General features: G+C 36.5%; 2 protein-coding genes across 3 annotated transcripts; both read right to left on the reverse strand.

Annotated features, from left to right (window-relative positions):
- Positions 1 to 4248: 4248 nt before the first annotated feature.
- EMB2411 (DNA replication helicase) lies at positions 4249 to 26985 on the reverse strand. 2 transcript variants are annotated; one of them, XR_014329849.1, is made up of 34 exons: positions 26348 to 26985; positions 25656 to 25823; positions 25341 to 25574; positions 25190 to 25252; positions 24782 to 24991; positions 24643 to 24696; positions 24498 to 24559; positions 23475 to 23607; positions 23188 to 23298; positions 22936 to 23032; positions 22628 to 22710; positions 21157 to 21222; positions 20585 to 20740; positions 20404 to 20459; positions 20273 to 20330; positions 20082 to 20192; positions 19938 to 19994; positions 19663 to 19797; positions 19310 to 19564; positions 18149 to 18223; positions 17852 to 17973; positions 17659 to 17731; positions 17472 to 17576; positions 17176 to 17343; positions 12942 to 13011; positions 12681 to 12832; positions 7000 to 7077; positions 6811 to 6896; positions 6572 to 6709; positions 5951 to 5990; positions 5780 to 5853; positions 5521 to 5655; positions 4717 to 4836; positions 4249 to 4518 (listed from the first exon to the last, which is right to left on the reverse strand). XR_014329849.1 is itself a non-coding variant. In XM_028239290.2 (34 exons), exons 1-34 carry the CDS (start codon positions 26951 to 26953, stop codon positions 4357 to 4359), a joined length of 4320 nt encoding a protein of 1439 aa, XP_028095091.2. In that variant the 5' UTR covers positions 26954 to 26982; the 3' UTR covers positions 4249 to 4356. The 2 variants fall into 2 exon arrangements, 1 of the variants encoding a protein (XP_028095091.2); XM_028239290.2 differs by having other exon boundaries at positions 6811 to 6903; positions 26348 to 26982.
- Positions 26986 to 58629: 31644 nt separating this feature from the next.
- LOC145790157 (uncharacterized) lies at positions 58630 to 60061 on the reverse strand. Its single transcript, XM_082867983.1, has 4 exons — positions 59876 to 60061; positions 59552 to 59770; positions 59333 to 59454; positions 58630 to 59244 (listed from the first exon to the last, which is right to left on the reverse strand). The coding sequence occupies exons 1-4, from the start codon at positions 60011 to 60013 to the stop codon at positions 59190 to 59192; spliced, it is 534 nt and encodes a 177-aa protein (XP_082724109.1). The 5' UTR covers positions 60014 to 60061; the 3' UTR covers positions 58630 to 59189.
- Between the last annotated feature and the right edge of the window lie 12028 nt (positions 60062 to 72089).

The raw sequence follows: 72089 nt of genomic DNA on the forward strand, positions 1-72089 counted from the left end.
TTGCCCTTCTGCACTTCTGAACAACCTCCTGGCGTTTCCACATACGCTTGTTGTCTGTGCTGCAATCCCTGATGTTCGGTTCTGTCTCACTTGTCCGTACTGATGTTTGACAGTTAGCCCTTCTGTCAAGACAACTTCCACCGGTCTGTCCAAGTTACCACTATGCAACTCCGTGCATAGTGCTCGCACCCATGGCTTCTGGTCTCCCTGCGTCAAGCTTGCTTGAGAGATCTACATCAACTCTATCATCTGCTGCCATGGAACTAAAGAAACCACCATAGAGAAATAAGACTTGCCACTCCTTGGCACGCACTCTTGCGTTTTACCTGTCTCAATTTCTCTGTCTGGAAGTTCCTGTGAACTGTCAACAACCCGCTGCTGCACACTCTTCTCGCGCCTCTGTACGACACTCTAGCGTACCCTTGCACTATTGCACGTCTGCAATTGTACTTCTGCGCTTAGTATGCTCCTCTGCAACTATTATTCTACATGTCCACATACCATTAGTACCTTCTCGTATACAGTAGCTCCAACAGCCACAGTATTTCCCTGAGCCTGTACTGGTTGCCAAATCATCTATCCGTCGATGAATGGTCTTCTCTTTTGATTGAACCAGATCCTCCGATCACCTCAACAACCAGGAAAGTTCCCAGGAAAGACTGGTGGGGTCACAACCGGTCCCACTTAAGAACCAGTCTCCTTAGACAGTGTCTTTTTGACAGAACTTTCCTAGACCTTTGATCTTGAGATAATCATGTCTGCAATCCTCTGATCGCCCCTGACCAATCCTGATCTCCCTCGATCTGCCATTTGATCAAGCCTGATCTCCTCTGGTCTTCAATGATCTATCTCAATCTGTATCTGGTTGTCCAATCGGGTCAGAATCTGCCCATTCTAACCTCTTCAGTGAATCCGCAACGTTCCACAATATCCGGCAACCTTCCTTCGAGTATTGAAGATGGCAAACATCCATGTTTTGACAATCTTTCCAAACCGTTCAGAATTTCACTATTCTGACCTCGCGGTTGCGTCCGGAGCGGTCCGTTTAGCTAGGACCAACCTTCGCTGCATTTCCGGGGACCTCACTGAAAACTATCCCCGAAAGCTGGGCCACACCACAATTTTCTGAAAATTCTGGGCCAAATTGCAATTTTCAGAAGTTCAAAGAATATTCCGTGTACCAACGAAATATTCCGTACACTGCCCTTGACGCCGTCCGCCACTTTAATCTGCCTTCTTTTTACAGAAACTCCGCCTCCAAAATCTGACCGTACAGATGTGTCCGGAATACTCCAAATAGTCGGAAACCACTATTCGATCACCAAAAACGGACTCCAAATGGCTCTGATCTAGCCAAAACATTTTGTACGCCTCAGATCTACGGCTGTACCTTCGCCGCAAAGCACTGGATTCTTCCTCCTGCGGATGACGTGGCAGCTGACGTGGCTGCTGACGTGGCACGATCTTGCTGACGTGGCGATGACGTGGGCTGCCACGTGTCGCTGACCTGTCTGCCACGTGGCAGTACGACCGGCATCTTATGCTGACGTGTCTGATGACGCGGCTGCTGACGTGGCGCCCCGTGGCCTGCGCGTGCCTTACACGCGCCTTCCCCACTTGCCTTCTTCCTTCAGCCGCGCGTGGAGCGCGTGCTTGAGACTGTGACCACGCGCCGGTTGCCTGAACGGCGCGTGGTGGCGCGTGCAGCGACTGGGCCTCACTCTCCTTCTTCAGGTAGCGCGTGAGGGCGCGTGAGACCTCCTCTGGGTGTCTTCTTTATATGGTTGGACTCCTCTTCTCGAGCCCTTGCTCCTGGTATGCTCAAAACCTGATTTCGAGCAATTTGATTTCTGGGCAGTTTCAAACAACACGCTGTTTTTGTTCCGAAACGCCACCGACGAGGCTCTGATACCACTTGTTGGGATCTGGGATCCCGCCCAAGACCTTATAGAAATCATTGCAAGCAGAAAAACACACCCACACACAAGGAGACACAATATTTTACGTGGTTCGGCCCAATGCCTACGTCCACGGGAGAGTAACCGGTTATCACTATACCAATGAGGAGATTACAGAAAGATTACAATAGAGGAGGAGCTCACACTCTCCTCACTCAGCCACTCACCCGTCTCCCTTGCTCACACCGAGGGAGACGGTCTCTCCACCTCACATCTCTCACTCTCTTTGTTGTCTCACGGTTTGCTCACCTTTTGCTCTCTCCTCTCAACCTCCATTTATAGGTGAGGGAGTAGGTGGGAGAGCCTTTGGGCAGCCTCCATCCTTGACTCTTCAAGATGGTTGGTGGCCGCCAAGGTGGACTTTGGTTGGTTGCCTTCCCATTGTTGCCAACCAAACTTGACTTGGATGATCACTCCTTTCACATGGGGTGAATTCAACATTATACCGAGCACACTCTTGGAATCTATAATCCATGCTAGCAATGGCACATTTCGAGCTTGCAACATTTATCATATAGTTGTCGACATTGTAAGTTCTCGCCCATGATCATCACTCAGTCTGGTAAGTAATCGTTGGCATCTTCAATGTTTACATGGACATCATCTATTTTTCACAAAACATGCATCGTAATATATTCAATTTAGAAGTCATGCTTTTGTCCTCCGTACCATCTATTACAATTGAATAATGCTACGCTTCATAAAAAAATATTAAAAAAAGTTTTATGAAAATTCTCCACAATTGGATTAATTTATTATGTTTTATTATTTGTTATGCAATCACATACATTAAATTACAACCTATCATCAATAAGACAAAATTAAGTTTATACCATTAGCAAACTAAGACTCCGTTTGGTAAGCCTCTCAAAATATAATTCTACCCATTGATTTGAGTGTGTTGTTTGTTTGGAGTTTTCAAATCATAATTTTACACCAATTTCTCAAAACTCAATTCAAAACATAATCATTACTTTTCAAAACTCATAACCAAATACATAATTCAAAACTCTTTTCAAAACTCAATTCAAATCAATATTTTAAATATTTAAATATTTTAAAAATATTTTAATATCTAAATATGTTACTATTTTTTTAATTTTTGAATATTTTTAAATATTTTAATTTCAAAATATTACGATTTTAATTTTTTAAATTTTAAAATATTTTATAAAAATAAATTCAAACTGTATTTCATAAAAATATTTTTAAATATTTTAATTTTTTTATTATGTATTTAGTTACGATTTGAATGTAAAGTTGTGAAAGTAGTATAGAGTTTCGAATTATGTGTTTGGTTATGAATTTTAAAAATAATTTCTTAATTGAGTTTTGTTTTGTGTTTGGTTACGATTTGAATGTAGAGTTGTTTTTAAATTTAAAATATTAACGTTTTAAATTATTTAAATTTTTTGAATATTTAAATTATTTAAATTTTTACGATTTAAATTTTTTGAATATTTATTTTAATTTTTTACTTATTAAATTTCTTAGATTATTTAAATTATTTAAATATTTATAATTTAAATTTTTTGAATATTTATTTTGAAAAAAAATTATTTCCTTTGTAATATTTTCAATTAAAAAATTGATTAATATTATTTTCTGTTAATAATAATTTTTTTAATTAAATTTTAAAAAGAGTTTAGTTATGAGTATTGATCAAAATTTTCAATAGTATGAAGTATTGTGTTTTGTTATGAGTTATAATAATTTGAATTAAGTTTTGAAAACTCTTTCCAAAACTCATAACCAAACAAATTTTCTTACTTTACATGTCAAATCAAACTTTCAAAACTCAATTCCACACTCAATTCAATACTCTATTCAAAAACCATAACCAAACAAATTTTCTATACTCAAATCCTAATTTCCCAACTCACAAACTCAAAATACAACTCATACTCTCAAATCATATTTACAAAACTCTACCAAACGCAACCTAAAACTTTAAAACTAAAATATACTTACATTAAGATAAGTCACTTTTCTTATTTTTTTACCTGTCACACTAGACTATTTATTCTTAAAAGTTCACGAAACTTTCTTTGATATTTCTTTTATGAAACCTAACATTAAATGTTACATTTTGAATTGATGTATGAACCCATTGTCAGTGGCGTACGAAAGTCAATGTTGTTAGGATCGATTGTATAACTTGATGAAGCGAAAATATTACAATTTTCGTTTGACATTTTTATTGAGCTTTGCATGGAGTGTTAAATTCGGTAAGAGACTACATGTAAATGAGACTGCCATCCAATTGGTTGAAAATAACATTTTATGAGACTTATCCAATGAAAAAATCAACACTACATTTACGTGTTAATAAACTTTTTTTTACAAAAATAGTCGCATAATTCTAAATACAAGAGGATTAAGGTTAAGTGTCAAAATTTTACGTACGTTTGACTTGAGAGCATCTCTTTAGCTCTCTCTGCGCAAGATCCTTCTTGGACACGCTCAAAATGCCCAATTGCTCCTCAACCTTCCCGATAAGAAGTTTTAGCAGCGGAACCTTTGAAAGCGTCTTACACGACCCCACCATGATCAACTTCTTCTGTAAAGGAAAAGAAAAACCAAAAAAATGTTACCCTGCCACTTTGGATTTGGAATGCTCTATTTATAGTATTTCCTATTACAAATGATTTATTTATTTTGAATCTTGGACTCGGTAACTAACTTATAATAGGTTAGCGCAACAGAAATTTGGGTGAAGATTTAGATGATTTGTTATGCAAATACAGATGATGCTAACCTTGGCACGTGTCAGAGCCACATTAATCCTATGCCAGTCTCCAAGCAGCGAAGAAATGCAGTTCCTTGGACTGTCATTAGATCTTACGAAAGAGACCAAGATGCAGTCCTTATCCCTTCCCTGGACAACCAAAAAAGGATCATGATAAAGCACTGCTGCAGTTTAAATGAAAATTTTGAACCAAATTTGAATGTCCCATTTAAATCGATAGCATTTCATTTTCTAATCAAATAAAAATAAACCTTCATAAGAATCAACTCAAGTTGAATTGCAGAGCAAAGAAAACTCATTAACCCAGCCAAAAAAAATAATGTCATTGGATGTTGCATGTTTTCTACAAGCTAGGCCATTTAATATTGCCCTGTTTTCTGTTTACAAAAAACAGAAGAGTGTGACATGCTACAATGACATACAGGTCGAGCAATTTGACAAAAATTTCAAAAGTGGATGGCCTATTACTCAATCTTATTAAAAAAAAATATGGGGCATAACAATAGTGAAGGGAAGCAGTATATCATGTCTCAAAGTTTTCAAATTTTAAAAGATAAGGACAATATTTATTGATGATTTAGTAGAAACACCATGCATATACTTACTGTAAGTTATGCAAACTAGACAGGTAGGGAGGAATTGCATTCCATACTGATTTATTATTACTTTATTATTAATGGATTCCAAAAATCACTGAGGAAACATATGCAATATCTGGGATTTCTGGAGATTAATTGATAGATTAAAAAAAAGGGAAAGAATAAACCTGGAAATACTTTTTGAAATTATCACAAACAGAGATGAAGTTATAACCTGGTATTTGTCAATGGTATGTATCTCCACAGATGAGGAAACATCATGGCGGATGAGATTTGCCTGAGAGTTATAGGGGGTGATGATGCCGATATCTTCCATTTTGATTCCTTTGTTAACCAATTCCTCGGTGATCTATTTATAAGGAACAAAAGTTGCATGAAAAAATTATCCAGGATAAGCGCTAAAGGTCACATGATTGACTCACAAAAGGTAAAGGGTATGCAACTGTCGAAACAAAATTGTAGAAAGAACATACCTCAGCAATAATGTTAGCTTCAACAGGGTTATTCACTGTCTTTCCATCTTTTGCCTCGAGAGCAGGCAACATATCTAAGTTGTAAATAGATGGTTTAGTAAGCAGCTCAAGTAATATAGCAAAGCTTCATTTAAGAATTAGAAAAAAGGGAGACAGGGAAAGTAAATAAACCTGTATTAATAAATATTACAGGCCGGTTTGGATCCAAAACCTGCAAAAATTACCATCCGTTATCTTGATTTCAACTTGGCATTGGACTCGAGGTTATTAAAATGGTTGCATCACAAAGCACAAATGAATGCAGAAGTTCAAATTCATAAATTCTAGTTACATTAATATAAACATCAATTCCCACTCACTGTTGCCTCTTGATTAGATACAAAGATTGTGACAGATTTATACTCTGCACAATTTTTCTTTTCTTACAATTTTGAATGACAACCAATTTCAATTAATTTATAATGGTATTAACAGTGTTTCCAATTAATCTAAAACCAACACCCTCTCACGTGCAAGCCTGTTGATACCATTATAACCATTTAACTCAAGTTTTATGAATTCATTGTCCCAAGTACATTGGGCTGATACACTATGGTATAATTTTTTCCTAAGGATGAGCTAATCTGAGTACATAACAAACTTAATATCATTCTCTAATATTTGAACACTCAGGTCATAGAATTTTAACAGGAATAAAACTAAATAGAATAAATATTCTCCTTACACAGAAATGCATCTTCTTGAAACTGGTACAGTAAACACACTAAGTTTTTACTATAAATAAATCATTACCTCCTTTAGCCAAGAAGATATATATTTTGAACTGGTGTACTTAAGTTTGGCATTCTCTACTTCAGAGGAACCACAGCGCAATCTGTTACCATATATCAAGGCGTTTGATAGGTCCATAATGCTTGCACACATACGGTACTACATTTTGCAACATATAGATATTTAGCTTGTTAGCCCAACTAGAAAAGGAATAACAGGAGGAGAAAAACCAAAAGGTTGAACTAAGAAGTCAGAATCACCTGGTTTTGTAATGCCGAAATTGCCTGGGGATGAGCTTCTGAAAGCCTGCAAAACAAGCTTACACCCATTCCATTCTCTAACGACTCTGTGCTCTAAAATAAACAGGGACAATATAATATTTTTTTTATTAGACATAACTAGACAGAAAAATTATCTAAACTATGAATCACATGAAGAAAATTTGCAACCTGGACAAGGGGTGGTAATTGATAATGATCTCCAACAAGGACAAACTTTGAAGCATACATCAAGGGACCCAGGGATACCTGATAGGACAATTATACAATATTCACTCGTCACTCAGTGAAATGAACCAAGTCTCATCTTAATTAGAAGCATATAGATAAAGACCAAAAAAACATTAGATCTATTAAGTTGCTTCATAAACAATGCTTGATAAGTAGATGAAAATTTATACCCATTATTGAGAGAATATATATATATATATATATATACATGTAGCACCAAATGTAATGAAAGGTACACATCAGTTTATCTGTACATGCAGCAAATATATTTGAACCATCAATTTTCCACAGATTCCACCCCTCCACAACGTGCAACAACTCTACATTACCCCTTTCGATTTGCAATATTTTTCTGGAATTTTTAAAAATTGCATACCATGAAATACATGGCAAATATAGATTCAAAAACAGGTAGGTAGTTTCAATCGGAAACAAAATTTACCATCAACCTTTCAAATTGCTCAAACATCAAAACAACATTGATGCATACATTCTGCTTGGAAGCATACAATTTAAAAACAAAAAAAGAAAGAAAACACAGAACAAAGGGAGGAAAGAAGAAAGTGATACTTAGGTAGAAACATCCCAGTACATAGTAATCTGTTATTTACTTAGAAGTGTAGCCTCATTATTTTCAGCTCAACCCTAGGTTAAAACGGTGGTGCCACAGGGTCTTGTGACATCTTTAGACAAAAAAGAATAAAAAAAAGTTTTAAAAACCCACAAATGATTGAATTGTGTGTTGAAAACAATCACAAAATGAAACATCCGCAAAATCATTGATTCTAATATTCACATGAAACCATTGAATATTTTCCAGCTACCTCAATATTTTGATTACGTGGTCAATGATCCATATTTGTTTCTGCAGTATTTGATACTTTGAAAGGTCTGACATGAGTTCATACATTTGCAATTCTTTAAATTTCACGACATAGAAATATATATGTTAGAATTTACCATCACCTACCACCACTACCACCTCACCTACTCCACTAAACCTAACCCACTACACCACTACCACCTCACCTACTCCACTAAACCTAACCCACTACACCACTACCACCTCACCTACTCCACTAAACCTAACCCACTACACCACTACCACCATCCACTACACCTACATCTATATAAGGAACCATTTGTAATATACAGAATATACAACAACATATATCAATCAATAATACATCATTTTTAACATGGTATCAGAGCAAGTTTAAAACTTAGTATTTTTCGCTTCACCGGCGGGCGGCAACCTCACCTTAGCCGTCCGCCGGACCTCAATCTATTCCGCCGGACCTCTACACATACCTTCTTTATATCTTTGTTGGCATCATCCCTTCCGACCCTCTGCATCTTTGGTGAGGAGCACTCATGCTCCAACCATGACCCATCATTCCGGCCTTTCTCCGGCAGCTTCTTTTGGACTTTCCGCCGCCTTCTTACCTTCAAAACAAGAAAACCAGAAAACCAGCAGCAGCACCAGCCGCCAGAAATAGTCACTGAAGCTCACACCTGGAGTTTACACCCAGAGCCAACCCAAGCATCAGATCAACCAGCTTCAGTTCCCCAGTGACGAACTCTGAACCTGGTCCGCAAAACCCTGTTCAAGACTAATATCCACCACATGGAATTAAGCCATAACTCCAGCGAGGAAGAACACGGACAGAACCGAAACTTCACCGTCGCCTTCTCCTCTGGCCAACGCCGACCATGCCACAGACACCACCGCTGCCATCACCACAACAGCCACGGGAAGCACCACATCACAGCCGCAACGCCCATGGGAGCCACCTCTGCGCTGAGAGCTTCTCTCTCTTTCCCAGATCAAGCTGCTATAAGGGACCCAGATCCTGTTGTTTTCCTTGAAAATGAGTTGCTATATGGCGAGTCTTTCCCTGTTTCAGCAGAAGTTCTCGATTCCAGCTTCTGTCTTCCAATTGGGAAAGCTAAGATAGAACGTGAAGGAAAAGATGTTACTATTACCGCTTTCTCAAGGATGGTTGGTTATGTTCTCAAGGCTGCTGAAATTCTTGCAAAGGAGGGAATTAGTGCCGAGGTTATAAATCTGCGCTCTATTCGTCCACTTGATAGATCCACAGCAGCTGTGCATTATCTGATGCCCAGAACTCATCACTTTTTGTGAAGATTCTTGTGCTTGAAATCTTTGGTAGTGCCCTCGGGTTGTTTGGAGTAATAGTCGGAATAATCATGTCGGCTCAAGCAACAAGAAAGGGCAGACTGCATTACCCTTTTCTCTCTCTTCCTTTTGGCAGTTTGAAAACACATGGGCATGTCCCTCCGCCCATGCTCCCATCATTTTCCTTTTTCATATATATATTTATTTCACCAATCAATACCACTTTTTTTTTTAATTTCTTAATTTATTTTAATAACATGAGTGGTCTCCCTTTTCCACCATCTCCCTCTTTTTCTACACAATATTTTTGTACCACCGCCCACTCCATGATACCCATATTCATATTATTATTATTATTATTATTATTATTATTTTCAAAAAAAAAAAATCATTCCAGTTGATTTTTCTGCATTACCACACCTACCATTCGAGTTTGCCAAACACACTTATTTTATTCATGTCAGGATCAACCCCGATCACAATTTTTACACACAAAAAAAAAAAAAAAAACAAACCCAAAAACACACCTCATTTTATTCATCTCGGGGCTCACCCCGATCACCATTTTACATCCAAAACACAACAAAAAAAAAAAAAAAAAAAAACCACACCCACAGTGGGATTTTTCTTTTCTACTCTGCCGCCGGTCTTTTCTTCTTACCTCCGTCCTGGGTGGCCCTTGCCGGTGTGGCCTCCGTGTTTACCACGCCACCGAGCACGTTCACTCCTCCCTGCTCCTCCACTACAGCATATGGTGGACCTCCAAATCGGAACATCACGGTGGCCTTCCGCTTCAGCTCATTGTTTTCTGTCTTTAGCACACTTATCTCTGCTCGCGCATCCTTATACATGCGTTGGAACAGAGCCAGCTGGAAGTTTAACTGTTGCACCTCATTTGTCCTGCTCTGCAGCCGGTGCGACAAGTTTGTGACCGCAGTCATGGTTTCCACACATGACTTCAGAGTATACTGATTGGCCTCAATATCAGTTTGCACCGCCATTTTTTGCTCCACCGACCGCATCGGAAAGTTCAACGGAGCAAAACCAGAGGTGTTTGGTTGAGGTTCACTGGCCACCGCACCAGTTATTTCTCTTGTGGACTCGTTCAGTTCTGGAAAGAGCGTGAGCAGACCACGGGAAGAGGAGGCCATGTTCTGGGTAGCTGGACGGGAAGAAGAGGCCATGTTGCTGAGTGTTTCAGAGACGGGTTGGTTACAGAGTATTACAGAGTTTCTCTCTCAGAAAACGCAGAGTTTTTCAGAGGTTTCTCTCAGTTTTTTTTGTCTCAGCTTCTGCCTCAGCCTCCGCATCAACCTTGGTTAAATAGCCAAGGCAGCCACGCGTATCGCGCGCCACTTGACGACAAACGGGCGCGCCAGCCAAGGCACTCACGTGCCTCGCCATCATGTCCGGCACACCTTTTTATGACTTGGGCTCGCCTTTTGATGGCACGCCTTTTTATGGATTGGGCACGCCTTTTGATGGCACGCCTTTTGATAGATTGGGCACACCTTTTGAGGGTGCGACTTTTTAGGGGTCCGACAAGACTCTGTAAACTGTTCCGACATTGATTCCGGTTAGCTCCTTTATGGGTCCGACAAGACTCTGTAAACTGTCCCGACATAGATTCCGGTTAGTTTCTACAAGGGTCCGACAAGACTCTGTAAACTGTCCCGACATAGATTTCGGTTAGTTTCTACAAGGGTCCGACAAGACTCTGTAAATTGTCTCGACATTGATTCCGGTTAGTTTCTACAAAGGTCCGACAAGACTCTGTAAACTGTCCCGACATTGATTCCGGTTAGCTCCTTCATGGGTCCGACAAGACTTTGTAAACTGTCCCGACATTGATTCCGGTTAGTTTCTACAAGGGTCCAGCAAGACTCCGTAAACTGTCACAACAACTGTCACAACATTGTCTGCTACAACGGTCCGACATGACCCCATAAACTGTCTTCTACAACGGTCCGACATGACCCCATAAACTGTCTTCTACACCGTTATGACACCCCCATACAGTGTCCTCTACAACGTTATGACACCACCATCCAGTGTCCTCTACAACGTTATGACACCACCATACAGTGTCTTCACCATCGGTCTGACACGACCATACAGTGTCTCCTATCCTCTTTTATTTTTATGTATTTTATTATTTTGTTCCTCTCTTCAAACTCAAGTTGGTTAGTTTCTATCCTCCTTGAGTTTGCGGGGGGCTGTTAGAATTTACCATCACCTACCACCACTACCACCTCACCTACTCCACTAAACCTAACCCACTACACCACTACCACCTCACCTACTCCACTAAACCTAACCCACTACACCACTACCACCATCCACTACACCTACATCTATATAAGGAACCATTTGTAATATACAGAATATACAACAACATATATCAATCAATAATACATCATTTTTAACAATATATATATATATATATACATGCCAAATTTGATGACATGACACATACCACTGTTGATAGTAGAGAACTTAGACCGATCTTGTGTAAAAGTGAATGTCAAGTGTCCCTCTCAAGTGTTTTTACTAGAAGCTATAATTGTTTAAAAGGTATGCCTAGGCCCAAGAAAAAGCCTGAGCTCATCAAGGTAGAGCCAAGTGCCTCATTCTATGCCAAGAAAGGTCTGTTCAATCAGAAGCATATGGAGTCCTCCGGTTTGCAGGTTCTAATAGGTTCCAAGCCCAAGAAGAGTGCTCCTTTTAATTGTTTTTTACTTTATTATATTCTATTTTTCTATTTGTTTCTGCGATGTATCATATTGGGGTCTTATACAATTAGTTTAGTTGTTGAAGAATATATGATATTTGGCTTAGTTGAATGTATTTTCAAATTGGAAGGACAAATAGAACTATGTGTTAGTTTAGTTAACCTCACAGTTGATATGCCAATTCACTTTCTAATTTTGGACTAATATGTTCTCAATTCTTTTTGTGCCGCCAATGCATGTAATTCAAAATCCATGACAGTTCTTAGTTTGTGGAGGTTAAATGCTCCCCTTGTAAAAAATAACAAGAAAAAATGGACAACCCTAAAAAATGAAGCCCAGGTGAGAATCACAGAAAAGGATCACTATGAATGAAAGTGTCATCTAAATAGTAGCACGGAAAATACTCCTCTAATAGCTAAACCTGCCTTGAAGTTACAATTCTTGAGACCCTAAAGAATCCATGCTGTCTGTCTATAATCATTGCCATCAGTAAGTACTGTTCTAGCTTCCTCTAAGATGTGACAAAACCTAACCCAAATGCAACCTTAAACCACCAAAAATGCAAGGACTTCCTCTTATTGACTTCCGGTTTTTCAACCAAAAATGCAGGGACCTCCACATATTGACATCCGGTATCTCAAGCAATGACTAAGCCCAATTTTCTTATATAATTTTATTAGTATTACTCAGCATTACATGATGCTTTCTTAATTTATGAAACACATAGCCAATACCAAAAGAGGACATACCGGTAGTGTAGTTTGGCCAGCTTCATCCATAATGCATACATCAAATCTCTTGTTGACAAGCAAGGGACTAGTTATCCCCAAACAAGTAACTGCAACAACTTTGATTTGGTCTAGTCTTACCTTAATGTCTTCAATACTATGTATGTCCATTGCTGTCAAAGAAAATTTTCATATTAGATTGAAAGAAAACCAAGTGACGTTGAATCAGAAAACCAAAAACAAGCAAAGGAAAAAGAGGCCATCAATGATAGCACATGAAACCTGAAAAGCAATGCCCCCGAACTTCCTCATGTACAGCATCATTTCTTCCAATGCGTACAAAATCTATGCCCTGCAACAGCTTACATTTCAGTGAATTTTGAAAGTAACCCAGAATAGTGATGATGCAAAAAGAAGATGTAAGATTCTTCGTTATTTACTTTTTTATTATTATTATTATTATTATTATTATTATTATTATTATTATTATTATTATTATTATAAAGAGAGACACAAGATGATTTAAAATATCAAAAAATTAAATAAATCAATACAAAAATAATTTTCTATTTTGGAATCATGAATAATAACATTTTTCTGAAGATCATGGCACCATTTTAGTGTCGTATATCCTCAAGATTAAAAGCTACTCTACTCTTTTTTATTGGCCAAGTGAAGCTACTCTACTCATCTCAGATCAACTGTAAGGTAAAAGCTATTTAATCCACATCTTACTCCACCATCTTAACAGGTGAAACAGTGAAATTTCACCAAGATTTTGGCTTGAGCAAAAACCATGGGGTGTATATATACATAAATACATATATATTGCTTTGCTTCTGCTTTTCGTCCTTCCCCTCTTTAGAAAATTTTGGTCACCATTCAGGGAAACGTACCAAAGGTCCTACCAAGACCTCAGAGATTCTCAGCCATAATGTTTTACATAAGATTTATCATTCAAGCTTTTCAAGAACAATATAACACAAGATCTCAGAAGAACATGTTCTTTGAGTCATAAACATTTTAATCATTTGTCCATTTGCTTAAAAAAAAAAATCCCCCATCTCTTTGATTGTGCATCTTTCTTCACCTCCATTGTTATCTTCTTCAAGTTCCAAGCTGGTGTAAGCAAAAAGTAGATGTTACACAGTCGTGAGTAGAACTTCAACCCAAAAGTTAATTATTGAGGTGAGAGCACCCTCATGTTTATATACTGCACATTACTTTTGTACCCAAGCAATAGGGATGGCAATTTAAACCTGACCCGATGGGGACCCGATCCCCCGACCCCGATTGGAACGGTTTTTCCCCGAAAATTATCCCCATAGGGCCGGGGATGGTATTAAAAATTAAATCCCCGATAATTTTCGGGCTGGGGACGGGGATAGGTTCCTCAACCCCGGCCCCGGCCCGACTGTTCCCCGACTGTATCCCCGTATAGTTATATTATAATATATATATATATATATATATATTATGTTATTTGTTTAGTGTTATTATAATATATATATATATTATATTAGTTGTTTATAGGGATGGCAATTTGAACCCGGCCCGACGGGGACCCGACCCCCCGTCCCCGATAAGAATGGTTTTTCCCCGAAAAATACTCCCGACAGATCGGGGATGGTATTAAAAAATAAATCCCCGGTGACATTCGGGCCGGGGACGGTGATATATATTTCATCCCCGGCCCGGCCCGGCCCCGGCCCCGCCCCCCGCCCCGGTCAGCCCCCCGATTTATATATATATATATATATTATATATATGTTACACTCTCTGATCTCACACTCTCTATTATCTTTATATATTATATTATATTTATATATTATATTAAATATATTTCAACCCCTGTGTTGAATAACTCAGCAGCAGTAAGTCTATCTCTCTCACTCTCTCTTCTCTTCTCTCACTCTCTCTTCTCTTCTCTTCACACAGACACAGACGCAGGAGCCTCCTCCAAGCCACCTCCTCCTCCTTCTCCTCCTCCTCCAGGCCACTACAGCCTCCTCCTCCGCCGCCACGGCAGATCTAATGGAGTGTAGCACATCGTCGATCTCCACCGCCGCCCTCCTCCGTCGATATCCTCCTCCGCCGCCCTCATCAGCTCAGATCTGTAAGATCTGTTATTCTTTTTTTTATTTGTTATTATTTTTTGATCTGATGATCTATAATTTTTTTTTTTATCTGTAGATGATCTGTAAATTATTTTTTTTGATCTGTTATTTTTTTTATCTGTAGATGATCTGTAAATTTTTTTTTTTGATCTGTTATTTTTTTTTTATCTGTAGATGATCTGTAAATTTTTTTTTTGATCTGTTATTTTTTTTTTATCTTTAGATGATCTGTAATTTTTTTTTTTTTGATCTGTTATTTTTTTTGTTGATCTATGTTGATGATGTTGAATGTTGAAACAGAGTTGATGGTGTTGAATGTTGAAACAGATCTGTTTTTTTTGATGATCTGTTATTCTTTTTTTTTTTTTTTTTTATCTGTTGATGATGTTGAATGTTGAAAGAGTTGGATCGGGGACTTTTCGGGGTCGGGGAAACCCGATCCCCGTTGGGGACGGGGATGGGGACTGTGACAGGTTCCCCGTCGGGGATCGGGGCCGAGGACGGGGAGGGTGGTCCCCGGCCCCGCCCCGCCCCGTTGCCATTCCTAGTTGTTTAGGCCCTCTCACACTCTTTCACTCACATCACACTCCTCTCAGAGTCTCAGCCTCTTTCCCTCTCTCTCTCTCCTGTGTAGATCCTGATGAAGATCAATAGCAAATAGCCTCCGATGACGACGACGAAGGCCACCTCCTTCTCGTCCGAGACCTCCGACAACGATGACGTTGATGATGTTTTTTTTTTTCTCAGATCTCCTCCTCCGACGTTGATGATATATTATATTATATGTTTTTTTTTCTCCTTCTCGTCCGAGACCTCTCTTCTCAGATCTCTGTGTAGTGTGTGTGTGTGATGTTGATGATGTTTGCTAAGTTCTCTTTTTCTACTCAGATCTCTCTCAGAGAGCTATTTATTTATTTTTATTTTTTTTTGATGAAGATCTGTTTTATTTTTTTTTATTTGTTGGTGAAGATCAACTCCTCTTCCTCCTCTCGTTTTTTTATTATTTATTATTTATTATTTTTCTGGAGTTAATTTCTTTTGAAGATCTGTTGATTGATGATGTTGTATTTGAGCTGAAGTGGGTTGTTAATGGCCAGGGATTTTCGGGGTCAGGGAAACCCGATCCCCGTTAGGGGCGGGGGCGGGGGCGGGGGCGGGGGCGATAGTGGGATCCCCGTCGGGGATCGGGGCCGGGGACGGGGGGAAGTTCGGCGATCGGGGATCGGGGACGGGGAGGGTGATCCCCGGCCCCGCCCCGCCCCGTTGCCATTCCTACCAAGCAATATCAGACTTTGATTTACACCCTTTGTCACACAGAGCATGCACACTCGGCAGCACCTGTCGTTTGCAAACCAGGGACACACACCCTACCCATACTCAGCTACTTCAGCTTCGATACCAAGTTACACCATCTTCAGTAGAACTCAAGCCCCAAAAGCTAGTAGTTGAAGTGAGAGCGCCCTCATGCTTATATAGTGCACATTATTCTCATACCCAGTTGATATGGGACTTCACTTGACACCCTCCCTCATGCAAAGCATGCTCACTTTGCAGCACCTGTTGCATGCAGGCAAAAGACACACCCTAGCCATCCCTGTTATAACGACTATTGTGGGAAAATTCATGGACATATCTAAGAATAAGTTGTAAGAAAAACAGACAGAACCGAGCTGACCACCCAAGACTGATCAAATTTTTTATTTTTCAGTCGGGTTTTTCATAAGGTACTGTCTATTTTGGTTTTGAAAAATTTTACACAAATACCAAATGAAATATTCTATTTAAATACTTTTTATATTTTAATTCTTTGAGCATTAGAAAATAAGCAACCACTGCTACACATTTTAAAGTTGAGGAGCATTTACCCCACTCTATAATTCATTCCTGATGTGGAATTCTACAAGTTTTTATAAAACCCCTAAATCCTCATGTGAATCTCTCCTTTATACTGAACCGAAAACTGACAAACTAAACCATAGCATGTGGTCAGTTTCGGTTCCTAAAAGAACAAAGGTGAATGATTTGGTTTGGTGGTAAATTTTCCCTCAACCCAAACCGAACTGACCCGTTTACACCCCTATCTAAGAAGCAAACCATTACTTGAAGGCATGAGAAGTACAAGATGACAAAAGCTTACAAGAAAGGAAAGATATTTCTCACTGTTTCAGATCCATAATGGAATGCTGACTTTGGACTCCTATTGTAAACACTTTTTATTTCAGTTTTCAACGAGGGTACTCTTCTTGAGTTAAAGCAAACATAAATTCAAACTCACTACCCCAACAACATTTAGTTATGTAATACTTTAACTACATGACCATGGTTGTGTTGCAAATAAACATAAATTTGTGAACACTAATGTAATAACTGATATAAGATGCATCAAGAAGAGAAATGACCTGAGCTTTCAATTTGATAAGTAAATTATCAACAGCTGAATTTGTGTAGGACGTAAGCAAAATAGATGCACCTCTCATCAACAATGCCTTTACTGCATGAACCATAGTGGACGTTTTGCCAGTTCCAGGCATTCCCAGAATAAGTGCATAATCCTTTGCTGTAAGTATCTGAAATAATCAAACTGTGCAATAAGTAAACTTAAGCAGTTGCATATAGGAGCCAGCAAACTGCACATAGTGGCAATACTAGAAAGATGGAATGCAAATTGTGGGTAGTTAGTTGCATAATAGACAACCCTGATTATGGCTCTGCGCTGATCATTATTCAAATTCTTCTCAGCCCAGATATATGAAATTGCAGGGTCTTGACTAAATATACATCCACTGTCAAATCTAGGAGCCTGCCACAAAAGTTCTATTTCACTAACACAATTTGCATCATGACCGAAAATTAAGGATTTTAAAGTTTAGCAGCGTACTTACCTCAAGATCAACAATCATCCTCCTTAGATGAAAACTATGCTCATTTTGTAGAAAGAGTTGTATAAGGTTGAACCTTCATCAACAAAGACAAGCATGCAGGGTGTATGTGTCACAATCATTTTGACAGCAAGAGATACTAGCAATAAAAACAACTGTAATGACATTTAAGATGCCATTATAATCATTTAATTACCTCATGATTGCAAACGAGGCCATAAATTCATCCTTGTCAATACGCCAAACTTCTTGATGGAGATCTTGTGCTGCAGAAGAAGGGCTGCTCCCCGGAAGCCTTAAGCGCTTTGAAAAGGAAACCTGAGATTTTACAAGTCAATTAAAGAGGAAATCAGACTAAAAAATTCTAGAACATCAAAAACTTTTTTGTGATACTGTCATACATCCCTTGGTAATAAGGATCCGCTTAGAAAATGGGTATTTCTGCCTATAAAGTATTACAATAGAACAATATATACTGCAATATAATTCTTACAGTAACTTGGGAGCGACTGATATCCATAATGATCCCACTTGCAACTGTTAGACGGCTAGGTTCGGTGCTCAATATCTAAAACAAAATAGGAGTAAGTGAAAGAACAGAGATTTCATTGATTAGATAGATATAAATAAGAAAAATATAATTAAAAAAAAAAAAAAACATGCAATGCAATTCAAGACTTGCTACAGCTAAAAAGTCATGAGGTGACAGCATACACACATTTGACCCATAGCAGACATAATCCAAAAACAAAATGAGCAGGCAAACATGTTCAAAACTTGAGTGGAACATAAGACTTAGTTTGGTTTGGTTTGGTTAGTTCATAAAATTTCCAATTTGAGTCAAATTGGTCTAGTTCCGTCGATGATTTAGAACAGTCCTTGTGAAATTGGACCGATTTGACTCAAATTGAAAACCTTTGGAACTAAATTGACACAATTGAAACTTGGAACACCAAAGTAACACAAAGGACAAGCCTTATGAACCATAGACGCATTTTATCTTAATATGTAATTATATAGAGTGTTTAAAACAAAGATCTACATCCTAAATGTCCACGCATTTAAAGAAATGCAAGCATTAGACCAACTTTTAGAATATAAAACGGTTACACAAACTAAGATGATAAGCATAATCCCTGAAATTACAAACGAAAAACAAAGCGATGGTTATGAATAAAAAAATAGAAAGGAAAAAGGAAATTTATTTTATAAAACCTTATCAGATTCCCTTTGGGATTGCACATGATAAGGATCAGGCTATCAACTCTAAAGAAAAACTGGGAAAGCATGTATTCATCAACACCAGGCCTTAACTTGGAGGGAACATTGTGCATTGGCCCTTATATGGGAGCAAAATAGGTTACTTTCACATGTAATTGTAGAATGTTACACTGTTAGTGCCTCTAGCCCCAACCCCTTCCCACCCTTAAAGAGTATGGATATATTAGCACCTTGAAATATATGAGACTAACATAAACAGAGTTTCTTAGCTCATCACACATATCATAAATTCCCGTATCAAACTTGTTCTAATATTCTGTCATATTCAAAATTTTAAATGCAACCAGAAGTATTATGTCCATGCCAATGGGTAACACCAAAAAGTCGAAAGGGGGAAAAAAGAAGAAAGGACCAATTAGGAGAGAAAGTATACCACATAGTCTCCACTTCTTAGCATGCAATTCATGTCATCAGTTGGAGAAGAGACAGCACTCAGAGAATCTCCATCATGTGCTTCACCATCAATTGGAGGTAAATCTTGGCGCACAAAGCGATAAATGAATCTGTTTGCCTTCGAAATTTTTGTCTGATTGAGTTCTTCTGAAGTATCAAGAACAACAGAAGATAGGGAACTAGTTGACTTTTCACTCCTCACACTAGATGGACACCAGATGTCTTTCTTACTGATCTGAGAGTGAAAAAAAATTAGCAACTCAAGGCATTACACTCGAACTGTTTTAGCAATTAGCCTTTACTGTCATGCATACAGTCATTAAATCACTGCACCTGTATTTCCTTAGCTTCTAAGTCAATTAACCGCTCCCATTGGCGAAGGAAAGCACAATGCCTACTTGTTAAATGGTGAACAAGTGAATCAAACATGTCACCCAATCCACTACCCTCTGTAGTTCCACCATGTGCCTTCAACATTTAAAATAAAAATGCCACATTTTAGTATGGATGAAAAGCTTAGTTAGTAAGAGTAATTAGAAGGCATCTTCTTGCAATAGCTATTAAGTAGCAGATCAGCTAAATTAGCAATTCGAGGATGAAAAGTTTACCTTATGGTAGATGGTACAAACATTTAGGTGGCGGCAACCTTTGCACATGTTTGGGCTCTATACAGAAAGGAAAAAGATGGATGTTCAGATAGCAAAGAGGAAAAGAATAATCCCAATACCGACAATGATGTGCAATAAACATACTTTTAACATTGGTGGCAATTGTTGAGATGTTGATGCCTTAAGAATATCATTTGCAAGTTCATTCCGACGCATGATCAGCCCAACCAAGTCAGATCTTTGAACCGCAATTCCCTTCACAACGTGTATACACATGCAATACATTCAATTACAAGGAAACAGGAAGAAACATGAGAAGAAGCGTTTGACTTTACCTGTGTCTGATCTGTGTGGAGATAATATAGCAGACCATGATCAATAGTCTTCAGGTATCTGAAAAAGGAGAAAACAAATAGGTGAGGGGAAAAAATAAAGTTGACAAGAAAATTGGCCAGACCACACCAACCTCTCAGACATAAGGAGAGTGTATAACATCACTTGTGCACTGTGTTCCATAGCTGTCTGCACAAGCAAGTAAAAGTAAGAATGATAACATAATTGGGAGGGGCGGAGCAATCAGATTATAAGAAATTCAATTGGTCCTCAAATTCTTTGAACAGAAAATAGCAGTTAGATGATAAGCTTGCCTGGCCACTGGTTCCTTTCCCAGTTTTAAATTCTAAAGGCATTATCTTCTGATAAACTTCATTAGTGCTCGAAATGACTTTAACTTGAACAGAAGCATCAATCATCCCTTTCAGGCCATATTTTGGGGCCCATGCCATCTCTTCAATATCAACTACCTACATTTGAATGGCATCACTCAAAAAAAGTATGTATTTCATATACGAGCAGAAGACAGCTTTATGAGTCTGAACCCTTCGCATACCTGAGTACGAGATTGCTTGTAAGAAATGAAGAGAAATGTTGAACATACATTTGTTCACATAAAAACTCAAGTAGACATGCATATATATTAGATTTTGGAAGAACATGCAAATACCAAGCATAGTTGTGTGTGCAGTTTTAAACTGCATGTAGCATTTGTAACAAAATAGGCAATGTATCTTCACAATCAAACTATGCATAGATGCCCTGTCAATGTTCATAGCCTCGTACAGAAAAAAATAAAAAAAATAAAAAAATCCATGTAGATGCAAAATCCACTTGTTAGATGAAGCGCACACACAAATAAACAAGACTAAGCGAGATTCATTACCTCAGTTAGTTTAACCTTCTTCATTCCATCATCATATCCAAAATCAACACTAGGAATTTTTGAATCCTGGAAGTTTATTGAAATCATTAGCCTCTGAATTTAATGTGGTATGACATCAACATAGCTACCATCAGAGTTAAATTTTTAATATGATATACATCATATACACATGTACAACTATATTCGCGGCTCCTTGCAAGTACTAAGTATCAACCAAGGGCAGAAAGGGAAATAGAAGTATCCTTATATAAATAACAATCCCCTCCATACATAAGATAACAACCTGAATCCATGAAGAATAATAGTGCAGTATCTGAAATGGGTTCAAGTGTTGACCACCAACTCATCAAAAATCTTAAGCCCTTAGAGAGAGGAGCAACTTTATTTTTTTATATTATATTCCCAGCACACCCCCTCACATGTGGCCGAGCTCTCCTCCATAAGCGGGCCAATCACGTGCAACTATTTTTAATTATCAGGTAGGAGGTAAGGTTCAGATAGCTTTAAAGCGTTGACCACCAACTCATCAAAAATCTCAAGCTACTAGAAAGCGGGGGAACTTTATTATTTATATTATATTCTCAACAATTTGTCATCTTATACAGCTTCTTTAGTGTGCAAAATGTACTTTTTGTTGCATATATTGTTAAATAGTTTGATATACATTATTGGGCCAATTTCCTAACAACTAAGAAGCACGACATGGGACATGACAATTTTGAAAAAAAAATAGGATATGGACACAGCGGGAATACGGCAAAAAATATATACATTTTGTATATTTTTATTTGCCAAGTATATATGAATATAAATTTAGAGTACAAAGAAAACATATAAGAGATATTAATGTATATATAAGTGTATTTTCATTTTTTCCACTTCCCCTCCCTGTTTATATATGTTTTACTTTGTGTCCCCGAAGTGTCTTGCAAAAAAGTAATAATTACAAATTTGACACACCACAGGACATGTCTAACACACGGACACATGTCTGCGGCATGTCGTTGTCTGATACATGTTGGAGACGAATATGACACCCATTTTGAAGTGTCCATGCTTCCTAGCCTAACAATTTAAGCTTTTGGGGACAGTTGATGACTTAACATGGTGTTAGAGATATGGTTCTAGGCTTGTCATGTGTATTTGCTCCTCTATAATGTTTGTGCACTCTTGTTCTATGTGTTTGCGCACCCTATTCAATTCAATTTGTGCATTCATCTGGTTATCTCTAGCTGTGCAAGATGGGTTGACTGTTAGAGGGAGTGTCAGATAGCTTGATACATTGTTAGGCTCATTTTCTAACAACCCAAGCTTTTGGGACAGTTGCTTATTTAACATACACATTGTTAAATCTACGTGTTACTGTTACATCTTTGCAGAACTGAAGTGTTGTCTAGTTGACCGTGTTACCATCCCCAAAAACACCATCACACTTTAGATTTATGGATATTAAAAGCCAATATTTACAGACCTGTGAATCTCGGAAGAGGAGTATCCAATTTAATATTTTTGGAATTGCCTCGATCAAAGTTTTGTGCAAATCAATTTCATTCACTGCAATATCCACAAACAGTGGAAGTCAGAAATTTCACATACAATAATAGTAAAAAAATGTTGGTCCAAAAGATAAAAAAGAAACAAAATATGCGAATATAGCTTATTCAACAAGTATACAACAGGGTTTCACAAATTCAATGTAATGATGAACCTGATGAAGACAAGAATTTGCCAGTGACAAATGGTAAATTACGAAAAAGTGACATTTTTATAAATCTCCACCTCCACATGCGTACAAGCTCTCAATATTTTTCTGAAGCACAATTCTTGCATATTCCTCCAAGAATTCCTTAGTTAGAACTTCCCTCATTAATCCAGCCTGGAGCAGGACAATATATTCATTCAAAATAAAGAAAGGACAAAACTGAAAAATAAAAATAAAGTGTATCATGAAAGCTTGCTTACACCAAATAAAACACACAAAATTCAACAATAATACAAATGAAAATAGAAATAATCTAAAAATTATGAAACCTGAAAAACTTGATGCAGCAAGGTACCAATCAATGCTGCTACTGATTGCTCGCTGCATTTTAGCCTCTCATCTAGTACAGTTCGCCTTGGGCAACTGAAACTAGCAGCAACCTGGAGTTTCAATTTTTTGCAAACAGTGAGGTAAAATAAGCAGAAATTCAATCAATAGGAACCATTACAAGTGATAGCTCAAAGCAATTCATATTACATAAAACACAACTTGCATTGTCAATTGAGAAAATTAAATATATGTAATATAGATAATTAAGAAAGAATTAGTCAAGTACCCGAGTTCCAGACATCAAAACATCGGGATGAATAGTTAGATAATTCTTGTCACGATTCACGTCACACTTTCCTTGGTTGTCAAATTCGCCAATGACACGAATTGTATCCCCAGGAGCAATGACACTATAAAACCTGTGGGGAAAAAAATCAAGAACACTATGATCATAATCTCCCATGGCATTTACTTAACCAAATACAGCATACCATCAGGATAAGAAATGGATTTTGACAGAAAAGGTTTTTGGTTTTAAAATAAAAGAAAATAAAGAAAGAAAGAAATCAAAATGCCTGTTTATGAAGCAGATATATAGAACATAGAACCAAAAGAAAATCAAAGAAAATAATTTGGAATGATGTATGTTCATCATTTAAAGCTTAAGGGTCTAGTGACTAGTTTGTAAAATAGAAATAGAAAACTTCAACAGGCAAGAACATAAAAGAATGAGACTGTCATCAGGATAGCAGGAAATTCAACTGCAAATTCTAAGATAGCCCTTCCATAAACAAAAGAATAAGTCAAGAAGCTGTCATCAGGATCAGGGTAGTTCAACTGCAAGTATATATGGAAGCCCTTTCAGGATTAAATAATAGCTGTAATTTTTGTAATTTATAGTTACATATGACAGGAATCTACGCACACTTCGGGCAACTATGGCATAGCACCCAAAAATCACAAAGTTAAGATCTCATTTTTTTTTTCACAAGCCAAATAATTAGAATTCTAGTCACAGTTGTTATGGGTGGCTACTTGGGTGCCTGGGCAGTCACCTGGGTGAACCTATGTAATGATCACCTAAGCCATGGCTAGTCAATTGACCACCCAAACAGCCCTTGACATTTGGACAACCGTTTTGGACAATACTCATTTTTTTTCCTTTTGGCCCCCTTTTTAAGAACAAATTTGAGTATATTTTTTCAAATTGAATTATTTTAAAAGGATTATTTAGATAATGAATATGGTATACCATATAATTTGTTCGACCTGATCTAATTGATGTTATAAAGCAAATTTAACTACTGACCACTCATCCCACAAATGGACTGCCCGCTCTTCTCCACTTTGCTCATTCAATAAGCGCAGAACCTGAAAGGCAATAGCTTACTGTGACTAACTTACCGGCTATATTAAACCATTTTAAGTGACTCAAGATTTAAGTACCACTAAACCTTGAAAGGCAATTGAGAACCAGATGAATTAATAGCTCCACACTTCTCCGAAACCTGCAGCAGAATATGATGATTAGTATATAAGGAAACATCATATTTCTCATGCAAAAGGATGAAAGTGAAAAAGATGGAAGCATACCTCCAATACAAGAAAATAAAGATTGGAGGTTTCCTTATTGACCTTTCCTGGCAGATCAATCACCAAGCTCTTCACAGAAGGATTAGCTTTGTCAGATCTCTCATCACCATTTCTACCTTGAACTTCAGATAAGCATGCCTCTGTACCCTTACATACTGATTCATCAACAGAAATTACATCTTCCACTTGATCTAAAAGTTCAAGCAACGCCTAAAAGAAATGACAAGAAAATAAAATAAAAATAAAGTGAACATAACTAGAAGATAGAATAAGATGCCCAAGAAATTTACCCTTAAAATCATTCTTAAAAACAAGGACCAATAAGATAATGCATTTGGAGAAAAAAACAGAGACAAAAAGTGGCAATCAGAAGATAATATATTCTTTAAGTAAATAAATAATAATAACCTTTTTGTGTTGCCTTGAACCCAGCTGATCTGTTACTCCATTGGAACCAACAATATCATCAGGCTGTAATTTAAATTTCATAAAATATCAGAAGATTTTCTGTTCTAAAACAATTCAATTAGAATACTTGATATGTAGAAACATAACATACCTTATCATGACAATATGACAGAGATGGTGGAGTCTTAAAAGGACTCTGGCTATTAGTTAGACAAGAGTTATTCTTATCATTTGCATTTCCTTGACTTTGATGGAAATCTACATCATGATGAATGTTAATCCTTTTCAAGTTCACCCTGTTTGAGATTAACAATGATTTTTCCGTGGGCTTCAGTGGAGGTGAAGAAAGCCACTTCTCAAGCTTACCGGGTGATCTGGGAGAACTCTGCACCTTATAGTGTTAACCACCCAACAAAGAATGCCTATACGCAAGTTAAAGAAACGATAATCAAATAGAAAAACATGCCTTATTCTTTTGGCAGCAATGAAAATTCAAAGAGTTGAGTCTCGAAGAGTCTGCTAACACCCTGACCATCTCAGGTAAGTGCTTTGACACTGCATGGAGCCGATCATTAACAGGAGAAATTTTCCAGGTGACCTCATCGCCTCCATCATCCTGGCTCTGCTTTATCAACTATTACAACAAGAATTAAGTAAGCATCTTAACCAACTCAAAATTCCGTTAAATCCACTTGAACAACTCCAATATGTTCTTTGTATTGTCTCTTTTTTCAGTCATAAAGATATACCCAAGAAAATCCAAAGAAAAAAGTATCTAATGTGCTTCTACCACTTCCACTATCAGATCCCAATTCTATTCAACTGAATGTGGGTATTACATGAACAGATAGAATAATGTCCTTGAAATCAATACATGAAGCATCGCAAATCATGAAACACTATGTCAGTGCAAAAATTAGCATTTGGGTACAATCATAGCGACGCATGAACAATCCCCAGCAGTATTGAAACAATCCAAGTTAGTAAAAGAATCTAAATCACAATTTGTGTACAAGTGCATCAAGAATTGTTGGTCCTCTGTGTTGTGTAGCTTATATCAATTTCAAAGTAGGTCAATTCCATTAACTGTAACCATTCAATACTTGTACAAAAAAAAAAAACACTTGTACAAAAAAAATAAAAAAAAATAAATAATACCATTCCTGGTGAAAACTTGAAGCGCTTGGCAGACACAGACTTGGAAATTTCAGGGGACGCCTCGGATTGATTTTCTCCATCATTAACTGCAATAGGGAAAAGATTATCGGGAGGAGTATTCTGTGAAAGGCTATTGGCATCAGTGCTCCGCAAATTCAGCTTCTTTTTTTTGCTTTGATGTGCTGAAACCTCATTACTCCGACCTAAAGCTCCCAAATTCAAATCATTCTTAGGGTTGTGATGTGAATCGATTGCAATTTTAGGTTGTGGGGTATGGATGCTTCCTGATTCCGACCCATTTTCAGGGTTTTGAAGGTTTGAGACGCCATTAAGTGCGTGAAGTGGTTTGGATTTGGACACATTATTGGGATCAGATGATTGCGAATTGTTAGGGTTTTGGGAGAGAGTGTTTTGAGTGTGGCGGTCGAAGAAATGCTGGATTCCGAACTTGGAAGGCTGAGAGTTTTGGTGGTTTGGATTGGATTTCTTGGAGGTAGAGTTCTGTTTCTTCCTCGGAGGCATTTGGAAGATCTCCACTACTGTAACTAGGGTTTCGATCGCATTAGCTCCCAAAACTAATATATGTATATATCTATGTATATGCATATACAGTTCGACAGAAATAGAAATAAACAATGGGGTTTGTGATTTCCCGCCTAATGAATTCATTTCTTTTTATTTTCAGGAGGGAAAGCGGTTGGACCGTCCGATCAAGATTGTCCAATACTGCTTCTATTTACCCTGTATGCCTCGTTTGGTAACAAGCCAAAATAATTTAGTTGCGTTTGGTAGAGTTTTGTAAATATAATTTAACAGTATGAATTATATTTTGAGTTTGTAAGTTGTGGAATTATGATTTGAGTGTAGAAAGTTTGTTTGGTTATAGATTTTGAATAGAGTTTTGAATTGAGTGTGAAATTGAATCTTGAAAGTTTGATTTGACATGTGAAGTAAGAAAATTTGTTTGGTTATAAGTTTTGAAAAGAGTTTTTGAAACTTAATTTAAATTGTTATAACTCATAACAAAACACACTACTTTCACACTATTGAAAATTCTGATCAACACTCATAACCAAACTCTTTTTAAAATTCAATTAAAAAAATATTATTAACAGAAAATAACATTAATCAAGTTTTTAATTGAAAATACTACAAATGAATTAATTTTTTTCAAAATAAATATTCAAAAAATTTAAATCATAAATATTTAAATAATCTAAAAAATTTAATAAGTAAAAAATTAAAATAAATATTCAAAAAATTTAAATCGTAAAAATTTAAATAATTTAAATATTCAAAAAATTTAAATAATTGAAAATGTTAATAATTTAAATTTAAAAATAACTTTACACTCAAATCGTAACCAAATACATAAAACAAAATTCAATTAAAAAATTATTTTTAAAACTCATAACTAAACACATAATTCGAAACTCCATATTACTTTCATAATTTTACACTCAAATCGTAACTAAATACATAACAAAAAAATAAAAATATTTTAAAATATTTTTATAAAATAGAGTTTGAATTTATTTTTATAAAATATTTTAAAATTTAAAAAATTAAAATAGTAATATTTTGAAATTAAAATATTTAAAAATATTCAAAAAATTAAAAAAATCGTAACATATTTAAATATTAAAATATTTAAAATCTTAACAAAATTAAAATATTTTTAAACTATTTAAATATTTAAAATATTTAAAAAATTAAAATATTGATTTGAATTGAGTTTTGAAAAGAGTTTTAAATTATGTTTTTGGTTATGAGTTTTGAAAAGTAATGATTATGTTTTGAATTGAGTTTTAAGAAATGGATGTAAAATTATGATTTGAAAGTTCAAAAAAAACAACACACTCAAATCAATGAGTGGAACTATAATTTGAGAGGCTTACCAAACGGAGCCTTAGGTTTCTTTTGGGAAGTGGGTTGGCTTTTTAGTTTTTTGACTTTTTTGACTATTTTAGCCTGAGGCTAAAAAATCTCGATTAGAAAATGGCTTTTAGCTTTTTTGACTTTTTTGTGAGAGAAAGAATGTAATGATTATGAGTTGGATGTATGTTTTGTTTTTTGTGACTAAAAAACATATTTTGTTTTTTGTTGCTATTTTAGCCCAAAAAACCCACGGTTTGGCTTCCCAAATGAAGCCTTAAATGCTAAAAAATCATTAAAAAAATAAAAAATTCAACAAATACTCAAAAGTTAAACAAATACCAAACGCTACCTATGATATTTGGGATGAATTTTTTTTTTTTTTTTATGGAAAGATGTAAAAGAAGTAAAGTTAACGAAAAAATAAATATGATATTTGGTAGAGTTTTTTAAATATGATTTGAGAATAGGAGTTGTATTTTGAGTTTATGAGTTTTAGAATTATAATTTAAGTGTGGAAAATTTATTTAGTGAAAGAGTTTTGAATTGAGTACAGAATTTTTGATGTGACATATGATATTCGATACAAAAACTTACAACTCATAAAAAAATTTAAAAATTCGGAAATTTTTTTTGTTGAATATATAAAAATTAATGTGTCAATTGCAACAAAAATTTTTTTTGCACTATTCCGGTCAACCGGCAGGTCGACCGATGGGACGTCCGATAGGACGACCGGTTAATCTAAATTTTTCCGCCTTCGACCGAGTTTTCAAAATTTGGCATCAAATTAATTTTTGAAAGCTACAAACAAACACTATGTGAGAACCAATGATTGGAACTAAAGTTCCAAAACTCAAACAAACAGAGCCATAGTTTTTTCATCATATTTTAGTTTTAAAAAAAAGAAGGTATGTTCTCAAACGACACCTAATTTAAGGGTCCAGATGATTAGGACCAGGGTACACAAGATGCGCGCCCACAAGGGTCAGACTCAATCAAATGCGTGTTTTCTAAAATAATGGCCCAACTAACTCCTAAATAAATGCGCCAATTTGGTGCGTGATCTCTAGATAAAAGGGGTTGATGTGAGAAGTGATAGGAGGCCTAACCGTTAGGGATGGCAATCTAAACCTGACCCGACGAGGACCCAACCGGCCGACCCCGAATTGAGTGGTTATTCCCCGAAAAATACCCGCGACAGGCCGAGGATGGTATTCAAAATTTAATCCCCGATGATATCCGGGCCGGGGACGAGGATACATGTCCAAGCCCCGGACCCTACCCGTTTAGCCTCGAGGTGAGATTACCATTATGTCCCTAGGTATATATATGCGTGTGTTTGTTTAGGGTTTGACACACTCGACTCAGTCTCTCACACTCACTCACACACACGGTGATGCTCTTCTCCCTCTCTCCTCTCTCCTCTCTCCTCTCTCTCGCCGCTATGTTGTTTAGGGTTTGGTCTCCCCCTCTCTCTTTCTCTTACCGCCGCTCCTCCCTCACCGACGATCCTCCCTCACCACCAATCCTCCCTCACCGTCGCTGCTGTTTAGGGTTTCGCCTTCCTCTCTCTCTCACACACACGACGGGACTGCTGCTCTCTCTACTCCCTCAACGCCGCTCCTCCCTCACCGCTCTCTCTGTTTAGGTATCTGTCTCTCTCTCTATCTCTCTAGGGATTTCGATCTAGGGTTTACATATATATATATATATATATATATATATCTGAGTGTATACATTTGCGATCTAGGGATTTCATTTTTGTTTCTTCAACCTCTGTTTTTTTTCCCTCTAAATTTATTATATATCTGAGTGTATACATTTGCGATCTAGGGATTTCATTTTTGTTTCTTCAACCTCTGTTTTTTTCCCTCTAAATTTATTTATTATATATATATATATATATATGTCAAAAAGTGCGCATTTTATTATGAATTTGAAAACAGAAAAAGAAATGAAGCATATCTATTTACATTCTCATATCTATTTATTATTCAAACTGTGTTTATTTTTTGATTTGCATATCTGTTTATTATTATTGATCTGCATATCTATTTATAAAAATAATCTTGCATTTTATATGAACTGTGTTTATTTTTTTATTAATTATTGATCTGTTTATTTTAAAGAATGTCACTCTGATTATTGTATTATATGGTTTGATTGTTCTTCTGATTGGGAATTGGTGTTCTGATTGTTGTTTTAAAAATAATCTGATTTGTGTTTGGGAATTGGTGTTCTGATTGTTGTTTTAAAAATAATATGATCTGTGTTTGGGAATTGGTATTCTAATTGTTGTTTTAAAAATTATCTGATCTGTGTTTAAAAATAATCTGATTTATTTTAAAGAATGTCACTCTGATTGTTGTATTATATGGTTTGATTGTTGTTATGATTGGGAATTGGTGTTCTGATCGTATGCTGATTGTTGTTGGAATTGTTGTTTTAACAGATTGTTGTCAATAAGTTATCCAACTTTTGAACCCCATGTGTATCTGTTCTTCATATTTCCAGCTTTATTCCGTTGAGAATGTGTTCTTATTAGAGTTCAAATTTTTTAACTAAACTTAGAAAGCTAGCCAATACATGTAGCTTCGACAGTTTTAGTTGTTTGAAACAGTTTAGTCTATTAATTGTTGTAAGAAGAGATTTACTGGTTGTCCTCCTTGCACTAAAAATATATTATTTTTCTTGAATATAAATACTTATTTACCTAGTAGTTTTGTTGCTAATGTGGGTGTTTACTATTAGGGATTTAAAAAAAAATAAGTAATCAATTATGGATAATCCTATTGGGGATGGTTTTGACATTATAGCTATCGAGGTTTGTGGGATTTTACCATATCTTAAATATTTGTGAGGATGACGGGAGAAGAAAATAAACGACATATACTTATTGCACAAAAAGGACAGGATAGAAAATTATGTTCTAGAAAAACAACGGTTGCGTTTGGTAGAGTTTTTTAAATATGATTTGAGAGTAGAAGTTGTATTTTGAGTTTGTGAGTTTTGGAATTATGATTTGAGTGTAGAAAATTTGTTTGGTTATGGTTTTTGAATTGAGTGTTGAATTGAGTTTTGAATTGTATATAGAATTGAGTTTTGAAAGTTTGATGTGACATGTAAAATAAGAAAATTTGTTTGGTGATGAGTTTTCAAAATAGTTTTCAAAACTTAATTCAACCTATAATTGATAATCAAACACACAACTCACAACTCGATATCCGTGTTTTTGATCAACAGTCATAACCAAACTATTTTTAAAATACTCAAATAAAAAAATGATTTTTTTTTTCAATTAATTGTTTTTAAGTAATTTTTTTAAATATTTTTTTTTTCAAATAAATTTTACGTCAATTATTTTATGTCAATTAATTTTTCTGTCAATTCATTTTTTAGGCCTGTATAAACATTTTGTGCAATACGTTTTTAATATTTTTCAAAAATTTTGTTCAAACCAACACGTTTAGAGATTACATATTGATAAAAATTAACAAAAACCAATTTATTAATTTTTTTAAATACAAACGAAAACATAAACGTTACCAAACATTATCAATATTTTTCATTTATTAAAGTTTATTCATTTAATAAAAAATTCTTTATGTTGTACCTTTTTTTAGCTTCATTATTGTCCCTTACTCCTGCCTCACCCGTGAAGCTCATATTATTGAAGTCACCCGTGAAGCTCATATTATTGGGGGCTATGGAGTGATGTATTTGACTATAAAATGACTAATTTGCCCCTCTTTCATAGAATGTCAAATTGTTATGTAAGTATAAAATGAAAAGGGCAATAGTGTAATTTCACTCATGCAATAGATCCCCTTCTCTCCTCTACTGGGTGTCAGTTGGTCACTGTTCGATAAAGGAAAAGAAAAAAAAAGCCAAAAATGAGCCAGATTGTCAGTGATCAGTATACGAAAAAAATGAAAAATAAACAAAAAGCGCTATAAGTCAGTATTCGATGAAAAAAAAAAAAAAACTTATGGAACTGAGGCTTTATACAAGTCAGCATCTTCTTTTGTTTAACTACACCATCTTCACCATCTTTATTTCAACAACTTCAGCAACTTCTTCACCATACAATATCATAAATTCAGTGTAGATATCCGTGTAAAAGAAGAGACGAAGAGCTTTCATAAGAGGTTAGTTTGAACCACAACTTCATATTCTTCATAGCTTCACAATTTCAGAGCTGAGCTGCACAAAGCTGAGTATTTCAGCAAATGGGACAACCGGCCGGTCATCCTGCCGGTCAACCAGCCGGTTAACCAGTTTTAGTCCCAGCTTCTACCAGTTTACTTGCCTTTTGCGCTCAGTTTGGCTATCTGTTGCTTGCCTTTTGCACTAGCAGCATAGGCTCGGTTTGGCTATCTGTTGCCCTTTTTTTTTTTTTTCTAGACCATTTTCATACATTTTGCTATACATCTTTCATACATTTTTGATACATTTTTCTTAACTTTGTAGTCATCATGCTGAGAACAAAAAGAGCAAAACCCGAATGTGGCAAAATGAAAATAATAATTGCATACATGTAAATAATGAATGCATTGCTCTGTCAAATAGATGTACAAAAAAATAATTTCAAAAAATGTACAGTGTGTTATTTGGTGACACTCACCATGGGGTGGGTGTGGGAACTGTAGATCAACTCTTGTAATAGAGTCAACTAAAATAGCATTGTCGTGAGTGCTACCTTCCCATCTAGAATTAATAAATGTGAACAACATGTCGAAGTCGCAAGCTGCGAGTACATTTTGCGATACCGTAGATTTACGACTGCGGAATGTATTTTGTCTTGAAGCAGGAACCCATGCATCCACTAATGTGCCATCGATAGCATCGACACAATCCTACTTGAAAGATATTTATTTGACATTAAAAGCGAAACAAACTTGGATATTACTTTTATAACATGAAAAAAAAAATCGTTCCTTATTGTTATTGAAAACTTACAGGACAAAAATATAGTCATACCTTGAACCAAGGAAAAAACCTCCTGTCATTTAAATTTTTTGCTGGTATCTCGTCTTCTTTACGTGGTTTGATAACCGTTAATACAAGCTTGCATAGTACCCGCATAACAATTTTGATGTGCCGACAAATAGTTTCCGTGGAGTATTGAAATCTATCGACCAGTAGTCGATGCCGGTCACTTTGTGCAAAAGTGTATAAAAAAATTCCAAGCGATTCCTCAACACTGATATGCATATGTTTAGTATCGATAAAGCCATTTTGAAGTAAAGTGTCTTTCAATAAAATAAATGTTTGTACATCCATTCGCATAATGTCCATCATTGTTTCTTGATGGCCATTTAATAAACTGAAGATGTAATCATCACATTTGAATAGACAAGTTCGCTGCGGTCGTCTGTTACTTGACACATTCATATGGTCATGCATAAAAGCAATCATCAAAAAATCCAAAAAATCTTCAATAACCTCATCCTCCTCTGATGAGATCTCCATTGCATTGTTTTTTGTGTCGGATGACATATTGTTTCGTCTACATCACAGTAAAAGCATAATTATGAAATAATGTTTGACAACATGCTAACTGTTACCATTATTGGTGAAATTGAATTAACAAGTGGCTACATTTAGTCGGCCTTAGTCATTTACCAGCATCCATTAAAATATATACGCGAAGAAAATTTGTTTAATATGTATTCATCTTGTCATAAGAATACAGACATGAAAGAACGCAGAACAATAACACAACATATTGATGTAAAACAAAAACTACTTAAGAATTCAATAAAAATAAACATACGAAGATGGATAAAAAAGAGCATATCATGGGATGAAAAAAAATGATAAAAAACAAATCAGGAATCATCAAATCATCTTGCACAACAACAAACAGAATCACTAACTCAATCAAAACACAACTTCTCACTTCACTACAAAGCTAGGATCATAGCTAGGTGCATATGGGTAGGAGTACGTATAAAAAACCTTCTCCATTCCTTGTCTTTAAATAGTGTTAGTGCCCTAACGTACTGGACCGGTGGTATGTCCCCAAGCTCTAGCAATGCATCTTGACATGCATCAAGGGAATACTCATCACCACCTGCACTTACAGCCTTTGTGTCAATTAATCATGCACGTAAATGTTCTGTTTTTGCCTGTACATAGGTAGTGAAAGCTACGCACACATCATCGAACCCACGTGACTGTGACTTTTTAGAACGACCACTGTCAGTCTAGTTGCTTGTAGGGCCCCTCTTGTGACTTTTGCCCTTGGTTGGATCCACGTATTCATCGTCGAATAAGTCAACAGGAATGGCTTTAGCAGCATTACTTCCACCAGCATCAGGGCTCCAAAATTTATTAAGCATTTCATCTTCTTCATCTGAGTCAAGGGCTCCTTGTGTGGATGCACGAGACAAGGCTCCTGTAGCACAACAATTTTCAACAATTCCTGTAATTTCTTGGAAATACTCAAATCCTTTTGTCCTAAACTTCTTTACATTTTTTGTAGCCTACAACAATTGAAAATATTGAAAATAAGCATACTGTACGTGTGATGAAATGTTACCAAAAAAAAAAAATGAAAATGGTACAGGTTAATGAAAAACCTTATCCCAAAATTCATCGGGTGCAACAATAGTTCCTACAATGGGATCCCATCCTAGACCAGTATGTGCTTGCAGTTGCTTAAACGTTTGGTAATCAGCTTTCAATCGCTGATATTTTTGTCGCATCTGCTTTGATGTATACCGAAATCCATACAGATTTTGCAACTGATTTGCAAAATGATTCCAATGCCTAATTGTCCACACAGTACTACGGCCTGTTGTTTGCTTTTTTTTAACCTCTTCTCTCAACATGTTTATTAATTTCATTTCAATTCTGGGAGTCCACATTCTTGTATCCTGATTATCATTTGAATTGTTTCCATCCATCTAAAAACACACAATTTATATTTAAACTACTCTGGAGTGGATATAAAAAAATAATAGAGGAAAAATCAATTACAATTATTTATGTTCAAGTACGAATCAAAATTAATGTTTATTTGAACTTGTTAAATAATGTTAAGAAAAACAGATTAATTGAAGGGCAAAACAAATACAAAATAAAAATTAGATAATATTGTTTGTAAAAAGTTTGCGAAACAAGTGTACACAATAAAAAAATAACTAGAAATAAGCAGCAGAAAAAGAGCAGAAGAAGAAATGAACAGAATAAGAAGAGCAGAAGAAGAGAAGCATGAAAGGGTGGCTGGGAAAGCACGGTGGTCGACCGGCCGGATGACCCGGGGGATGACCGGCCAGTTGTCTTGGCGGTTGACCGACTTAGCTTAAACCGTTCAAACAGTTCAGACAGATCAGAAACCAATTGCTATACCCATTTCGACTTCTCAGAAACCATTTCAGAACTCATTTGTACATACCGGATGGATTGAAGGATATACTTACCAGATCAGTGGGAGTTGAATAGTTGTCACTGGTGATGGAGTGGGTACAGTGAGTGAATGTGCGCTTCTTTGGTAGTCGTCTGATTCGAGAATAGGTTTGACAAATTTGACCTGTGACAAAAAAATTTGGAATAAAATTGGGGATGTTTTAGGAAATCAGTGAGCTATAAAAAAATATTTGAAAGAAATTTGTGATTTATTTGACCTCGGTGTCATCGTTGTTTGGTTGCCCGGAGAATGAATCTTCCACAATGCACAAATTGTAACTCACTTGATTGGTGGGAGATGGTATGGGTAGGAAAGGATTTCACAGACATAGTTTATAAAATGGTCTCAGTTCACAGGAACGAACGCTACCCATGACAGAATCATCAGCCATGATCTTTCAAACAGAGGAAGACGAGTAGATTAGTTCAGCTTTAAATTTCTTTTTGCACGTGAACCATTTCAGAAATGAAGAACATGGAAGGCTTTTCAGAAATGAAGAAAACTGAAGACGTTGGAAGCTTTTAACAGTGGAGAAATGAAGAAAAAAGCTGCCAAACGGGAAGTCGAAATGTATTTTGAATGATATGGTGGTGTTGTATTTTCAAAATCGTACCCAAACGTGAAGCGCGAATGATAGGGTGGAAATGTAATTTGAAAATACAACCAAACAGAGCCAACATATTTCTTGATACGCCATTGGTTTTATGAAATTTTGAGATATACACAGTTATTGTGAAAAGTTAACCAAACTTTTACCAAACTTATCAAGGAAAAGAATAATGAAAGTCAACCAAAGTAGTCAACAACTTTGCTTCATCTTTGGCATATTACATGTTGATTAGTGTTTACATTATAATGGGATGCCTCAGTTTATTCATTTCATTTTATTTTTGTAAAGGTTAAAAATGTCAGAAGTTAACTCTCAAGTACCAGTTAACTTTCAACCTCAAGTACCATTTGAGAGCGAGGCATCACAACAATCATTACCAGCTACCAACTCACCTACCAACTCACCGACTCCCCTCTCTAATCAAAATGTTCTTGACTTAGAAGAAGAGTCTAATACTTGTGGATGAACTAAAAGGAAAACTAGTGTTGTGTGAGAACACTTTAAGAAACAACAAGTCAATGGGGTGTGGAAGGCAATATGTAATTATTGTAATAAGCATCTCGGAGGTGATTCAAAAAATGGAACTAGACATTTGCATAATCACTTTAAGAGTTGTACTAGGAGAAAAGTGTTGGACATGAGGCAAAAAGTTTTAACTAACAACTTAAATAGAGAGAGTCCAAAAATGAATTCTTATATTTTTGTTCAAGATTTTGCTAGGAAAGAGTTGTCACATGCCATAATATTGCATGAATATCCCCTCTCTATTGTAAATAATGTTGGTTTTAAACGATATTCAACAGCACTTCAACCATTGTTTAAAGTGCCTTCACGAAATACGATAAAGAGTGATATTTTAAAAATTTATGATTATGAGAGGGTGAAGGCATTGAGTTTGGTGGAGCATATTAGTAGGGTGACAATCACAACTGATATGTGGATTGTTAGCAATAAAAAAAAGGATTCATGGTTGTCACCGCACACTTTATTGATGATTCATGGACATTGCAAAGTCGCATTTTGAGGTAAATTTGCATTGAGTTTGTAAATTTGCAAATCTTTTAAAAGTTATATCTTATTCGGTTCAATTTGCATATTATTAATACTTGTTCATGAATATTATATTTTAGGTTTATTTATGTTCCATGTCCACACACAAAAGAAGTTCTTTGTGATACTTTGCTTGCATGTCTGATGGATTGGAATATTGATAGAAAAATCTCTACTGTTAGTGTTGATAATTGCTCCACAAATGATGCCATGATTACCATGTTGATGGATAAGTTGAGTAATACATCGCTTTTCTTGGGTGGTAGTTTGTTTTGTATGCGTCGTTATGTGCATATTTTGAATTTGATTGTGAAAGAAGGACTGGATGTCATACAAGTGGGTGTAGAGAAAATTCGAGAGAGTGTAGCATATTGGACAATAACATAAAAAAGACAAGAAAAATTTGAAGAAACAATCAATCAATTGCGTAATCCACATACTAAGAAATTAGGACTTGATTGTGCAACTAGGTGGAATTCAACCTACTTAATGCTTTAGACTGCCTTATTATATAAGGATGTCTTTTCTCGATTGAAAAATAGAGAACCCCAATATAAGACCGTGCCAATTGAGGAAGAATGGGAGTTTGCTAGAGAGATTAGTGGGAGGTTTAAGATATTTTTTTTCTATCACAAAGTTATTTTCTGATACTAAGTGTCCCACTGCCAATGTTTGTTTCCCGTAGGATGGCACTGTCTCAATGACTCTCTTGTGAAATTGAAGTGATTAGAATAATGGCATAAAAAATGGTGGAAAATTTTGATAAATATTGGTTAGTGATACATGGTGTTATTGGAGTTGCTGTTGTACTTGATCCTAGGTATAACATGAGTGTATTGGAGTTTTATTTTGAAAAACTTTATGGAGACAAAGCTGAGGATGAAGTTGATAGGGTTCGTCAAATTTGTTATGATCTGTTGCAAGAGTATCAGCATCGAGTAAGTAAGGAGATCGATGTTGTTGGTGACTTTTCTACTCATCCATAAATTGTTACAGAGACCCTTTCAAAGTATGATTTGTTTATTAGTAGGAAGAGAAGTAAAAAAATGAAGAATGTAAGATCAGAGTTGGACCATTATCTAGAAGATGACGTTTTGCCAAGAATTTCAGGTTTTGATGTTTTGAATTGGTGGAAAGCCAATGGACGAAAGTATCCGACTCTACAGGCAATAGCTAGGGATATTTTAGCTATTCCTGTATCCACTGTTGCTTCTGAGTCAGCATTTAGTACTAGTGGAAGGTTGGTGAGTCCACAGCGTAGTAGACTTCATCCATACACATTAGAAGCATTAATGTGTGCACAAAGTTGGTTGTGGGGTGTAGAGATGAAAGGTACTCATATTATTATTTCATCTAATCTATATATTATTATTTCACTTTTATATTACCATGGAATAATTTCAATATTGAATTTATATTCTTTACTTTTTAGGAAATTCAACATTGGAATCGGTGGGCTATGCGACTATATATAATGATGATGAGATCGACTCAGATAAGTCGTGTGCCACTTTTGTGTTAGTTGTCATCTTTTTTGTTTTAATTGTTAACATTTTTTACATCTTATTATTAGTATTGATTATTTGTTTTTTTTTTTTTTTTTTTTTTTTCCTTTTTGTTATGATGAAAGTTGTAATGTAGTTTGAAAGCTGCAATGTGGCTGTATGAGTATTGGACAAACAATCTTGTTTTTTATATTATAATGGATTTGTTTTTTTTTTTTAATTTTTTTTTTTGGGTAGCCTATCCCATGCAGGCTGTGCTTGGGACTAATTATTATATTTGCAACTTGTTGAATTTTCTTTTCTATGGACTGCTGGATGAAATATGCTATTTCAATTGACAGATTATGGTTGCTGGATGGAATCTGTCAACTTGTTAAATTTTTTGGGTAGCCTATCCTATTTAAATATGTTGAAAAGATGTTGAAAAATTATGTTGCTATTGAGTTTATATTGACAGATTATGTTGACAGATTATGCTATGCTATTGACAGATTATTTGAAAATATGTACAGATTTTTTAATTTGCTATTGAGTTTAGCTTGACAGATTATGTTGACAGATTCTCCTAATGGTTGTATTGACAGATTACAGATTGTGCTATGCTATTGACAGATTATTTGAAAATATGTACAGATTTTTTAATTTGCCATTGAGTTTAGCTTGACAGATTATGTTGACAGATTCTCTTAATGATTGTATTGACATATTACAGATTATGCTATGCTATTAAAAATATGTACATATTTTTTAATTTGAAAATATGTATTGATTATTTGTTTGAATAGGATGTTTAAATTTTTTCTTTAAAAAAAAAAAACTGTAAATCGGGGAATTTGCGGGGTCGGGGATACCCGATCCCTGATCGGGGACGAGGCAAGGGGGCCGATCGAGTCCCGTCGGGGATCGGGGAGTGTGGTCCTCGGCCCGGCCCTGCCCTGCCCCGTTGCCATTCCTACTAACCGTCTACAATGGCTAGTGGAAGTAGAGTATAAATAAATAATGTAACAAAGGCTAATGTACACACAATTCAATACACTTCCTGAACTTATACATTAGAGAGTCCCCAGGTTGCTCTCCAGTCACTCTTTTGTCTTTTTGTGAGTGTATTTTCAGGTCTCAAGCAATTTTACTTTCACTGGAGCACTACCGTAGCCAAGTGGTTCAATTTTACCTACCACATTTTGACTCCGTCCGTGGAAACTCTAAAGCAAAATGCCTTGCTTTGCCTGTGAAAGATTTCAATTTATTCATGGTAGAACGTAAATCTCCTAATATGAGAGAAACAAGATGGTCCACATTCCCCAAACCAATGGAGATGCCCAGTCGACGTTGAAACATCACAAGAACAACATGATAGAGAAGTACACGATATGCCCCCTGTTGAATACTCAGAAGGAAGTACTTGGATGCAAGAGTTTGCTTAGCGTGATCAAGTCATTAACATCATGGATCAACAGCTTAAGGAACTGGCTAATCAGGTCAGAGTCCTTAAGTAAGGTCAAAACTAGCCGTCGACATGTGGACAGTAGATGGAGGGAGGCGCATACACCATTAGAAAAAGGCTTTCCCACTAGTTTAGAGGAAAACATAACTTTGAAACACATCAAAGACTTGCACCGACGCAAAGAGCAGGGGAAACTAGCCACGTTGCTAGTAGTTTACCTCATTCTCAGGAACGAATTTTTACCATTACCAGGCAGAAGGGATATCAGATGGAGGATTATGCTTGCTCAGAAGATGTAAGGTCCTTCCTGCGCAGAAATGAAGTAGCGCGAGGAAAGCAACCTAGGGGGTCAGGACCATCCTAGGTTTCTGATTTCCCAATTCAAAATATGAGAGCCTTTCTAAACTCGAGGAGGTAGGAGAAGGCAGCCCAGGAACAAACCTTGTCCCGTTCTAGGACTTATGTTGATATTACAAGGCAGACAGAGCCACGTGGCAAGACTAGTCAAAGGACTCATAGTCACAAGGCTATAAGTCACAAGGCCACAAGCCATAGAACTCCACAAAAGATGACACCTGTCGGACTAAGGAAGTCAATCAGCCAAGGCAAGAGGTTCAAAATCCTACCTAAAAGGAGTCAGAAGAGGCAATGGATCGATGTCTAGTTCTACTAGTTTCGCTATTCACCAAAAGGATTTCAATAATGGAACCCCCCAAGAAATTTAGCGTCCCAAAGTTTAAGTTGTACAATGGACGAATAGATCCACTGGATCACTTGCGCCACTCACTACAACAAAACTGGATTTTTACAGCTTCACATTAATAACATATAGTAAATGTAAGCTGTGGTTTCTCACTTGTTACAACTTGTTTTTTTTGCATGTCGTAAATAATTTCCCAACCATGACGTGTCTGTTGCGTAAGTCGTGAATGCTAATAATGATGATTTTTTTACAGCTTGCAATGTTAGCCGTAAATAATAAAACTTTCTATGACGTGCATATGGCATGCCGTCAATACATCAACTATATACTACACGCATACACCAGCTGTTAAAAATATTAAACATTTCACGGCGCACAAAAAGTCAGCCGTTAAAAATTACACTTTCCACGACGTACAAAAAGCTAGTCGTTTAAAATATTACACTTTCCACAACACGTAATTGCTGTCGTGAAAGGTACGACCGAAAAAAAAAGTAGTGCCAAAATAAAAATTTCAAGCGCCAAACACCAGAAAAAAACATATTTAAAAAAAAATATCAAAACCCCCACCACAAAAAAAAAAAAACAAGTATCCCTCTGTTTCTCTCTCTCTAACTCTCCGTTTGTTTCTCTTTCTCTCTAACATTCATACAAGCACAAATCCTAGGCCACCATTCAAAACCACCACCACCAAAAATGTCTCACGCCGTGGTGGCGTCACCCTGTTTCAACCACAACAATGGCATCTCTCACCCCTGGCATCCTCTCCAAACTTCTCCAAAATCTCGGCAACACTGTCTCGCCGGAGACCACTGCTCCCCCCTCTTACAGGTCATCGAAATCCTCTCATCTCTCATCGATGTTGATCTTTGGAAGACCAACGGTTTTTTCTTGAGATTCTATCATTCCATACACTCCACCTATGTTTCTATCTTCGATGACAATGTTGATTTGATACTCAACGATAAGATCTGGTTCGGCCAGTTCATCCACATGGCTAGCTTCGACTCGGTTTCTCCAATCCTGGCGCTCCGTGACGTGAAGCTAGTTCCAAGGCGGTGAGCTTGCGTCGGTGAGCTGAAGGATTTGATTTCGAGCGATTCGCTGGTGATTCGGATGAAAGTTGCTTTCTTTGAGAAGAAGAAGAATGGGTCGAAGATCGTGAAAAGAGCGGAGGCGAATATGAAGATTCGGAGGCGGTGTGTGAAGATTCGAAGACGAATCAAATTTTGATTAAGAATAGGGAGTCGAAGAGGTCGAGCTTGGATTCAGTGTGGAGGGGATGGGATCAGATTCCGAGTATTACGAGGAATCCATAACTTGTATCACGTGGGAAATCGAAAGAAACTACAAATTCTTCGAATGCTCTTTCTGTGAGTCTTCTTGTTTCATACTCATATACATACATCATGTAGAGACCTTAATTTTTGTAATTACTTTTAAATCTCTAAACTTGAGTTTTTTTAATACAACCCTTGAATTTTACTTAATTGCGCTTTAAACCCTAGAATCGGAAAGAATCGCGGATTAATCCAAGTAAACCCTAATTGATCTTGGTAGATTAATAATCATCTTTAAAACCCTAGTATTAATTATTAGACCTTATAATTATAAATTAATCACTATAAAATCTTAATTCTTGATAACGCCGTTTTCGCTTGGTTTCTTGTCTTTCTTTGTGCTTTAATTTAACGGGACCCAAATTTATTATTTTAACTTTTCTAATAATAGTATATTAATAATAAATATCAAGGTTTCATAAATTTATACTTAGTCCCTATATACTTCTATTTTATTTCATTCCGAACCTTAATTGTAATATTTTATTAATTAATGTACTTGAACCTATTATTTTATGTATATAAATACAAATATCTCCTCTCTTTCTCTCTCTCTCTCTCTCTCTATATATATATATATATAGTTATATATATTTCTTGGAGCCTAAGTAGTTGGCCATGTGATGGATGAAAGGGCCTTGATGGCTTTGGTGGACAACTTTGACAAATTTGCACTTGTAAAACTTAGTCCCTAAGAAACCTCCGAATCCTTTCTCTATATATATGCACACTTCTCGCCCTCATTTTACACATTTTCAGCCATGCATTAGAGGAGTGAGAGAGAGTGATCTTGGAAGAGAGAGGGAGAGAGAGAGAGATATAGAGAGACGAGAAGAAGAAAAAGAAAAATTATGTTGAGTCTTGTACAACAAAGGTAAACCTACATCACCCCTTCTCTCAAGTTCTTTTACCACTTGTTTTTCCCCTCCTAATACATGCTATTTGTATATATATGTTGTAGTCTAGGCCTACACTCTTGTATAAATGTGTATTAATCAAGAAATGTTGTACTTCTCTTTCTTTCTTGAATGTCCAACAACAATTCTTTTCATTCTCTTGAATTTATTTTCCTATCAAAACTTCATAAAATCAAAATCTATTTTTATGGGGTAATATTTGGTATTTCTAGACTATGTGATAATTTTGGTAGGATCTGAAGATGTATTTTTATAACCTAAAGAAGTTTTCTAAGTTTGTTACTCCCAGAATTAGAAAAACAGTCCACTTTCTCTATTTTTAGAAAATTCCAGAAAAATAATCTTGAGTCCACTTTTATGTCAAAATCTTAATCTTGGTGTTATATTCGAACTAAACTTTGTTTGAACTCAAGAGAGTGAGAGGTTTGAGAGAAAAATCGATTTGTGTAACAGTCAACGAATCTGAATAAATCTTGATAATTCTGAATTATCTTAAAATCTAAAATACCTATCCTACTTTTGTAAATTGAGTTTGAAACTAGACTTATTTATCTACAAACTCACATGAGGCCAGCTACTTAGGACCAATAAAAGTATTTTTTTTCATAATTATTTTCCAACTGGTTCAAATCTGAAATTCTGAAAATTTTTGTTAATGTGCTCTTAATTGGTTTGCAACTCTTATGTGCTATGTTTCTTGAATGTTTAAGTCTTGATATGTAAACTACGATAAATTGTGAATTTGTTTTACCATGCATAAACTACTTTATGTTTGGATTCGTAATTATCTTGACCATGCTTTGTTATAACCGAGAATATAATGCACTTAATAAAGGAGAAATCAAACGGAATGGTAAAGGGTTGTGATCATTGTAGTACATTTTATAAGATAATGAACGATAGATTCAGAAGTATAATATAGTGGACTGTCTTTCACTTTTGTGAAGTCTTGCACAAGTATGTTCTTGAACCCTAACATGGCATAGGAGGTATTCTGGCTACTTAACGAAATTGGGAGGCATAAGGGTGGCAGTGAGGGTCTCACATAGGGAGAGTATCCTTGGAAGCCCGTTCCCTTGGGGCAGACCATGATGTCACCATTCGGGTATGTAACCTAGGTGCGTGCGCATCATTGGTAATTGTGCGGTAAGCAATGTACTGGTGGTTATGCAGTAAGCGACGCATTGGTATTGTATTAACAATGGGGAGTCAGAATTGCCCGTGGCTAGTGTTAGTGGTTGGGTAGGAACGACATTTCGTGAGGAGTTTCCTAGAACTAACTTAATTGACTGTTATTCTTGAGAACCGAAATTTAATTATAAGCTCTGCTTAATTATTGCTTTCGCTATATGTTATGATTGTGCCGTTATTTTACTTGTGCATTTGGAATGGGAAAAGGGATGGGGTGTGTGTGTTTACTAAGCATTCCAAGCTCATGGCGTTTTATGCTAGGTGAAGGCGAATTTTACACCGAGAATGAAATCTCTAAAAACTTTGAGGAACCATGACTGCCCTAAAGATTAGATTTTATATTTTTTGTATTTTGGATAAGCTTTTTGTATCAAGAAACTGATCTGTATTTAATGACTTGAATAATTTTATCTGTAACTATTATTAATTTTTTCTTTTAGTGTAATTATTTATATTTTGTACTTAATTATTTGTATATTGTTCTGTATCCGCTAGTTAAACCTCGATGTATTGTTGTATTATATTACTGATGTTCCCAAAATTTGGGGCATCACACATCAATTTATAGATACATATTTTTCTTTTGTATTTCTGAAGGATGTGTTTGGCTATTTCTGTTTTGTGTTTATATGCGATAAAGTTGGGTTATTTTGGGTTGCACTGTATATATCCAATTTATTGACATAACTGTTCTCTGTGTATATAATCAATAATATTTTTACTTTTTGTTTGATGCTAATGACATTGACAAATATATATATATATATATGTTTCTCTACTTTAAAATGTATGTTTTGGAGGGAACTTTGATTTTTACATTACATTGTTTGTCAATAAGAATCATGCTCTAATGCTGTATAATATACTAAACAAGTATATGGAGCTTTCGGGTATGAGACCAACTGTTTATATTTCTTTCTTTTGGTGGTTTTATTAACAGGGTAACTTTTATGTGAATTTGATAAAAATTTTCTTTTAAGAACCCTTCTTTTTGAGCAACATAATTAATGTTTTCTTTTAACACAATTTTGGCACTATGTTTTGTGAACTAGTAATTTCCTTCAATGGTTTCATCTTGTTTTGCAGGTCTATGAGGATGAAACAGTTTTGCAGGCATTTAAATTGATAAGACAAAAGGGAGTTGGTGGGGTACCAATAGGAGTGTAAAAATGGCCCGCGGCTCGGGGTGGACCGGGCTCGTTTAGGCCCGTTTGGGCTCGGGCCCAGCCTGAGACCCTAGGCCTGGGCCATCATTTTGAAGCCCAACTCGACCCGTGGCCCACTTAAGGCCCGACCCGAGGCCCAATATATTTTTTGGTGGAAAATAATAAAATTTTGGTAGAAAATTTTTTTTTAAAAAAAAATTTCAGGCCCGCCCAATCCTAAGCCTAGGCCTAGGCCCACTCAAGGCCAGAATACCCCTGGGCCTGGAACTAATTTTCTGGCCCGTGGGCCGACCCGGCCCGAATTTTGGCCGGAGCCCGCAAGGCCTGACATAGGGCGGCCGGGTCGGGTCGGGCCAAATTTACACCCATAGGTACCAGTGGTTGAAAGTGGTGGAAGAAAAACAATTCATAATATAAGTATTAGAGATGTTCAGTTCTTTTTAATTGCACTCGAGATCTACAAGAACTACAGGTTAGTTGATGAACTTCTTTTCCATGTACTACCGTTAATTCCTGTACTTGACCTGCTTAATTATTGAGATTTTCTATAAGATGCTGATGCCCAATAAGTGGGTTTTTATGTCTCTTAAAGCTAAAATAAACTTTTTTAAGTGCTACCAAATGGTGTAGAGTGTCAGAACATATTGTAGCAATTTGCTTTCCCTGTCCGATTGATTACCATTAGAGTTAATGCTCTAGAGTGGCTCTGTGTAAATTTTTATCAATTTTTTTTATAGATGGTCTTAGTGGTGGTTTTGGTCCATAGGAGGGCAACATGCTATCAAGGTTGGCTTCTCATGATTTTTCTGAATGAATGTTAACTTTTTTATTTACACCCCACTGCTGTTTGTAATGCAAGCAAATAACAAGGAATTTTTGTTTCTCTTGTCTTGAGCCTCATTTTGCTTCCCTTTTCAACATGATTTTTCTTGGTTTAATTATGTTAACTAATTTGGAAACATTTACATAGGATTTGGTAGCTTTTAAAGACGAAATCCAAGCTGCTCGAAATTTCTAATATAAAGATATAGAGGGCACAAGCTGAGTGTTGATGCAATTGCATCAACCCATGATGGTGCACTCGCTAGAAGATATTTGGGTAAATTTTATATTGTTTAGAACTTAATGATAGTTTTTTTTTTTTTGGACGGTTTTGAAGTTGAGGACAATTTTTGATGTTTAGAAACATAGTTTTTGGATGGTTTGGAATGTACAGACAGTTTTTGGATGTTCGAAACTTATGGATAGTTTTTTTTTTGATGTTTGAAATAATATTTTAGTGGTTGATTGATACTTATATATATATATATATATATATTTGTGAAACTTGTTTGCAATATATTTTTAGATTGTACAGAACAGGTGAAATAGAGCCTGTTGAATTAAAAAAAAAAAAAAAACTAAACATATTCTACGATGGGCATAATAGGCCGTTGTGTTAAATATTTAATGACTAGCAATGAGCGTTATGGTTTGTCTCTTGAATTAACGGCATGCAAAAGTAGTCGTAGAAAAATTAAACATGATGTATAAGATGCGTTGTTAAAAGTTTAACGGCATGCTATGGCATACCGTTGAAAGTGAATGGAATTTTGCTTCTAATTTGGGCAAGACTGCCTATGCATGGTATAACAAGCTCTAAGTAAGCTCAATTGACAATTGGAAGTAGCTTACAAACAAGTTCATTGAACAATTTGTAGCCAACAACAAATGTGCCAAGGGCCTTGACACCTTAATGGTGCTAAGGAAAACACTAGATCAGCCTATTAAGCAATATTCTCAACTATACTTGGGGAAATCTTTCATGAGATAGAAGAAGATTGTTTAGATAAAGTAACCATATCAACATTTAAAAGGGGGCTATCTCTTGATGAAAAACCATGGCAGTCCTTATCAAAGAAGACACCCAGGACAATGACAAACCTCCATTTGAAAATTGAACGATACAGAAAGCTAAAGGAAGACCAAAAGATAATAAAGTAAGGGGTATGTCCATCACTCCCTAGAGAACGAACATATAGCATAGGGAAGTGAAGGAAATCAAACCCTAGTCGAGTAAAAAGAGAGACAATGAGTTAGACTATGTTATCCAGATGATGTTCAAACTCCCCATATGGATGATCCTACCAGAAATTAAGAACAAGTGCTGGTTCAAATGGCCAGCCAAGATGAAGAGAGACCCAAAAACGAGGAACCAAAGGGCAAAATGTGCCTACCACAATGATGTAGGGCACATGACTGAAAATTGTTTCTCGTTCAAAATGAACTGGCTACAGTTGGGCGCTTGAATGAATTTATTGAGGACTAACATGTAGCGGGATAGCATACCCAACAAGCAAGAGACAAAAGGAATATGAAACACCCCAAGGGCATAATCAGCGTGATAGATGAAAATTCACACCTAAAAAGGATAGCACAGGTTAGGGGAGAGATGCAGAAGGCTGCACATCTCAGGGAAGTTTACCAAGCATAACACTCTTTAGGATACAAGAGACGAAGAGTTGAATCTTCCAATAGAGGTCCAATTATTTCTTTTTCAGGGGAGGACATAGAGGGCTTGGTTCAACCGCATTCAGATGCCCTCATTACCAAGCTGGACCTAGATGGATTCGGAGTACAGAGGATATTAGTGGATAAAGCAGTGTAGCAGAAATTATGTATTATAAGTTGTTCTAGAGTTTGGGTCTGAAGGAGCAGAACTTGAGAAGAGTGGATTTGCCACTCATAGGCTTTGATTCCAATCCGGTTTGGCCAGTGGGAGAGGTAACGTTGCTGGTAAGAGTAGGGTCTATTTGCTTACCAATTTTTTTCTTAGTGGTTGATGTACAGTCGCCTTATCATGTAATCATAGGGAGACCATGGTTACACCAACTTAAAGGAGTGCCCTCAACGTTTCACCAAGCCCTTAAATTTCCAAATGATCAAGGTAGAGTTGAAATAATCAAGGGCGATCAGGTAGCTACATGTTGCCACTTAATGCTGGCCTTAAGATAGAAGGAAGCAAAAAAGGCCCAGAAATTAGTCTGCTCTGTTGAGGTTCCAGACCAAGAAGTTTTGGAAGATGTTGGAAAAGAACCAGAGGATCGCATGGATGAGCTGCACAAGGTTCCATCACACCTGACGATCCAGAGAGGTATTTTTTGCTCAGATCCTCCTTATTTGAGTAGGAAAAACAACTCTTTATTAAATTTCTGTTGGATAATATTGAGATTTTTGCTTGGACCCCGTATGAAATGCCTAGAGTAGACCCTAGTATTATCAGCCACCATTTGAATGTAAATTCTATGTACAGGCTAGTCGTACAAAGAAGTAGACGGTTGCATGTGGATCACGTTCAGGCGGTGATTGAGGAAGTTGATAGACTCGTAGATACTAAGGCGATAAACAAAACACACTACCTTACTTGGCTCTCAAACACTGTTGTTGTTAAAAAGAAAAATAGGAAGTGGAGAGTATGTGGAGATTTCACTAGCCTTAACAGGGCTTAACCAAAAGATTGCTTTCCCCTACCCTGGGTAGATTAACTAATGGATGCAACTTTTGGGCACACTAGAATGAGCTTTTTAGATGCCTATAGAGGTTACCACCAAATAACAATTCATGAACCTGACCAGAAAAATACTGTCTTTATAACTCTTAGAGGTATATTCTACTATAGAATAATGCCTTTGGGATCAAAAATGCTGGAGCCACTTATCAGCGGCTAGTAACTTCCATAGTTGTTGACCAGCTTGGAAAAACCATGAAAGTTTATATTGATGATATGGTTATGAAAAGCAAATTGGAAGCAGAACATTTGAAGGACCTGTAAACTACCTTTGACATCCTTAAAGCATACAAATTGAAATTAAATACTGCTAAGTGTGATTTTGGTGTTCGCTTAGGCAAGTTTTTGGGCTATTTAGTGACCAGGAAGGGGATCGAAGTAGACCCTTAGCAAGTAAAGGTCATCCTCAACTTAAAGCCACCTCGCAAGCTCAAAAAGGTGCAATAGTTGACTAGAATGGTAGTAGCACTTAATCGCTTCATCAGTCGCTCCTCAAACAGATGCAAACCCTTTTTTCAATTCCTCAAGAAAGGGAGAGGAGTGGACTGGAATAAGCAGCGTGATCAGGTGTTGGAGGAATTAAACCGATACCTCATTTCACCTGCTTGCTCTCAACACCAAAATAGGGTGAAACGTTGTACTAATATTTGGCAGTATTTGAGCATGCAGTTAGTTTAGTCCTGGTAAGGGATATGGAAGGAGCACAGGTATCGATTTACTACGTCAGCAAAACTCTTAACAATGCAAAAACCTGATATCTGCCTCTAGAGAAGTTGGCCTTGCCCCTCATAACTGCGGCTAGGAAGTTGATGCACTATTTCCAAGGACACCCAATCACCGTGCTTACATAGCATCCCTTAAGGAGCCTTGTGAGAACCCGAATATAAAAATTAAGTAAATAATTAGATAATAATAATTTTACAAATCTCAAATATTTTATTATGAATCTTTAAGTGCAAATTAAATATTATTGGAGGATCTTTTAATTAATTTTAAACCTAAAATAAATTTATAGTGAAAGTCATTGATTTAGAAGCAAGATTTATTATTAAAAAAAAAAATGGACAAGAGGGTGTGACTTGAACTCTAGACCACAAAATTAATAAGTTAGGCTCTTACCATTTGAATTGCATATAACTTATATATGTATTTTGTATATTTATCTATCTATTTGACCTAGGTGTGCCCACCACTAGTATAAAATAAAATAAACACAAACCCTAACTCTTGTTATACTTGTTTTCCACAACACTAGCAGCCCTAGCAGCCGTGGGTTTATGAGGGAAAGAGAGGGGTTTTTCAATCATCAAGATTATTGTTGTAGCCAAGGAGAGCTTTGGGTGTGTTGTGCTGTGTGGCCTCCTAGGTTTTCTTCTCTTCTTTCTTTGTTCTTTATAATAATATTTTTATTTAATTCATTGATGGAGAGATTGTAGGTGTATGTATTTTGTGTATATATATATGCTGTTAAGAAATTTGAGGAATTAAATTCATGTATAAAGAATGGGTATTATTCTTAATTCAAAAATTCTGCGCATAATCACGAACTTTAAAAATCAAGAAACCATATCAAACGGATGAATTTTAATCTGAAATTTTAATAGTAGATCAATTACATATTGAATTGCATATCTGATTTTTTTCATAATTTTTGGGAGTCGAAATCCATATAAATTGAGGTATTCAAATCTGTCCAGGAAACCAGTCCGAAACAGTAAATTCGGGAGTGTTGTTCTCTTTGGGTATAAATCCAAAAATTATCAAATTAGTGTCATTAGAACCGGTTACGAGTCTAGTTTCGTACGTTTTTGGCCTTGCATTGATTGCTCTTGTATATTAAGAGAACCGTCAATTTCTTTAAAGTGCTGCAGAAAACAACTTGTTTGCATATAATAAATTGTAGATAATTATTTTGATAAGCAAATCAAGAGAAACCAATTGGGTTCGAAACTCAGGATATATTAGTTGATATCTGGAGGTTTTTGGAATTTTTTGAATAGTGTGGAGTGGGTTTTGTAATTTTCAAAGTTAGCGAATAGGTTGGGAAGACTTGTTTGAAATTCTGTTTTATTTTAAAGTCACAATTAATTAAGTTTTGACCGGAACCCATGTCTTGGGTGATTTTAAACCTTGAAGAACATGAACTTAGGTAATATTTAAGAGTAACGGTGAGTTGGGTTGAGCCGTGTTAGTGCGCTTTAGTTGAGGTTACTTAGTTCCTATTTTTTTTTTGTATTTTTAAATTAGTTGTGACGTGTAGTTTTTATACTTGGTTCAGGGCACTAGTTGGACTTTTACACTTTATTCGAGGATTATATTATTTCGTTTTCAGGTGAGTAGTTTCATGCTACATATTTTTATAAATGTTCCCCTACCCTGAACTATTGAAAAATTAAATTGTTGTTTTAAGACTAAACTGTTTTGATAAATTATTATATTATCAATTGAATCAAATTATTTCTGAAACATGTGTGAACTTGGCATACTGTAAACTATTTGTTTTGGTCTCATATTTATAATGATGAACTACCATGTTTTGCGAAACTGATGTGTATTGATTATTGGGACCATGTGTGTATTTAGTCCAGGAACATTATTCCATTGTGTATGGTGACTCTGGCCACTAGGGAACAGATCCGGGTTGGGCCGTGATGGCTCTAGTGCTCAACGATTGTAAGGAAAAGACCTTTAAAAACAACTAGGTGACCTTCAATCGGATCGTCTTTGAGAAAAGGCCCAGGTGCCACCCTGAGGATGACTCTTAGTTCGGTATTGAATCCAACGGGGCTTATAGCCTTGAGAACTGTGTGGCATATTATTTGTTTTTCTTGGTACCCAGAAAATTATTGGTGTTCATGTTATAATCTGTTTTAAGTGGAAAATGTTGTTTATCATATTCTTGCGAGACATGAGTATTTTAAGTGTTGAATTGTGGAACCTTCTTTTTGAAATAGATTGTATTTACCAAACTGTATGCCAATCTAGTTTCTGTGATATATATCTTATTTTGGAATTGAACCCTGTTTTCAAAACTGTATTTACTATCCATGTTGCTACTCACTGAGCTATCAGCTGACTTAGTTGTTTAGCATTTTCAGGTGTTAGAAGGACTTAGAGTCGACTCATGGCGTAGCGGGGACTCAATTGCATGGACCTCTAGGGCATTTATTTAATTTGTTTTAGGTTGCTTTGTCGAGTTTTGTGCATACATTGTGGTTGGGTTTTATTTAGAATTATTTTATTTTGTGGGCGGTTCGTGTTCCATTTAGTATATATATGTTTTTAGGAAGTTGGTTATGACTTGTTTTTCACTTGTGGTATGTCACTGGATTGAGTGTTGATTTATTTATTTCTGGGCTATCATCACATTTATTCTTTATGGTTTTGGGTTCATGTTTAGGCTTACGTGTGCCTTGGGCTAAGTCCCTGTGGGCCACGGCCGGTCATGCTCGGATTTGGGGTGTGACAAGCCTTTTCCAAAAAGTATATTTTTCTAGATGAATTGCCAAATGGGCAATAAAACTAGGTGAATTTGAGGTAACTTTTCAACTAAAAACTACAATAAAGGCCCAAGTTTTAGTTGACTTTATAGCAGAATTTTCATACGAGCATTAACCATTGAGTTCAGTGGTTGAGTCATTAACCACAAAACTAGGAGGCAAGAAGATACGACCCTCGAAGCTCCAAAACGTCAAAGATCAGAACTTCCAATGGAATTACAAAAGGATTTAGCCCAACCTGACCTTGCCTAGAAACACTAGGCTACTTAGAAGTTGTACATTGGGGACCCAAAGAATTGGAAAATTTTTGTCAATGGCTTATCAAATTTAAAAGGATCAGGAGCAAGAGTAGCTCTTTTTTCCCCAGAAGGCATTCTACATGAACACGTAATTCGCCTTGGGTTCAAAGCCTCGAATAATGAAGCAGAATATAAATCTTTCTTGGCAGGATTGAAGATTGCTAAACTCCTGAACGTCAAAGATATAATTGTGCATTATGATTCCCAACTAGTTGTAAATTAGTTTTGTAGAGAATACTCTTCTAGAGACGAAAGGATGCGGGTTTATCTAGGTAAGGTTCAAAATTCAACTAAAGTATTTGAAAACTTCAAGATTATCTAGATAAGGAGGGAGCAGAAACTCGCGTTGATGCCCTGGCCACACTCGCTTCAGTAGTAGAGAAAATTGAGGCCAGAACGATCGCAATTGAGTTTCTACTATACTCCAGCATCACTCTAGAAACAGAACTAGACAATCAATTGGTTCTATGTACTAATCTTGGAACAAGTTGGATGGATCCACTTGTCAAGTATATCAGAGAAGGAATACTTCCAGAGGATAAAAAAGAAGTAAACAAAATCAAAAGAAGAGCACCCAAGTTCTGGATTGCAGAAAAAAGAGTCTTGTACAGAAAGTCCTTTATTGGACCATACTTGTTTTGCGTACACCCAGCTTTAGTGGAAAATGTCCTTTAAGAAATACATGAAGTCATTTGTGGAATGCATATTGGGAGGCGATTCCTAGCAAAACGTGCAATTACTCAAGGCTACTAGTGGCCATTTATGCATAAGGATGGACAAGCTTATGTTAGAAAATGTGACGAGTGTTAGTATTTTTCTCCCTTGATTCATCAACCAACGACGGATCTGCAACCCTTGACCAACCCATGGCCTTTTGCTTAGTGGGTATAGACCTAATTGGACCACTTCCCAAAGGCAGAGGGGGCAAGAAATTATTGCTAGTGGCAACATATTATTTCACTAAATAAGTAAAAGCGGAGCCATTGATCACTATCAATGACAAGGACAAAAAGAATTTTGCCTAGCACATCGTCACAACGAGGTTTGGTATCCCTCACACTTTCGTTCTGACAATGGAAAGTAATTTGATTGCAACTTGTTCAAAAATTATCACTCAGGACAAGGGATTAAGAATTTCTTCTCAACCTCTAGTTATCCCTAGAGCAATGGTCAGACTAAAGCCTCCAACATGATAGTACTAAATGAAATTAAAAAGTATTTGGAAAGCTTTAAGGGAAGATGAGTGGACAAAATGCCTAATGTGCTTTGGGCAAATTTTACTACCCCTAGAAGAGCAACAAAAGAAACACCATATTCACTGATTTTGGAATAGAAGCTTTGATTCCATTAGAAGTGGGACTACCAACTATAAGATCCAAAGTTTATGAACTTCCCAGAATAAACAAGCCATAGCACGAAGCCTTGATCTCATTGAGAAAAAAAGGGCAGTAGTGTTAGTCCGTTTAGCAAACTACCAAAAGTAAATTGTAAAGGGCTACAACAAAGAAGTCAAGCCCAGGGAATTTGGTGCTCAAAAAAGTTCTAGGTATCCAGAAGAAGCCAATCGATGGAAAATTGGGCCCTAATTGGGAAGGACCATATAAAGTTACTGCACTTAGGGAAGATATGGAAGGCAAGGCTGTACCTCATATATGGAACGCAACAAACCTCAGAATCTATTTTCATTAAATGTTAGAATTAAATCAATTTGTACATATGCATTCTCATCAATAAAATAAATTCGTTCATTCTATACGTGTGAATGGTTCTATTATTTAAGTATAATTTCTAGCAATTGCTTAAGTATCAGTACATGAAACGATCCAGCTACCTTCTCTTATAAAACATTTAGTTTCCACACCCAAGAATAAACTCTTAGACCTGGAAAAGCAAGACAATCCTACTTAGGATTGTAGCCATGTTCTTATGCTTGGTTAAATTCTTTAATTTTTTTGAAGTATAAGCAAGTTTGACAATGCTGCTCAGGATTGTAGCCCTGTTCTTATACTTGGTTAAATTCTTTAATATTTCTAATGCCTCGTTTGGCAAGTGAATTTTTTAGCTAAAAAGTTAAAAAGTCACTAAAAAAATCAAAAAGCCAACAACCCATACCAAAAAAATCAAAGATTTCCTTTTCTCTCTACTTTTTGCACATCTTTTCGTAAAAAGCCAAAAAGTCATCCCAAACATACTAGTTTTTTTTTTACATCACATTTTAACTAAAAAAATTAAAAAGTTACTAAAAAAGCCTATTCCCAAACGAGGCCTAAGTATAAGAAATTCTTATACTTGGCCAAATTTCTCTAAACGTTCTGAGTGTAAGAAAGTGTTAGTTGAATTAAAAAGAAAAAACAGTACCTTGAGTACTTTGTAAAAGCAACCAAGCTAGGGGGCAAGAGGATGTTATACACTTAATCCTGCTAAGAACATTCAAACTTTTTGTTTCAAAGACCAATTGCATGAAAAGATTGTAGGGGAAATTACCATGTAGTCCTATGTAGGGGATCTATTTCCCTTCTAATCCCAATTTATTTTTAATAGATCAATAGGTCCACAGTTTTTTAAGTTTTATACCCAGAGGTCCCGTTTTTTATTTTCGTATTTTTAAATGACTGTATTACCCTTTGTTTTGAGATCTATATGTACGTGAAAAATCAAATTTTTGCTCCGTTGAAAAAAAGGAAATCAAATCTTCGTCTCCGCGATCTCGATTTCTCTTCGTTGTGGCGATCTCATTGTGCTGTGTGGTCGATCTCATTGTACTGTGAGGTGGATCTGGTTGTGCGATTTGAATCTCTGTGTACAGGCGATATCTGCGTACGTTGTCTCTCTCTCTCTCTCTAGTGATAGATATATGTATGTGTATATATGTATCTGTCGATACATAGATATACATATATATGTATATATATATATGTCTGTGTGTGTATGTGGTTTGTATTTGTCGATATATATGTATGTATATATAGATAAACAAATTTGCGTGATATGTGGTTTGTGTTTGGCGAATTTTGTTTGTTTGATTTTGATTTTGTTGATTTTGTTTGTCGTATAGTGTAATGTGTTTTGAAGTTGTATTTTGGAATTGTGAATTCTGGTGTTTTGATACTGATATGTTGTAAGTGTATAATTTTGCAGTTTGGAATTGTAAATTGTGCACTGTTGGTATTGATATGTTGTAACTGCATAATTTTGCAGTTTGGAATCTGTGAACAATTGTTTGTTGGTTTGTGATTTTGTAGTATGGAGCGGTGTTTCATGTTAATGTGCAAATACAGTAATTGTTGTGCTGCTATTAAGATTAGTGGCGGATATAGTTATGATGAAGTTGTTGAGAAAATACGTGCGAAGTTCAAGGAGTTGAGTGTTGGTAACTTTTGTTTGTTTTTCTCTGTTCCTGGATATTCTAATTGTATTGTTGAATGTGATGATGATTTGGGGAATATGCTGTCAATGGTAGGTGGTAGTGGTTGTCATGTTGTTGATGTTATTGTGGGGGATAAGAGAGTTGTGGAGGTTGATGATGGTAATTCTTGTAGGATTGATTCTGTAACTTGTGAGAGTTCTTTTGTGAATGATTGTGATGATGTTGGTGGTTTGTTGCGTAGTTTTTATCCAAAACCAGAGAGAGTTTTGTTGTCTGCTAGTTAGAAGGGGATTATACATAGTGTTGGTCAAGAATTTGAAGGTGGAGTGCCGGGGTTCCGCATTGCATTGGCTAAGTATGCAGTTCAGTGTGGTTTTGTAGTGAATTATTTGAAGAACGATGCAACAAGAGTAACCGCTGAATGTATGATGAAGTCGTCTACGGGTTGTAAATGGTTTGTGCATGGAAGGGTGTTGATGGATTCTGGTGTTTTTTTTTATAATGAAGTTGGATAATGTGCATACTTGTGGGGTTGTTGCTCGTAGATCTTGTAGCAAAATGGTTGGTTCTAGACTTGTGTCTGATATTGTGCAAAATGATATTAGTGATAATCCGTTGACTCGTCCTATTGAAGTTAAAAAAAAGTTGAAGAAGCAATATGGTATAGATGTTTCTTATCAGGTTGCATGGTTAGGAGTTGATAAGGCAAGAGGTGGGTTGTTTGGTGATTTTGCAACTTCTTTTGACCAGCTTCGATGGTACCTTGAGACAGCTATGGGAACGAATCCGGGAAGTGTGTTTGAATTAGATGTGGATGAAAGTAGTGGCTGTTTTCGGAGGTTGTTTGTGGTATTTCATGGATGTTTGTATGGCTTTCAATTTTGTCGTCCGTTGTTGTTTGTTGATGGTACATTTTTGAAGGGGCGTTACAAGGGGCATTTGCTTGCAGCAACATCAAAGGATGGTAATCAAGGTATGTATTTATTTGCAGTTAGTATTGGTTTAGTTTGTCAGTGTGTTATTGTATTGTGAGTCTGCTAATTTTTACAGTTTCATGTGGTTTTGTTTGCAGGTTTGTTTCCTTTGGCTTTTGCGATTGTTGATGCTGAAAATCAAGATAATTGGATGTGGTTCTTAAGTCAGTTGTTGAAGGCTGTTGGTTCAGGCCGGAGATTGACTTTTGTGTCGGACCGTCAACATGGATTGCTAGACGCTCTTTCAGTGGTTTTCCCCAATGCACATCATGCTTATTGCTTGAATCATTTGAAGAGAAATTTGATTGACAAATTGGTGGGACTTCGTACTAACTATAAGCTGTGTTTGATGAAAATATTAGTTAAATGTGCTTATGCGCCAACGGTTGCTTCTTTCCAACATTATATGGAGAAATTGAGGCGTATTGCTGGGAATGGTAGAGTTGATAGTATGTTGGATGGTTTGCAAAATGATAAGTGGGCCAATGCATTTTTTAGAGGGAAACGATATGGTGAGATGTCATCTAATGCTGCTGAGTCTTACAATAATTGGATTGGTGGGGCCCGTGAGTTGCCTATTACTTGTATGGTTGATATGATTAGGGTTCAAATCATGACTCAATTGTCGGATAGAAGAGCTGAATCTAGAAGATGGACTACGAAATTGTGTCCAGTTATGGAAAAGAAGTTGGTGGACTCTTTGGAGCTAGCTAAGTCTTGGGATGTGATTGTTGCTAGTGATACTGTGCTTGGGGTTCATTCTTCTATTTCTTTTTATGTTGATATTGGTAGACAGACTTGTTCTTGCCATGAATGGCAATTGAATGGTTTTCCTTGTTGTCATGCTGTGCATGCTTTGCGTAGTAGTGGTAGAGATGTGTATGGTTTCATTGATCCTTTTTTTCATGTAGATTGTTTTAGAGAGTCATACAAGGAATCTGTTTATCCAGTGCCTTCAAGTGAGAGATTTGACTTTGATGGTGCCAGTAGTTCGGTTATCAAACCTCCTATAACGAAGAAGCAGCCCGGGCGGAACAAGAAGAAGAGGATACCTTCTAGGGGTGAGAATGTGAAGCAAATCAAGTGTGGGAGGTGCTTGAAATATGGGAATCACAATAAGAAGACGTGTAAGGCTGCTATTTGAGGCCACAATCTATTCTTTTGGATTTGTATTTGAATTTGAGGAATTATGATAATAAAAAATGTGATACTTGGTATTATGGAAGTAATGAATAAAGTTGGTTGAATTGTTTTTTGTTTGTTGATGTGTTTTTTACTTATTGAAGTTGTTTTATAACAGTCTGGTTTTGTTTTTTATTTTTATGGAATGCAGAGAAGGTTGTTGAAAATTTCTTATTGAAATAGTATAATATGGAAATGCAGTTCATATTTCATAGCGAGAAAACTGTATAATTTTGCAGTTTTAAGAATTATTAGAAACAACCTGATGAAACCGCATAATTTTGCAGTTTTAAAAATTATTAGAAACAAGCTGATGAAACTGCAAAATTTTGCAGTTTGAAGAAATATTAGAAACAACCTTTACTGTATGAAAATATATGCAACCACAAACAAGTAGACAAACAATCAGAAGAAGAACCACAATAATAATAAGAAGAAGAAGAGCAACAACAACATCAATCATTTTCACCATAACCATAATAACCAGAAAAAGATCATTCCCAAAAGTATATAAAGTACTTGTCACATGTTAAAAAAGAAAAATAAAAAAAAAATAAAAAAAAGGTTCAAAGATATGTTCCCTTGAATATTTCTATTGTCAAGAAGTTTGTTCATTGTTTCTATGGTTTGGTATGTTTTGTCAACATTTGGTAGTGCTCGAGTTTCCAGGATCGGTTCTCATCATTGAGGAATTGATTGATGATTTGTGCTCGAAATTTGACCCACTCAGTTGGACGAAGTTTTTTCTGCACAGGTTACCAGTTGAGATATTGGTTGATAACATTGCAGACGGCAATTGCACAATCATTCCTGCAGTGTTTGAGATGAAGTTAATTAGTTAGGTGAAACTGCAAAATTTAGCATATTGGAAGATTAGTTTATGGATTTTGTATCTTACGAGTGTGGGGTTTGTTGTGGGCATTCCTCAATTGATGCAATTTCTGTCTCGCACTCTTGAGATGAAAACATGTTTCCCTGTTTGCTGAGTAATGCTTTATTCCATCTCAGTTGATGTTGTTGCTACAAAATAGTTAGTGGGTGTTTTTGTTAGATATAGTGATGAGTTGAGATGCTTGTAAAGGAATGGAGCTCAGTATGAAATTTTATTTTAACTTACAATTTGCTTTGCAATTTCAAAGTGCTTGTTGTGGCAATCTTTTGCTGGTCTCAAAGAGTCATAGTGTCTCCATATTCCATCAGCATTGTCAAAGACCACAATTGTCCAATGGTTGTCGTGGTTGATTGGGAAATGGATATATCTGTTTTTCATTGCTTCTGGAAAATGGCTGTCCATCAGTTTTTCTCTCAGTGCTTGATCTTGGTTTTGTAGTGGAGTCTGTAAGTTATATATATGTTTGAAATATGTTATAAAACTATGTAGTAATACATGTTGAGAAAGTAGAAAATTTTGCAGTTGTAAGGTATGTTAAGTTTTGCTTACATTGATGAGTGTTGAGAAAACGTAAGATCTTCCTGTGTATGGATTGCTTGCAAAGACTAGATCGTTTTTCTCAAATTCTTCAATGGTTGGTTGGAGTGCCAATTGCTTTTCTGAGAAGGCATCAATGACCTGAAACATGTTATATATGAGAATGTGTTAGGTTTGTGGAATAGGTTATTGAATATGTACAGAAACTGTAAAATTGTGCAGTTGGAGACCTACATTCCCATATAAGGGTTCCCTGTTGGTCAATCTACATATATCTGAAAAGTATACGCAGTTTTCATCTTCGCTGCCAGACCAGACACAAGCACTTGATTGTGTGTTGTTGATGAGTTGAATTTGGTCTTGGTCTTTTTTGGATAGGCTATGCCAAACCTTGTTTGTTTTGCGGCATGAAATGGCGAGTGGCTTGTTTGGGATTGATTCTTCCTGGAAATCATCATCACTTTCCAATACCTGAAGTTTTGTCTTATTTTGATTGGCATGCTCTTTTGGGTTTGTTTCAGCAGCAACTGCTTTCTCTTGGCCAATATGTTCTTGCATCTTTTCTTTCTGCTGTTGTTTTGCTTCATGAGCACCCTCTTTTTTGTTGTCATTCTTCTTCTCTTTTTCGTCATCGGTACCCTGTGTTGGTTTGGGTACATCAGCAGCAGTTTGTGTCTTGTTTCTTGCATCTTCTTTGGGTTTGGTCATTGGTTGGTATTCAAAATCTGGGTCATGTGCTTGTTTTCTTGATTTTTGTTTGATTCTCTTGACCATGGATCTTTGTTGGGGACTGCCAGTTTTTTTGGTGGACATTTCCTTCAATTGATCTTCTTTTTTACGCAATTCAGCCATGAATTTTTGTTCCATTTCTTGCATTTGTGCTCTCAAGGCTGATATGAGCTTGTCCTTGTCATCCTCTTTGGTTGGTGTTTGTGGTTGGTCATGACCTATAAAAATGTTGGATTGTGTTTTGGTTAGTTTAATGAAATTTTGCAGTATGCTTTAGTATTAGACAATAGTTTACCTTGTGCATGAAATATGTCAGATTTCTCTTGCAGTTCTTCTTGTTGGTTTGTCAGTTCTTGTTCATTGACTTCTTCGTGTTGGTTTGTTTGTTGTTCTTCTTGTTCTTGTTGTTGGTCTTCTTCTTCATCAAGGTCTTCTTCTTCTTCTTCTTCTTCTTCAGTTTCAGTTTCTTCTTCTTCTTCAGTTTCTTCTTCATCAGTTTTTTCTTCATCAGTCACTTGATTGTTTTCATCATCACTCTTTTCTTCTTGTTCATCACTTTCTGGTTCTTCTTGTGGTTTTTGCTTTTTTTTTTTTTGTTGTTGTTGTTCTTCTTGTTCTAATTGTGATTGTGATTCTGAATGATGTTCTTCTTCGAGAAAGTCATCCTCATCACTGTCTAGAAGTGTTCTTTTTTTTGTTGCTTTTGTTTTCTTTTTTTGCTTATTGTCCTTTTTGTGGTCTTGTTTCTTTGCTGAAGAGTCTGTTGATGTGCTTTGATTGATATGCAATAACTGTATTTCTTGTTCAGTTGGGGTTAAAGCACTTTGGTCAACCTGCATTGGAACAATGTGGCATATATCAATAATACTGTAAATTTGGTCAGTTTCATAAGATGAGTTGTACTGTGAGTAATGTGGGTTAAGTGTCGAAATATGTTTTTTGAAACTGAAAAATGTTACAGTTTCATAACATGAGTGATGTTAAAGAAGTGTGTGCTTTGAAACTGAAAATTTTCACAGTTTCATAATATGATTTGTACTACAATGAATATGAAAGGAGTGTTGAATAGATTTGTGCTAGGATAGTATAGAAGAGTTTGAATACCTTTTCAAAGTGAGCAAGGCTGATGTGTTTCCACTTGGAGTACATTTTGCCAAGGTTCCATTTCATAAACCTTGGGAAGCCTTCTTTGTTGGATGGTCGGAGGAGTTTACTGTGCTCACAGTACCAGTACTGTAAAAAAAAAAAAAAAAAGTTGAAATATGTTAGATAGTTAGAAATAGGTGGATGTCTGATATTTTTGTGGGAAGTAGTTGAGTAATGTGTTTACCAAGAGTAACATGACGCATCCAGTGACATGCCTTGGGTTGTTGTTTGCATTTGCCATTGAATTCATCAGTGTGTCTTTTATTGCCTCAACCCAATTGTACTTCTTGATGTTGTTGAGATTGTCAACATAGTTGAGGAAACTCCAACTGAGTGTATGGCCTGTTGTGGGCATGAGAAGTTTCAAGCACAAGTAAAGGGTGATTACCCTTGCAAGATCTTGACAATCATTGGTTGATTTTCCTTTTTTTGTTTGTTGAAACATTTTGGTCAAAGACTTGCCATCCAATCTCTTGACTGATTTGCATCTTCGTTTGTAAAATGGAAGCTCAAAATCCTTTGGTCTTGCATAGGATTTGGTGGTGATGCTGTCTTCTCCACAGTCGATACCAAAAATGAGCTTGACATCACTGCTTCTGAGTTTCATTTCCTTTTTGCCAAGTACAAATGATCTTTTTCTTTTGTTGTAGAGTGTTGTCATTTCTGCTACAATGGAATTGTAGCATCTGCACCAAGAGGCCTTCAGTTGTGTTGAGGAGAGAGCATTTATAAAGGGCCAAAATGGGGTTTTTTGCAGCTCTGTCTGTTGGGCTTTTGTGAATTTGACCCCCTTCAACAGTTTGATTACCGTTCCGATGTTGGAACGATAATTAAATTGTTGGACTCTTTTTGCAGGGACTGCTGCTTTTTTTTCTTTTGATGCCTTGGTTTTTGTTTTGGGAGTTGATTGGCTTTCTTGGAGCTTTCTTTTTTTGGTTGGAGGAGCTTCTTGGTTTTTTGTTGGCTTTCTTTTGTTTGTTTTTGTTGTGGTTGGAGGTGTGGTTGGTGTTTGTTGGGTGGGTGGGGTTTGTGGTGTAGTTCTTGGGCTTTTTCTTGTAGGTGGTGTGGTTGTTTTGTGGGTTTTTTGGTGGGGTCTGTTGGGTTTGGTTGTTTTTGGGTGTGGTGGTTTGGTTTTTTGTGGATGGGGAGATGGTGGTGGAATTTTAGTGGATACAGGAGATGGACTTTCAAAAGGGGAGATGGTTAAATCCCTGATTGGATTTGTGGGTATACGGGTTTGTTTCTTCCAATATCTTCCAACAGCTATTTCTGAAAAAATGAAAGTGACAGCAGGGTATGAGTAATATAGTGACAAAACTGTATAATTTTGAAGTTTTATATGCAGTTTAATATGAAGTTATATGTATTTTGTTGGTAACAGTTACGAAACTGTATAATTTGACAGTTTGATTTGCACTTTATAATAAGTTAGCTATTTGTTTTGAGTAGTGGTTAAACTGTGTAATTTTGCAGTTTCATTTGCAGTTTGAATAAATTTAGATATGTTACTTGTATAGTGATGAAATGAAACACTATGATGTTGCAGTTTTTATAAGGAAACAGTATGAACAATAGGAACAGCCCATTGTATTTTGTAAAAAGCAACAATAACAACAAGAAGATTAAAAATTCAAAAATAAGAATAAGAGAAGCTAATATTGAACAACAAGAATAAGAATAAGGTGTTGAATGTGTAAAAACAGGGATTTATGTGTAAAAACAGTGTTTAGAATGTTGAAAAACAGGGGACTATATATATATATATATATATTAAAAGAGGGTTTATACATTTGGAAGTATGTAAAATGTGTATATAAGAAATATGAAAGAATGATGTACAAATGTGAATGAAAAATAATGAATAGGTGAAGAGAGATGTTACTTTTTTTCCCCATTTTTGTGAATCGGAAGTCAGGAACTATGAAATCTCTTCAGAGTGGTGATGGTTCTTCGTGTTGTTGAGAGTCGCCGATTGGAGAATATGAACGGCTTGGTGTTGTGTTGAAGATGAACGGTTTGGTTTTGTGGTTAGGGTAGGGTTTCAGAGAGAATGGAGTCGAACGGAGGAGAGATGGAGGATTGAGAAGTCGATTTCGAGCGGCGGAGATGTAACAGTGTACTGATCAGACTGAGATGATTGTGGGTGATGAAGATGAACGGTTACGTTTTCTGGTTAGGGTTAGGGTTTCAGAGGGAATGGAGTTGAACGGAAGAGAGATGGAGGACTGAGGAGTCGATTTCGAGCGGCGGAGACGTGACAGTGTAGTGATCGGACTGAGATGATGGGGACGTGGGAGATGGTTGCGCGCGTGTAAATTGGATGATATATTGTGGGTATTTTCGTCTTATTGTTAATTTGAGGACTTAATGGAGTATTAAATTTGTTTTGGGTCTAAATGGGGTATGATATGTTGGGCTTGGACCTTTGGGTCAGTCGCCCAAGATTGTACCATTCACATCTAAGATTGGGCCTTATAAAACATCTGGCCCAGTCACAAAAAGTGCAGCAAACACAAAAAAAAAAAAAAATTAAAAAAAATTAAAAAAAACAACTGCAACAAAGGAAAAGAAAGAAAATTTTCAAGGAGCAGGGTCTTTAACAATAGCAGGATCGGGAGTAGCAGCAGGCACAGCCTTTGCAGCGTCATCTTGAAGTAGAAGGATTAGGATCTTCAACAGATAGAAGAGTATGAGAAACATGGAGGGAGGTTTCTTTCAAAGATTCAGAACCTCCAGAACCAGCGATCTACTCTGAGGAAGCTGTTGTTTCAGTATCAACATCTACAATTAGATCTTCTTTAGAGGGACCTTCTTTATCTTCTGCAACCTCATCTCCTACTACCTCTTTGGCAGCAGGAACATACTTGGGCCAAGGAAGGAGTGGTTCGGAGTACATGTGGGAGTCATGGGTTATCCTAGCTTTCTCTAGAGCAGCCTTGTACCTATTCATGAACAGATCATCTTGAAGCTTATAAATCCGCTCTAGCTATTTGATTTTGGTGTCTAGAGCATATTTATTCAGAGTTCATGCTCTCTCCTTCCTCACTTCTTCATTTGTAGTAAAAGTAGAGGCCAAACTCTCTTGTGCCTCATCAAGTTCTCCGTAAAGAGTTTGAATCACGTTGTCAGCAACGTCTTTCTCTATCTAAAGCTTCTTGGCCAACTTAATAGTATGGTTCAATTTTTTCTCCAACTCTCCACAAGAGCTTATGGTCTTAACTGCATTCTTGGTCTCAACGTGGGTATCGATCCTTGCGTTCTCAATCCTGGCTGTGCTCTCATGGTAGACTTGAAATGCCTGAAAACAAAATATTAAGTTAAACAATCGAAACAAAAAAATAAAGAGAAAAATGCAAGTAAGGGAAATGTCAAAAGTTACCCTGATGGCACTAGAAAAACCAACCAGATGTAGCATTCCATCATCTAGCTTTTTGAAGGGAGCCATGTCCCTGGGTAGAAGGAACCCTTTGTCGATTTGAAAACCCAATCCTAGGGTTTTCAATAGGCTATCATTGGTTGATACGTAGGTGCCACGGTTGGGCAAAAACATTTAGGGCTTGAAGCAGCCTGTAGGTATATCTGTAGAAGCAACTTGTGAGGATCCTTTAGCTTTTTGACGCTTGGGTGCAAGAATTTGTGGAGGAGAGTTCACTCATGGTAGAAAGTTTTTTGGATTTCACGGATTTAGGGGACTTAAACTTCACAGCAGCAGCAGTTAGACCAGATTAAGAGAAAACTCCACTCCATTTTTATTTCTTTATGGATTAGAGCTTAGTTGACTTCCGCAACCTCTTATTCTTTCTAGAATAAGAGGGCTGGAGCGACGGGCCAAAAAAACAGCCGTTAGATCCTCCACTTTAACTTCAAGTATCTCCATTGTTAAATCAGTGATTGGTTTAGACTTCTTCTCGATTGAAGCAACACTAGTTGAACTTCCCTGTTGATCAGAGGACTCTTCAGGGATTTTTCCCTTGTTAGGCAGATGGGGTTCAGAAGATATGTACCTAAAAAGCTTGGGTGCAGATTTTTAACTTTTGGAAGGGCATAGATCTTCTTCAAGTTGTCAAGAAGCATTTGACGTTGGAACCTAAAAGAAAAGGGAAGATCAAATTAAATAAGTCCAGATTAGAGAAAAAGAAAAGATAGGAGGGGAAAGCTAGACCAGAACCTGCACATCCAAATTTCCTTGAGGCTGGACAGACTTTTAGGGAATCATCATCAAATTCCCAATTTTCAAAAATGGTAACAATATCCTCCTCTGGGTTTTTATTAGTTTTGGGGAGGATGGTGACGAGCTTTTTAGACATTTTCTTGGGCCTAATATAATATTTGAGGTCTTTGACCTCAGCCTTGGCATCGTAGGCAGTAAGAACATAAACAGATAGGATTTTCATCTGTCCTAGTTGAATGCCTTGAGTCCTCTTTAACTCAAAAAGGCCATTGATGGTGCGATATATGTTGACGGAAAGTTGGATTGGAGTAAGGGACCAAGAACTCATATATTCTTGCAGAAGGGGGTTTAGAGGGAATCTCATCCCTCCTTCAACAATGGAATCAAGGGGGAGGCAAGTATAATCAAGACCTCTCTCAAGATCATGAGTGGGCAGTCTCAAGCGGATATGGACATCCTTAGGGGTTCCAAACTGTGAGCGAAAAGGAGAAAGGGCTTCAGGGGACTCAAGGAGTTGGCGATATTTGCCCATGGGTTCAGAAGAAAAAAGAAGCCAAGGAAAATAAGAGGAGAAGAAGGGACTTATAGGCACTGAAAGTGCAGATGTGAGTTCATCGGAGCAGTGAAAGAAAAGCTTGCTTTTCGTGCTCCTTTCGGATATGATTAGCCTTACAGTTCAGACTTTCGTGGTTTTGAATCTGATTTCACAAGTGCAATGTGAAATAGGTAAACACATATGAGTCCAAATCCGGCAAATCTTTTGGAAAATCGATGTTTGAATCAAATGCCAAAAATAGACTGTTTTGCCAAATTTCAAAGTCGTCACCTAAATATTTTTGAAAAATTTAGGAAACCCGTGACTTGTGCCAAAGGCCACGTGTCCGTTATCACCAAAGTGTCTTGGCTCGGGAACTCAGGTATGAGAGGGGAAGGTCGTGAATTGAGCAACCCACTCACCTGATCAAAGATTGGCCTCTACTAATCATGATGTGATTCTTATTTACATTATATGCTCTTGTTCCGGTTATTAGCTATTTTTAATATGTGAGGGCAAACAAGTATAGACTAATTTGCAAAAGCTGAAACACTTTGATTTCATGTTTGTTTGAAAATTGTTTTAAATATGCGTCACTTGAAAAAGGTGAGTTTATATGTACATTAATCAATTCATCCCAATTTTAGCAATTAGCCTTTATCCACCAGCATTTAAACAGGTATATCACTTAAGCATTTAGCCTTAAGAAAAATATGCGCTCAATAGGGCAACAATCACATACATGCGATATGCTAAAATGAAAAGTGCTCACCTAGTACTCCAAAACAAGCCAAACAAAACAAAATAATTAGAAAGCATGCATGCTCCTAAGCAATGCAACGTGACTAATGCAACGCATGCAATCATGCAATTAATAGGCGCGACTACTAGCATGGCATGTGAGTCAATTCAAGGCATGCGATAAAACACGTATTTGAGTAAAAAATTTGAAATTGACGTTGGTTAGTATGATGAGCCGAACCTTAATGCATGTGAGACGAGTGTATGCAAACATGGGAAATGCTAAGGAAACATAATGCTCTATGCTACCATTATAAGCGGATAAATAAAAGCGAGAAAGAAATAGGTTTGGAAGACATAGACAATTATTACATTTTTGCCCTCGTGCAAGAGGGTCCGATTGAGCGCCTAAGTGTCCAGATTAAACTGACTATTACAAATCCGAATGGGTAATTAATTAGCTAAACTAACTACTTATTACAAGTTTGGAATACATAATAAATGAATAGCTAACTATCTAATTGATTACAACGAAGGCATTACGCTAATAATTATTACAACAATGAAATTGCATCAAGAATATTTAATTACAACAATAATATTAATACAAGCAACGGTAAGAATGCATAACGATCGCATGCGCAGTGTTCAGAAACTGCTCTATCTATCCTGACTGCTCTGTTTGACCCTCAGTTACTGCCCCATGTTTCTGCCAAAATTTACTATTTACCAAACATTGGAGGCCGGATGGCCCCAAATAATACCCAGCCGGGTCCAAAAACAGCCGGCCGCGCCCTAATTTTATGCCAAAAAATATTTTTATGCTATGAGGTGAGAACAGTGCAGACAGAGCCTTTCTAGGCCTTGTTTGTCCCTTCTACACTTCTCTATCATGGGAAAACTCAAGAGAAGAGCGAATCTGAGTACGAAACCATCAATAGGCACAAGTTGATGGCTTGATGATTTCGTACAAAATTTGGACAAAGCAATTAGTAAATGCAATGAAGACGACCACCCCTCTCTCTTATAATGGAGGCTCAAAGAGGAAGGTAGACAAGCCTCAAGTTTCATCAAAATATCATGGATTGATAAGTGACAATTCTCAAAGCGATAAACTCGGCATAACGTTTGGCCGAATCCAACCAATTCTAAACACGTTCTTTATGTTGGTTTCATTGATTTTAAGCTAATTTTATTAGTCCTTTCCATTTTTTTAATCAATTTGTCCAAAATGATAGTTAAGTCCACTAAGTGCGAAGAAATGTCAAATGAGAAGTGATTCTTAGCATGAAAGAGAGGCTATGCCTTGACGATGAACCTTCGTAGAGATTAAGCCATTGAGCATAGGTCGCTTTCTCATGCCTTGAATAACAATCAATCGTTTAAAATAACTCTCAAGTGAAAGAAAAGAAGAAAGGAGGGAGGGCGCAGAAATGGTTATGAGAAGTTGATTATTAGAAATGAGACTCTTGATATGAAAACTAAGGAAAGAAAAGCTATCAACTCGAATGACTCGGTGTCTAAGGCCTAAACAACCGAAGCCATGAGGACGTACAACACAACGAGCAAAGCATTCAAAGCATAAACTAATTAAATGAATTACAACAACCCTAAACAACCCCTAATATGGAAAAACAGTGGCTAAAAAATTATGTTAAAGAGCACAAAAAAGATAGGAAATAACAAAGAGATACCAAACTAGTGAGCAAGAACAAGGAGAGGTGGCCAACCCCTCCACCTTTGAGACTTCTAAATCATGTTTTTAAGCCCTTTTAAACTCTAATCAGTTTGAAAGTCAAAGAAAAGAGTGTAAAAACAAAGGGTATGAGCTATGGAAATTAGGCATAAGAAGGGTGTTAAGCCCCTATATCTTTGGTAACTATTCAACCCCAAGTTCCAACACTTGAAATGGATTCAAAACAACACAAAGACACAAGAAATTGATAGAAAGAGACAAAAATGAAAGAAAGAGAAAAAGGTGGTAAGCTTATACCTCTTGAAGAGGACAAGTTCTTGTTGTAAACCACACTCAATCCAAGGGCACTCTCAAGTTGGAATTGTTATTCTCAAGCCTTAACAAAGACTCTAAGGCCTTTCTCTAAGGTTGTATATGGTGTATGGATATAGTGTAAGGATGATAATCTTGCTCAAAGATAACTTGCAAAGGAAGAAGGAGCTCTCAAAGGTGATTTGGCTACTTTTAAATTTTTTCTAACCCTCAACACAATTTGAGCAAAATAGGTCGAAAATATCTTCAAAAATAGACAGATGGTTGATTTCCGCCCAGAACAGTGTTTCTCGCCAAAGAGGCACAGCCGACCTCAAATGGCTACGGCCGGCCCCCAATGAGGCACGACCAGTAGGCTCAGTATAGGTTGGCACAATGCTTAGAAATGGACTTCTGGGGTAAGAACAGTGTAAATATGAAAGGTTTGGGATTATTTTAGAGCTTGAACTTAGATTCCTTCGTTGAGAATTCAAATCACACACAATGCAACTTTCATCATCGAGTTCTCAGAACAAAGAGCGGTCAAAAATAGGGTGTCTACAATAATATTCCCTTAACTTCTCATTTTCTCTCTCGCTTTGTATTTCTGATTGAAATAGTGATGAGTTGCTACAGATTTGGAAGTAAATAGGAAAGATTTATACTTATCGAATCAATGGGATCTGATGCGTGCATCGTTTCATTTGACACAAGTGTTAGTTTAGGTCCAACAACTTGAAAATAGGTGTCTAGGTCAGATACGGTACATTAGAGAAAAGGACAGCAATCCAGAAGCGTTGATTCAAGAGAATCATTGTGCAAATTCAGAATCCTGATAAAAGAGAACCAAAAGTTTGGTGGTCCGCTCCCAAATAAATAAAACTCCAACTTCTTCTAAGGTCAGAAATTGAAAAAGTTAAGAGTTGGGGGGCAATTATGGGAGGGAAAATTAAAAAATAAAGTAGGACCAGAAATTTGGATCCAGGAATTAGAGGTGCAGATGATCAGGACCAGGGCATACACGATGCGCACCCACAAGGGTTAGGCTCGGTCAAATGCGTGTTCCTAAAATAATGGCCCAATTTACTCTTAGATAAACACGCCAGTCTCGTGCACAATCCTTAGAGAAAAGAGGTTGATATGAGGGGTGAGAGGAGGCCTAACCATCCACAACAACTAGTGGGAGCAGAGTATAAATAAAGAAGGTAACAAAGGCTAAGGTACACACAATTCAATACACTTTCTGAACTTATACACTCATATTTTGTTCCTTTGTTTACTATTTGGCTAACTTAGGCATTGAAGAGTCCTCAGGCTACTCCCCAGCCACTCTTTTGTCTTTTTGTGAGTGTATTTTCAGGTCTTAAGTAATTTTACTTTCACCGAAGCACCGCCACAACCAAGTGGTTCAATTTTACCCCAACAACACCCTATCAAAGAATTCGAAATTTTCATTTTATCTCCTTATACACTTTATAATTCCAAATACATTATCTTATTATAATTAACCTTTCATCATGTCTTTAAGTCTTCATACCTTTCCAAATCCTAACTCACAAACCCATTTCTAATTGCCATAGCCATTGTTTCCTACCATTCTAGCCAACACTTCTCAACTCTTCCTTATCTTTCCTAACAAGTGACTACCAACCTTGACGACCACTACATCATAGCCATCCGGCCACCACTTCACAAATTTCCATATCCAAGTGACAACCACCTTGTAGCTACAGGAAAATATTTTTAGAAAATTAATTTAATGAAAAAAATAATAAAATAAAACACAAGAAATTTCTTACACAAATTTTACAAAAGATAGAATAGTTTGTGATTGAGACAAGTATTTGAACATTGTGTCTTTAAGACAGAAATTTGGCATCACCTTTGGTGCTTGCGATTAATGATCATCTTGCCTCCAGGATACAACGATCACCGCACACATAAATTGCACAACTTTTTTGTTGTGTTTGGGACGAGGGCTTGGATGCTAAAATAGCCAATAAAGACAAAATAGGCTAAAATAGTTAATAAGACAAAATGTCACATCCAAACCATAATCATTTCACTTTTTTCTCTCACAACCATCAAATCAACTATAAAAAAAGTCAACTATCTTTCCAAACACAACTTTTTTAGCTAGACTAAATAGCCAAAAAGCCAACTAAAATAGCCAAGTTCCCAAACAGGGCCTCTGTGTGTACAGTGAATCAATTTGTGCTATTACGGGATGCCTTTCAGGGTTACCAAGCGTGTCCAACAGTTTGAACTCCCGATCTCCTGATCTAATTCCACAAGTGCAATATGAAATGTAAATGAGAGTCTAAATCCGACAATTTGTATAGAACATCCATTTTATTGCAAAATCTTTGCCCGAAAATAGACTACATCACCAGATCGTAGAATTGTCACCTAATCTTTTGGGAAAACTAGGAAGCTTGTGACTCGTGCCAAAGGCCATTGTCTGTCATAACCAAAGTGTCTCGGCTCGGGAACTTAGGTATGAAGGGGGAAGGTCATGAATTGAGCACCCCCATTCACCTGATCAAAAGATCGGCCTCTATTTGTAGTTGTTGGAATGTGTGAGATATCCGATTGACTCTCTATGTTAGGAAGTCGGGGATGTGATATTACATAATGGTATTGATAGGTGAGATTGTGTTTGTAGTAAGATGATGTACCCTTGGGTGTAGCAATAGTGTGGATTTTCTGTCGAAAGTAAAAGAAGTTGATAAACTCCTTTAAGTTAAATTAAAGAATTGTTAAGATAAGAATGGTTTTCTTGTAGTTATAAAAGAATGATTCTTTTGAGAAAAGATATATACTTATGTATATATATATATATATATATATATTTTAGTTATGAAAAGTCACATTATATATATTTTTATAATGTGGAGCATTCATAATCATAGTTATC

The sequence above is a fragment of the Camellia sinensis genome, chromosome 5 (assembly GCF_055761805.1).
Source record: "Camellia sinensis isolate YWXY chromosome 5, ASM5576180v1, whole genome shotgun sequence".
Lineage (NCBI taxonomy): Eukaryota > Viridiplantae > Streptophyta > Magnoliopsida > Ericales > Theaceae > Camellia > Camellia sinensis.

Bases quoted from the DNA above. Each gene is read 5' to 3' on its own strand.
- LOC145790157 (XM_082867983.1), bottom strand. From the start codon at position 60,013: ATGTTTCAGGTCATTGATGCCTTCTCAGAAAAGCAATTGGCACTCCAA. The intron at 59,771-59,875 runs GTAAGCAAAACT...TATAACTTACAG, and splicing joins TTTTCTCAACACTCATCAAT to ACTCCACTACAAAACCAAGA. The intron at 59,245-59,332 runs GTAAGATACAAA...CAAACACTGCAG, and splicing joins CCACAACAAACCCCACACTC to GAATGATTGTGCAATTGCCG.
- EMB2411 (XM_028239290.2), bottom strand. From the start codon at position 26,953: ATGCATATACATAGATATATACATATATTAGTTTTGGGAGCTAATGCG. The intron at 25,253-25,340 runs GTATGTTATGTT...TTTAAATTACAG, and splicing joins TGTCATATTGTCATGATAAG to CCTGATGATATTGTTGGTTC. The intron at 18,224-19,309 runs GTATACTTTCTC...ATTTTGTTTTAG, and splicing joins TAAGAAGTGGAGACTATGTG to ATATTGAGCACCGAACCTAG.